Below are 72,089 nucleotides of genomic sequence, written 5' to 3' on the forward strand. Positions count from 1 at the left end.
GTATTTTTTGGCGTAAAACACTTTACCCTGAAAATAGAGGGTAAACAGTACCTCTGTTATACGCTGTGGAAAGATTTTTTCCTGAAACTTCCCTCTTGAAGTTAGGGTGCGTGTTATACGCCGATAAATACGGTAGATAGATTTTTTTTATAGAAAACACTTTATAAAGCCATTACAACTGCATTGCTGTCAGATTTACAGCAGCAAGAGAGGTTGAGGCCTTTAAAGAACCCACAAGGCTAGACTATGTACACGCCTTGTAGTGCCACGTTCTGGGACTGTTAATTGTCTGGTGGATCGGTCATGAAGCAGGCATGCATCGAATGCCCCAATATGCTTGTCACAGGCACCCTATGGCCCCCAGGGCAAAAAAAAAAAAAAAAAAAACCACACCCTACCCAATGTAGACCCCTCACATACCTCAACACTTACTTAATATACTCAGCAATGTCTCTTTTCAGGGGATTGGAGCCTGATGGAATAGGAGTGTAGTGCGTCGTCCGAACATTCAGCTTGTCAAAATTCTAAAAAAATAAAAATAGAGTTATAAGCCTAGAGAGACCAAACACACATTCTACAACACTACAAGGGTAGAACATGCTCAGAGGGATATAAAAAAAAAAAAAAAAAAAAAAAAAAGCGGCTTTTTTCTGACTTAAGCTGGATTCGCACCTATGCAGTCTTTGTGCTTTTTGCACTAGAGAAGGTGTTCCATAGGAAGCCATGTTAAATGGACTGTAGTGCAAATCGCTTAGGTGTGAATCCAGCCTTAAGCCTCGTACACACAATCGGATTTTCCAATGGGAATTGTGGGATGACAGGCTGATAATCCGACTGTTAGTACGCTCCATCGGACAACTGTCAGATTTTCCACAGACAAATGTTGGATGGCACACTTTCAAATTTTCCCCCATGAACGGCCTGTTGTCGGATTTTCGGAGCGTGTCTACACAAGGCCATCAGACAAAACTCCAAAGTACACACACATGCTCTTAATGCTCAAACACATTAACAGAAGGTGCCCAAAGGGTGGCGCTAAAGAGCTGAAAAACTACATTCATGTTTGTTCAGTCGACAATCGTGTGCCGTTTGTATGCAAGACAAGTTTTTGGCCAACGCCCTTCGGACAAAAGTCTGAGGCTTTGTCTGCGGAAAACCCAAACGTGTGTGCAAGGTTTAAGTTTGAAAAGAAAGCGTGTAAATGACGGCCCACTGTTTGAATAAATATAAGACTAGACCCTTTAATCTAGAACAGGGATATGCAATTAGCGGTCCTCCAGCTGTTGCAAAACTACAAGTTCCATCATGCCTCTGGGTGTCATGCTTGTGGCTGTCAGTCTTGCTATGCCTCATGGGACTTGCAGTTATGCAACAGCTGGAGGTCCGCTAATTGCATATCCCTGATCTAGAAAATGCAACACATACTGGCTCCATTATGCTTTTTACTTTGCAGGCTAAAAAAAGGGAAGTAAAACCCATCAGGGTTTACTTCCTCCAAGTACTTTCAAGTGACATTGGTCAAGGTTAATGGCAAAATCAAAGTGATGAGAATTTTCAAACAAAAAGACAAGTATACAGCCAACTTATGTCAGAGGAGAGCAGTTTTCCCACAAGCCCCGCCCCCTCACATCAGTAATGGGGCATGCACCATGTGCTAGTGGTGTGGAACGAACCAATGTCTGGTAGTTGGCAAATGTTTTTTTGTAGATTCCCTAGTCATGTGATACGAGTAATTTTATGTGCATTTTCGCTTTGCCTTAAAACTTCCCCCCCTCTTGTTTACTATCTAGATGGCCCAAGAGAATTAAGAGTATATGCTGCGCTATAGATTCATCTTTAAGGCTGCATTCACACCTGAACGCGGCGTATTGTACCGCGATTTGCCACGTCAAATTGCGGCGTTTTGTCCCGACAAAACGCGTCGTTTTTAGCATACAATACACCGGAGGGGTGATTGAAACATTGTCGGCTATGCCGAACGCCGCCTGAAAAAGGGGTCCGGGACTTGTTTTGAGCTTGAGGCGTACGGCGTGGAGATGTGAACCATCTCCATAGCCAACAATGTTAAATCACCCCTCCAGCGTATTGTCGGGCTTCAGGCGTTAAAACGCCTAGGTGTGAATGGAGCCCAAGTGCATGGATCCATTCATGTATGCGTTTATGTATCTGTGTATTTTAAGAATGTCTTGAATTTTTATGAATAGCAAATGGTTTTGCAAAGTATGCAAGTTTACTTGCAAAAGCGTTAAAAAAAATTAAAAGCTTCATTTTATAGTCTCATCATTGCTCCATGGCCACCAGATGACACAACGGGGTTGATTTACTAAAAGGAGGTAGACTATATAAAAGACTGTGCACTTGCAAAGTGCAGTTCCTCGAGAGCTTAGTAAATTAGGTAAAGCGTCAGTGTGTAAAAAATACATGCAAGGATATTTTTTCTTTTTTTTAAATAGCATTTTTGCTTGAACATGATTGGACAACGCAAGTTGGATCATCTACTCATTTACCAAGCTTCGGGGGAAACTGTATTTTGCAGCGTGCACAGTCTATTTGCCTTTAGTAAATCAACCCCACCCCCCCATATTTCTCCAATCACCTTCAGGTGATAAAATTGTCAAACCTGGTTTATTCCTGGGAGGAAGCAAGACAGTTCAAGACCCTAGTATGAGGCTAACAAGTAAAAAGTCACAATTTCACACAGACCTTATACAGACCTTGAGTAAGAGCGGCCACTGAGATGTGTCCAGCTGGGCTATTTTGGACTCGGGTTTAATTAAAAAGCTTTCTTCATGCTGTATATCCTGAAAAGGTAAAAGTTAAAATATTAGAGATAGAGATAGATATATATATATATATTAGAGATAGAGATAGATATATATATATATATATATATATATATATATATATATATATATAAAAAAATAAAGAAAAATAAAAACACCCCCCACACAGACACAATACAACCCATTTGTTTGTGTTAAAAAAAAAAAAATGTTGGATATGACAATAGAAACCCGACACGCTTCAAAATTGCGCACGTTCGTGGAAAGGAAGAAAAAAAATAAAAAATCTCAACATTCTTTAAATTGGGGTAAACCGAGTGATAAGGGGTTAAAAAGGGCCGATAAGCCAAGGGTTAAATAATTCGAAATCAAAAACTGCTGCTTGTTTTAATGGGTATCGTATGAAAATCAGAGAAGATCCCCCCCCCCTTTTTTTTTTTAACTTTATTGAATATGTGGAACAGCATAGGAGTATACAGTCTTTATGGTCCAAGATGACCTGTCCTCATACTAGCCAAGCCCTGTTGGTGAGACATGGTACAGCAAACACTGAAACCACTGCCAACAGAACATAAACGACCAGCATGAAGGTATATTATTCTTACATGCCAATGACTCAAGCACCTTTGACTGTACAACCAAAAAAAGTTGCTGGGTGACACTGAACTAGAACTGCTAGATCGATCCAGCTGAACTCAGAACAAGTTAGAACACCCACAAAGGTGGATCTAAGGGAGCATGTTTAGAGAAGATCCCTTTGATCCGCTGATAAAACAAATGGGTTTATTTTGGGTCCTTTTTCAACCTCACCTACTATGCAAATACAAAACTAATAATGTTACTTTGTATCTCTTATTTGAATGATATTTATAAACATTGTTAGTCCGACACCAGCAGCTATTATTGCAGCTGCAACTACACAGCCAAATCTCTGCTGTCATTTTGACAGCAGGGAATTGTGGACATGTGTAAAGGGGGAGGAGCAGAAGTCAATAAATACATTTTGGATGCGAGACGCACACTCCCGTGTCCACAATTGGATAACGTGTCATAAATGTCTCCTATTTAGCACCAACCTGCACCATTCCCCTATCCCTGCCCCTCCTCCCAAATGCCCACCCCTCAATGGCACACTACCCTGCCCATCCACCCACTATCCTGCATTGCACCCCTCTCACCTGCCCCCTCATTAGCACACTACCCTGCACCATGGCCCTTTCCATATGCCCAACTTCAATCAGCCCTCTATCCTGCCCATCCAGCCATTGGTGCACTACCCTGCACCATGGCCCTTCTGTCTGCCTGTTCCCCTACAATGCACACCTCCTCCCATCTGCCCCCAACAACACTACCCTGCACTGTGGCCCTTCTTCAATCTACCTGCTCCTACATTGCATCCCCCCTCACATCCGTCCTTTATGCCGCTCTTCCATTAGTGCGCTACACCGCACCAGGTCCCTTCTCCCCCTCTACCCGGCACCAGGTCCCTTCTCCCCTCTACCATACCCCCCACTACCCGGCACCAGGTCCCTTCTCCCCCTCTACCATACCCCCCACTACCCGGCACCAGGTCCCTTCTCCCCTCTACCATACCCCCCACTACCCGGCACCAGGTCCCTTCTCCCCCTCTACCATACCCCCCACTACCCGGCACCAGGTCCCTTCTCCCCCTCTACCATACCCCCCACTACCCGGCACCAGGTCCCTTCTCCTCTACCATGCCCCCCACTACCCGGCACCAGGTCCCTTCTCTACCATGCCCCCCACTACCCGGCACCAGGTCCCTTCTCCCCCCTCTACCATGCCCCCCTTCTCCCATCTGCAATACGGATCGAGCTTCAAAAAGGCAGCTGTTAAGGTTTACAGTGGTGACATGACCTTCTGCACACCCTTGTTTTGCCCCATTTTGTTTAACAAGGTTCTGAGTGTGGACACCGCAACTGTTTGTCTCACTGTAGCGGCACCGGCTTATTGACTTAAACTTGGCAAGTTTGACAAGCCGCGCCACCCGTCATTCACCAAATGCAATCTACATACAAGACCCTGCAAGTGCGGAATGTGTTAACCCCCCCCCCCCCCCCATTTATGGATAAGGCTCAAGCCCGCCTGTGTCCCTATGGAATCATCCCCTCAGATGTTGGGCAGTAAGACCACAGTTCAACTACCTGGTTTTACAGCCCCTTCAACCCCCTGTATATGTGGTGCTCTCCGAGTAGCGACCCACATTCAGATAACTCTTCGGTACATTTGACAAGAGGCAAGGGAGGAGTCACCTCTTGCTGTAACCCCTCGATCCCTGAACTAATCTACCACAACCGCATGCTTCGCTCACCACTGCGGGGCGCTTGCCATACAGCCCACGTTCCCTCCAAAGGGTCGCTTTCGGCAGGCATATAATTATCACAAGCGCTGCACAAGTACACAACCAGCCCCATCTACAGCTAAAGAGGGCAATAAACTTGCAGCACCAACCGTTTTTACTGCCCCTCAACCACAAGCTGGATCAGACATGTGGTAGGGCCTGCCACTCCTCTGAAGCGCAATCCACACTCAGATCTGTCATTTAAGTGGCAGTTGCCCCTTCACCTCTTGATTTAGCCCTTTAAATGCCACAATGGCTTATGTAAGAGCCGCCCCCCCCCCTCAAAGATCTACATTAGCTGTGCCAACGCCTGCCAAAAAAAGTCATTCTGTTCTGGGATTGTTCACATGAGTGGAGCTCTCTCTCTGAAGAGCAAGCTGGGTTAAAAAATATGTTTTTCAGAGAGCATTTGACACATAATGGGCCCTTGATCCCCCCACACTGGCACACGCCAACCTCATGCACAGCACATGGTTGTTCAGCAGGCACTATACCCACCAACAGGGGGCAGAGATCCTGCTGCAGTCAGCACCATGGCACGTGTGTGCCCCAGACTACAGGGGGGGGCACTAGAAGCATGGCTTACCCACAGGGTTTTCCACCCCCCAAAAAATAAAAATTACATAAAAATATTAAAAATCAGCAAATAAAACTGTAGTATCAGAAAAAAAATGGTTATAAAATATAAAAAGGATCAACTTCTCTACACCCCCCCCCCCCACATTATATACACCTAATAGTGCACAGTGCAATATATGTGCACATATATAAGTCCTCCCCCCCATACACACAGGGGCCCCCCTATACTTACAGCGATCTCCCCGGCGGTTTGGCTCCTCCGCTTCTTGGACTTCTTCTTTGATCCTGCGGAAGAACACAAAGAACAAAATCAAAGGTGAGGCGGCGCACGTCTTATAAATACATAGAGAGAGAACGCGCGCTCTATGGAGGAGACACGCGGCCGGCCCGCACACCCACCTTCTCCCTCCGCCATCTTCCCTCCTCTCTACTCCACGCGGTATAAGAGACTGAGCACAGGAGCATGGACCGGATATAGCACGTGGGAGGACTCCGCGCGCGCGGCTCCGCCCCTTCCGGCTGGGGTCAGGTTTCGGCGCTCTCTCTCAGGCGCCATCTTGGAGGCTGGATGGGTCTCTGTATGGCTGTGATGGAGAGGAGGAGGGGGAGGGGAGTGAAGGAATGTGTGTTCAGTGAGGAGGACACGTATCTATGAGGTTTACACTAAAACACAAACTCACCATTCTCCACACGAATGTTACTTTCAGGGTTGCCAACTTTCAGTAAATGCACAAAACATGGACGTGTCGTCTGTAATGGACATTTATGGACAGATGCAAAAATTACGGATTTTACAAACTGTTTGCGAATTTACTGACGGTTGGCAACCTTGGTTACTTTGTATATCATTTTGGCGTTTAAATAAAGTTTTTTATTAAAAAATAAAAATAAAATTCTCCACTTTATACAGAGATTTATTATACAAAATATTGGCTTTGAATCTGCTGCTTTTTCACCTGGAGATCCTGCCAGTCATTGCACTTCCTGTTACAGGGTGACAACACTAAGCTACGGTTGTCAGGACACTGGATTTCAAGGGTTGTCAGGACACTGGTTTGTCAAGGGTTGTCAGGACCATAGGTGTGCGCAGCCTATTACATTAGGGTGTGCACCCCAAAGCTCAAACACACACTACCGATGACTATGTTCATTCAGAAAGGGAACAGGCTGGTAAATTACATATTTACTGGCCCCTTCCCCACTCCTAAAACATACCAGCAGAAACAGCCGATAGGAGAGGAGGGAAGCTCTCAGCGCTGCGGGGGGGAAAGATGGGAGCCAGGGCAGGAGGGGGAATCTGTGCTGCTCAGGGTGATTAGGGTGTGCCTGGGCACACGCCTATGGTCAGGACACTGGTTTTCAATGGTTGTCAGGACACTGGTTTGTCAATGGTTGTCAGGACACTGGTTTTCAAGGGTTGTCAGGACACTGGTTTTCAAGGGTTGTCAGGACACTGGTTTGTCAATGGTTGTCAGGACACTGGTTTGTCAAGGGTTGTCAGGACACTGGTTTGTCAAGGATTGTCAGGACACTGGTTTGTCAGGACACTGATTTTCAAGGGTTGTCAGGACACTGATTTTCAAGGGTTGTCAGGACACTGATTTTCAAGGGTTGTCAGGACACTGATTTTCAAGGGTTGTCAGGACACTGGTTTTCAAGGGTTGTCAGGACACTGGTTTTCAAGGGTTGTCAGGACACTGGTTTTCAAGGGTTGTCAGGACACTGGTTTGTCAAGGGTTGTCAGGACACTGGTTTGTCAAGGATTGTCAGGACACTGGTTTGTCAGGACACTGATTTTCAAGGGTTGTCAGGACACTGATTTTCAAGGGTTGTCAGGACACTGATTTTCAAGGGTTGTCAGGACACTGGTTTGTCAATGGTTGTCAGGACACTGGTTTGTCAATGGTTGTCAGGACACTGGTTTGTCAAGGGTTGTCAGGACACTGGTTTGTCAAGGATTGTCAGGACACTGGTTTGTCAGGACACTGATTTTCAAGGGTTGTCAGGACACTGATTTTCAAGGGTTGTCAGGACACTGATTTTCAAGGGTTGTCAGGACACTGGTTTTCAAGGGTTGTCAGGACACTGGTTTTCAAGGGTTGACAGGACACTGGTTTGTCAATGGTTATCAGGACACTGGTTTTCAAGGGTTGACAGGACACTGGTTTTCAAGGGTTGTCAGGACACTGGTTTTCAAGGGTTGTCAGGACACTGATTTTCAAGGGTTGTCAGGACACTGGTTTTCAAGGGTTGTCAGGACACTGGTTTTCAAGGGTTGACAGGACACTGGTTTTCAAGGGTTGTCAGGACACTGGTTTTCAAGGGTTGTCAGGACACTGGTTTTCAAGGGTTGTCAGGACACTGGTTTGTCAATGGTTATCAGGACACTGGTTTTCAAGGGTTGTCAGGACACTGGTTTGTCAATGGTTGTCAGGACACTGGTTTTGAGGCACGTGATATGGAGCACAGCTTTGGTGAGATGGCACTTTCCTCTGTGTTGGCCCTTTATTTCCCAAATAAAATGCATTCCGTTCCAATATTCTCTTTGGACACCAGAGGCCAAACACATTCACCCTCTAAACTTGTATATGAATGAATCAGCTTGTCAGAAATCAGACCAGCATTTCACAACCCTGGGGTGCCGCGTCCCCCTGGGGTGCCGCACTGCGTCCCGTAGTTTTGAACAGAGTCACCTGTGATTCTATGGGGGGCAGCTGGGGACTCTTATCCAACCCTTCTGCTGTCAGCACAATCTTTTTTTTAGGCCTGAAGATAAAACCCCCAAAACACACATTTCTGAAAACAGAGGCTTTAATTTTTTAACTTTAATTTCTTACACTTTTTATTTTCTAATCACATTCGGGACAAAATGTCCCCTTTGTAAAGCATTTTTTTAGGTCCTTTTTGATGAGATATCAGGGATCTAAACTACCCCTGATGTTTCACCTGCTATCCAGTGAAATGAATGCCGTGCAGATCACACTTCCTGGGGGAAAGTGACACCAGGACCCGGAAGTGACGTTTTATAAATCGCTTCCAGGATCAGCAAACTAACCTTTGGGTTGCTGATCTCCCTCTTCTTTACCCGGTGGCACCCTCCATGCTGGTCCTGGGTGCATGGAAGCCAGAAAAACATGCGCCCGGGGAGGGGAATTGTCAGGTTTACACACACTGCAATTGTCTCTAACCCCCCCAAAGCCATTGTTGTTGTAAGATAGGGTGACCAGACATCCCCGGTTTCTGGGGACAGTCCCCGAATTGAGGACACTGTCCCCGGACCAAGTCTGTACCCAGTTTTGTCCCTGGATTGGATTTGAACAGGGGCTGGGACAATTTCAAGGACAGTTAATGCAGAATAAATAAAAAAAAATCTGAATTACACCCCCCCCCCCCCTCCACTCCACCGCTCCTACTAGGTTAGAGAGGTATTTTTTTTCCATTACCTGTGCCCCTTTCTGATGATCATGTGCTGATCAGATTGGAGGGAATATTTCTTCAGTTTCGGGTGCATGCCCGTTCAGCTCCGCTCGCATGTTCTTCTGCCTTGGCTCAAGTCCCGGCCAGCCGCCTGCCTGTTTATCTCCTTCCCTGGTGGAGTGATCTTCCTCCACTCCACACCCTGTAGCGGCCAGGGCCCGGAGAGTAAAGCAGGCCATACACGGTCGAATTTCGACCACATTTTTTTTTTTTCAAAATCAGAAAGTTTTTTTTTTTATGTGATCCGATGATGCCACCATTGATTTTTCGAAATTCGGACGACCAAATTTTAATGTTGCCAGGAATATTCGTTTCTCCCCGGGAATATTCTTTTCTTGCACATGCACATTTTTTTTTCTATTACATTTCTCACACGATTCTCCCATCATTGATCAGAAAATCGTTTGTTTTTCACAAAAATTTCCACCGTGTCGGATTTCTCAAATTTGTTTGCCGCACGAAAATCGGCTGTTGCTGCAGTCCACCAATGGTGCGAAATTCGTTCGAATATTCTTTGATACGATTTTCGAAAGAAAATTATTTCGAAATTCGAACCGTGTATGGCCGCTTTTAGACTTGACAGGGTGTGAGGCGGGCGGGCGGGCGACTGGCAGAGAGTTAAAAAATAAAAAATAAATCTGCGCTATCAAAGTAACAAGCAGCTACATACAATCCAGTGAAAAAAGGAAAGCAATACAAACAGAAAACCAAAAAATGCAGCGCTGAAAAATAAAGGATAAACAATAATGTCTATATAAAACACATATATGTGTAAACAAAAGTATAAAGGTCTATAAATTAGTGCAAATAGTCTTTTAGTTGAAAATGTCAATCAGTGTGTTGAAAACACTGTAGGCATATGTTTCACTCTCAATGAATGTGAAAATAAGAGTCCATAAGAATAAACGTGAAAGTAAAAGTGAAATGGTCAATCGAATGACAGTGACACGACACCCACGGTGATTCAAAATAAACTGGAATGTTAGTGATAACGCCCGCCACCATTGGAGGCTTACCGGATGCGATGGACCCTAGTGAGCTTATGCCCAAAGGATCAATAAAGCTTATATATAGGTTGAATGTGAGGATAAACCGAACCACACCAAAAACGTACGGCCAGCAGACAACGATGAAGTTTTCACTGGATGGCAGGTGGAAAGGGTAACGCCAGCTGGGAGATATCTCATGGAAGTAGAGGAACTTGCCCAGAGTATGTGGAGGAAAATAAAAGGCACATAGCGTAACTCCGCAAAAAAGGGGAACTTTAATACTGGTTAAAAACACTTACAGTTATGTAGGCATAAAAGGACATCAATGTAGAATGGTGTATGGCAGCAGTAGAGTCCCGACGCGTTTCGCTACAACTAGCATCGTCTGGGGTAAGACTCTACTGTTGCTACCATGCTTAAATGTAAAATGTGACCTGTATGGGAAACACTCCCCTGGGGGATCACCCAATGAGAGTGCACTTCCGGGTCAAACAAGTGTCTCGTACAAAACTGGATATATAAGAGACTTCTATTAAACAAAATCTATAACAGCATGAGTATGACAATAAGATGTGGCCAGTTCCCTTTTTTGCGGAGTTACGCTATGTGCCTTTTATTTTCCTCCACATACTCTGGGCAAGTTCCTCTACTTCCATGAGATATCTCCCAGCTGGCGTTACCCTTTCCACCTGCCATCCAGTGAAAACTTCATCGTTGTCTGCTGGCCGTACGTTTTTGGTGTGGTTCGGTTTATCCTCACATTCAACCTATATATAAGCTTTATTGATCCTTTGGGCATAAGCTCACTAGGGTCCATCGCATCCGGTAAGCCTCCAATGGTGGCGGGCGTTATCACTAACATTCCAGTTTATTTTGAATCACCGACGGGCAGAGAGTTGCTGATTGCTGCCATTACTAGAAAAAAAAAATAAGTCCCCAGATTTAATTTAAAAAATCTGGTCACCTTATTGTAAGAGGGTTTAAAAGGGTGGGGCTCTATTGTAAAAGTAGGGAGACCAAGGACTTTGATGTGAATGGGGAACTCTGATATGAAAGAGGGTCTTCTGATTTGAACCCCCCCCCCCCCAAGGCTGTTGTTGTAAAAGGATGGGGGGGGGTGACCGAGGACTCTGTTGTAAAAGGGGGGTGACATAGGACTGTGAAAGATGCTGCTCAGGACTGTGATGTGGAAGGAGTGGGGAAAAACAAGGACTTTGATGTGAATGGGGAGCTTCTGATGTGATGGAGTTTATTCCATACTTTTGAAGGGTGCCATGACTTAAAATAAAGTTGATAAATGCACATTAGAGCTGGTCATACATTATACAATTTCCATATTCAATTTCCTTTAGATTTACCTTCAACTATATAGTACAAGGACATGGCTGCCCACCCATGGCCACCAGGGATGAAACTCTATGCCAATCAATGCTTCCTGCCAACACCTCTGATCAGTGCTGCATATACCGTATTTATCGGCGTATACCGCGCACTTTTTCCCCCTTAAAATAAGGGGAAAATCGTGGGTGCGCGAAATACGCCAATACCCACGCTCAGTTTAAACGCCTCCGCCGACATATACCGAGTGCAGTACACTCGGGTACATTCGGCCAGGCTCGGCTTCGCCCGTGGTCACGCTCTGTGACGTTTATGCGTGAGAAGCCGAGCGTACTGCGCTCGGTATATGTCGGCGGAGGCGTTCAAACTGAGCGCGGGAAGCGGGGATTCGACTCGGAAACAGCGCGGGAGAAGCCGGGAGGACACCACCGAGGCCGCAGACGGACGCCGGACCGGACAAGGCCGCCGATGGACGCCGCGCAAGACACCAAAACTGTAAGTAATAAAATGTTTTTTTACAGGAATTTCGGGTCTACATTAGGGGTGCGCGCTCTACGCCGGAGCGCTCAATACCCCGATAAATACGGTAAGTGCCACCTCATCAGTGCCCATAAGTGAAGGAGAAAACTTACGAATTTATAACGTTTTGTAACGGAAACAAAGAAAAACGTTTTTTTTTTCTAACTTTCCGTTCATTTTTTTATTTGTAGCGCAAAAATTCAGACCCCAGAGGTGATCAAATGCCACCAAAAGAAAGCTCTATTTGTTTCAGTACAGTGTCGCATGACCATGCAATTGTCAAGTGTGACAGCGCTGAAAGCTGAAAATTGGCCTGCGCAGGAAGGTGTATAAGTGCCGGTATTGAAGTGGTTAAATGTCAACACTTTTTACATATTTATTTGTAAAAAAATCGGGAAAACCATTTATGATTTTCCTGCCACTTCACAATTATGAGCCACTTTGTGTTGGCCTATCACATAAAATCCCAATAAAATACATTTACGTTTTTTGGTTGTAACATGACAAAATGTGGAAAGAAAAAAGGGGGTATGAATACTTTTTCAAGGCATTGTATACCTTTCTATCTTCTGTAGCAGCCTTTTAAACCCATTTTAGACAGATGACCTCCTGCTGTGAGACCGGGTAGCCCTCAGATTCCGGCTGCTTTTGATATGGTGATTATATTTTTTATAAACATGTATGGTGATGTTTAACCACTAGAGAGCCGCGCTGTAGACGAAAGACGTCCACAGCGCGGCTCTCAACTGCCGGGTGGACGTCCTTTATGTGCATTCCCTGCGCACGCCGATGGGGGCGCGCAGCGGGGAAACACTGTGCCACAGAGCTCCACGTCCCGTCAGGGAGAGAGGAGACCGATGCTGTGTCCCTTGTACACACACAGTTAGAACACACCCAGGGAATACATTTAACCCCTTCCTCACCCCCTAGTGTTAACCCCTTCCCTGCCAGTCACATTTATACAGTAATTAGTGCATTTTTATAGCACTGATCGCTGTATAAACGTGAATGGTCCCAAAATTGTGTCAAAAGTGTCCAATATGTCGCCGCAATATCGCCAATATCGCAGGCCTGACAAAAAAAAAAAAACGCAGATCGCCGCCATTACTAGTAAAAAATAAATCATAAATCTATCCCCTATTTTGTAGGCACTATAACTTTTGCGCAAACCAATCAATATACGCTTATTGCGATTTTTTTTAAACAAAAATATGTAGAATAATACGTATCGCCTAAACCGAGGAAAAAACTTTTTTTTGTTAAATTGGGATATTATTATAACAAAAAGTAAAAAATATTGTGTTTTTTTCAAAAAAATTCTGTATTTTTTTGTTTATAGCGCAACAAATAAAAATTGCAGAGATGATCAAATGCCACCAAAAGAAAGCTCTATTTGTGGGAAAAAAATGATAAAAATATAGGGCCTAATCCTCAAAAACCTGGTGCAACGTAACTTTTTCCATTTAAGTTACACCGCCGCAAAATCTCTAACTAAGTGCCCGATCCACAAAGCACTTACCTAGAAATTTTGAGCGGTGTAACTTAAATCCGGCCGGCGCAAGGCGTTCCTCTTCAAATGGGGGCGATTCCCATTTAAATTAGGCGCGCTCCCGCGCCGGCCGTACTGCGCATGCTCGTGACGTCATTTTCCCGACGTGCATAGCGCGAAATTACGTTACGCCGAGCTTTGTGGATCGCGACGGGTCAATAAAGTTGCGTCGGGGAAAAAAAAAGATACGGCGGAAACATTTTTTAAAACAAAAAAAAAAAACGCGACGCTGGACAGAAGGGTCTACTTTTACAACAGTTTACACTTTGTAAAAGCAGCCCTAATTTTACACATGCAACTTAATACTTACGGAGAAAAAACGAAGCTGAAAAGCTTCGTGGATCTCCGTAACTGCTAATTTGCATACGCGAGGCGGCATTTCGACGCGAAATGCCCCCAGCGGCGGATGCGGTACTGCATCCTAAGATCCGGCAGTGTAAGTCCCTTACACATGCCGGATCTTCTGCCTAACTATGGAAAACTGATTCTGTGGATCAGTTCCAAAGATAGAAACAGGGATACGACGGCGTATCTCTTTTGAGGATATGGCCCATAATTTGGGTACAGTGTTGTATGACCGCGCAATTGTCATTCAAAATGCGTCAGTGCTGAAAACTGGTCTGGGCACGAAGGGGGTTTAAGTGCCCAGTAATGAAGTGGTTAACTGTTGCTGCACTCCTAACAAAACCGTCCTGCCAGCTGAATCCAGAGAGCTCTGTGCTGAAGCCCACAGAATGTCATGCCTCCCGTTTGCGTTGCACATTGTTTGGTGGTGTTATGCTGTCAGCATCATGTGCCCCTGCGGGATATAACCAGTACAAGGTTTACATGGCATTTTGCAGGGTTACATTGGTAAAGCTAAACAGGGTGCAGACATTGAGAAGTTGGGTGAGATTTTTTGAAGAACATCTTGGTGGAACATTGGAGATCGGGTTATTGGAATACTTAGGATGCCTCCTGAGATTGGAAGTCTACCTCCAGCGATGCCCCCCAGACAGTTCACTTTTGTCGTGCTCCTCTGCGGGTTCCTGGCATTGTCTATGAATGTGGTGGCCCTGGTCAGCCCTTCCTGGGTGACATCCAAGCACTTCTCTCTGTCTCTGTGGGAAATCTGCAGCCAACAAACCAACGCATGGCATTGCAGATCTGCACTGAGCACCGGTGAGTAACATAGGACGTAAAACAACATTGTAATATTTTGTATCCGAAGAAAATCTCGAGATCTTACCATTTTTAATAAGTAAGGGCTCTTTCACACGGAGCGGACCGTTTCTGGGTCTGCTCCGTGTGTCCGCCAAAGCTCAGCGGGGATCCCCGCTCAGCTGTCGGCGGATAGGGCGGTCCCCGCACACAGTGCAGGGACCGCCCTGTCTCTGCTCCGCTGTCCCCTATGGGGAACCTGATGCAGACGGACCGTCTGTCCGTCTGCATCAGTTCCGCTCCGCCGAACGGAAGAAAAATAGGGTTTCTTCCGCTCGGAAAAGCGGATCCCGACTGACGCGGACGCTAGCGGACGCGTTCCCATAGGGATTCATTACAAGTCCGTTAACGGACTTGTAATGAGCGGACGAACGGTCCGCTAGTGTGAAAGGACCCTAACCGATAACGAATATATATATATAAAACAATATATATATATATATATATATATATATACACACACACATAGTATATTTATATTATTCTCATGCCCCGTACACACAAGTGGTTTTCCCGTCGGGAAAAAAAAACCTTGGATGGTTTTCCTGACGGAATTCCTCTCAAGACAAGGTCACACAAAGGTCCGGTAAAACTTTTGGCTGTCATGAATGCAGTGACGTAAAAGACTACAACGATCCGACAAAATTAAGCCGAGCATGCAGGTTTTTTTTCCCGTCGGAAAAGCATACAGACAACCGGTTTTCCCTCTCGGATTTTTTTCCTGACGGGGAAAAAAAAAAAGAGATCCTGCTCTATTTTTTTCCGGCAGTTTTCCCGTCGGAAAAACTGCGATGGAGCATACACACGGCCGGTTTTCCCGACAAAAAGCTCTCATTGCAGTTTTTCCAGTCGGGTGTACGAGGCATAATTATTATTTATTTTTCTAAACTACATGAATGTAAAAGGTATTTTTTTTTATTATAATAAACATGTTATACTTTTCTGCTCTGTGTAATGGTTTTGCATAGAGCAACCCAGATCCTCCTCTTTTAGAGTCACCTGCCAGCGCTACAGGCTCCACCCCCCCCTTCCCCTCCGCACTCGTGGAGGCTCACTTCCAAGCCACGCTGTGTGCATCCATTGGTTCAGTCCCACCCCTGCTCTCTCCTCGCAGGCTGTGATTGACAGCAGCAAGAGCCAATGGCTCCTGCTGCTGCCTCCATATCCAGTGAAGAGAAAACCACTGCTCTTGGGCACCGCGCTGGATCGGGCTTAGTGACCGGGTTTAGTGACAGCAGTGGGAGCCATTGGCCTTCCGCTGCTTTCAATCACAGCCAGTGAGGAGGGAGTGGGAGGTGGGGCTGGGCCATGTTCTATGTGTCTATGGACACAGAGCAGGGCTCAGGAGCGAGCATGCATGAGTGCGTCCATAGCAGGCAGGTTGCTACCGGGAGCCGCTGATCATGCCACGGGCGGCCGTTCCTTCAGAGCGCATGCGCCGATGATGTCATCGGAGGCATATACAGTAAAATATCTGCTTACCTATAGGTTCATACAATCAAGGGAAGTGTACTTCCTCTTTAAAAGCTGACCGCATCTAAGCAGGAGAGCACAGCGTAGTCAGTTCTCTAGCTGTGCTGGGAAATCAGTGTGCTCTCCTCCAATGACCAAACTTGTCCTGACACACCCCCGCTACACAGCCAGTCACTGGCAAGCTCAGTGTGCTGCTGCTTCTCTTCCCCTCAGCTCTTATGCACCTGAGAACAGAGGGAATCTTTGCAAATAACACTAAACTATGCAGTGGAATAACTTCCCCACAGGATGTCTATGACTTAAAAGCCGCCTCAATGCTCTGTCAAATTGGGCAACTATGTGTGAAATGAGGTTTAATGTATATAAATGTAAAGCTAGGCACTTGGGGGCTAAGAATATGCATCATACATACTATAGGGAGTACAACTGGGGGGAGCCGTAGTGGAGAAAGATCTGGGGGTTTTGGCAGGTCATAAGCTCAATAATAACAAGCAATGCCAAGCTGCGGTTTCCAAAGCGAGCAAAGTCCTTTTGTGTATAAGAGAGGTATGGACTCCAGAGACAGAGATATCATTTTGCCCCCCCCCCCCCCCTGTACAAATCATTAGTAAGACCTCATCTGGAATATGCAGTTCAGTTTTGGGCCCCAGTTCTCAAAAAGGATATCGGGGAACTGGAGAAAGTGCAGAGAAGGGCAACCAAACTGATAAGAGGCATGGAGGAGCTCAGCTATGAGGAAAGATTAGAGGAACTGAAGCAGAGGACTTTGCAATATCAGCAATACTGGACCCATGAGTATATCTCTATTACCATGTCATGTTGACTTATATGTTGATCAGCCGCCATCTTTTGTACATTCATTATATTTATATTTTTTATGATGTTTAATACAATTTTATACTTTTAATATATCTACTCTCTATACTTGGTTGATTGCTTTTGTTGTGATTGACCTATCAATCACCAGGGCCAATAAAGTCCCGTCAAAAGGGAAAATGTGTCCACTTGCACCATATAATTGGGATGTGGACCCCACAATACAGTTTGACCCCCACCTCAACATGTCTTCCTCTGAATCAACTGTGGGTATAGGATTGTGTATATGGGATTGTATGATATGATATGATTTGTTATTTATTTTTATGGTTGAACTGGATGGACTTCAGCTGTGGCCAATCACAGCTGATCAACGCGTGAACCAGGAAGTGCTGGTAAACAGCATTTCTCGGTACGCGCTGACAGGGAGAGCCGATCAGCAGCTCTGCCTGTCAGGGGGGGGGGGGCTCTATGCTGATAATCCGTACATTTATTATCAGCACATCCCCATCAGATGTACCAATAAGCTGCCAATCTATGCCCAGCAATGTAAAAACAATAAATTCTGCCAGTGCCCAACACAGTGCCAATCACTGCCCACCACAGTGCCAATCACTGCCCAGCAGTAACACCTGTCAGTACTTATCAGTACCTCATCAATGCTGCCCATCAGTGCCACCTGTCAGTGCCAATCAGTACTACCTATCAGTGCCGCCTGTCAGTACCCATCACAGCCGCATATCAGCACCGCCTATCAGCGCCCATCAATTCTACATATCAGTGCCGCCTCATCAGTGCCCGTCAGTGAAGGGGAAAACTAAATTTTATGACAGAAACTAAAAAAAAAACTTTTTTTATAAAAAATGTGGGTCTTTTTTAGTTTGTTTAGCAAAAAATAAAAACCGCAGAGGTGATCAAATACCACCAAAAGAAATCTCTATTTGTGGGAAGAAAATGATAAAAATTTCGCTTGGGTACAGCGCTGGATGACCGCGCAATTGTCATTCAAAGTGTGAGCGCACTGAAAGCTGAAAATTGTCCTGGGCAGGAAGGGGGGTATAACTGCCTGGTATTGAAGTGGTTAACCCATGGGTCTTCAAACTACGGCCCTCCAGTTCAGGAACTACAATTCCCATCATGCCTAATCATGTCTGCGAACGTCAGTGTGTTACAATGCCTCATGGGATGTGTAGTTCTACAACAGCTGGAGGGCCGTAGTTTGAGGATCCCTGGGTTAACCAATCCTATAGAGGCCGCCTCCGCCCATGTGATCTTTATTTTGGAATATGTTGGCCCAACTTTCCCGAGATGAATTTGTGCACTTTATGGACAGACATTGCTGTTGACCTTTTAATATTTGCTTTGCAAAGCAAACATTATGCATTTTTGTCATATGTTGGATCTCTTGTGATCGCGGATGTACAGGGCTCTCTACATGTTTTGTTGCCAATGATTGGAAATACCTTTCCGCAGGGTCTAATTTATATGAAGGTTTTTGTGTATTTTCAATAATAATGTTTTTTTTTTAATCGTCTATATGTAAGGGGTTCAATTTACATCTTTGTTTTTGATTTTGAAAGAATGCCTCCTTTATGAAGAAATTTGGGCGCGGTTTTGGCACCTACCTGTGTAGAGCAGGACTTGAAAATTTGTTTTGAATAAAAAAAAATTGGGGGGGGTGACAGATTTAATGTGCTTGGGTGCAATGCATACTAGCACATTATGCCTTTACCTTGCAGAGTACATCCATCGGTTTACACCCGCTTAAAGCGGATCTCCACTCTAAAGTGGAGTCCCGCTGATCGGAACCCTCCCCCCCTCCGGTGTCACATTTGACACCTTTCAGGGGGGAGGGGGGTGCAGATACCTGTCTACAGACAGGTATTTGCACCCACTTCCGGCCACACGCTACGGGCAAAGGACGGGTTTTTTCCTTCCTTCCCGTCCGTCCCCCGTTGTATGCTGGGAACACTCGGCTCCCAGCACACAGCGGGAGCCAATCGGCGGGCGCAGCACGACTCGCGCATGCGCCGTAGGGAACCGGGCAGTGAAGCCGGAGCGCTTCACTTCCTGGTTCCCTCACCGAGGATGGAGGGGGGAGCAGCAGGGTGACGAGCGATCGGCTCGTCATCTGCTGCGATCGGCGCTGGACTCCAGGACAGGTAAGTGTCCTTATATTAAAAGTCAGCAGCTGCAGTATTTGTATCTGCTGGCTTTTAATATCATTTTCCCGTGGCACATCCGCTTTAACTGAGACATCCAAGTGTCACCTGTGTGCACTGCTGAATGTAAGGCTGGGTTCACACCATCGCCGCATGCGGCTCCCAGCAAGGGTCCGATGCATCCTGGTTCACCATTCCAGCCCAATATTTTGGCTGAATTTCGACCTGAAACGGACCAAAAGACACACAGGGCTTCGGTGCAAATTCTCAGAGCCGCAGCAGAGATATGTAAACGGGTGTCAGAAACCATGAATCAGACTGAGACAGAAGTACAGTTCAATCACACTTGTTTAATAATAATAATAATAATAAAAAGATAAACAGAGTAAGCGTAGTCAAAATATAGCCAGAGTTCAGGAACCGGATCGAAGAGTCAGCCAAGCCAATTGTCAGCGAGCCAGAGAAGAACATGTAGAACAGCAAGCGGGATCAGGAGAAGGAACGTCAGCCAAGCAAGTCTTCAACAGGAACGCAGGAGATAGTTTCTGTGATGTTGACCAAGGCGAAGGCAGAGAGCAACTGAACTGGAAGGCTTAAGTAGGCAGGACTGACGAGCAGGATCATCAACAGGTGAGTCACTGTGGAGAGATAGGAGCTGGCAATTAGCCGACAGCTGAGTGGCCAGCTCAGAGAAGGAAGGGCTGAGCCCAGCCCTGACAACGGACTCCATAGAGAGCCGGTCAAAATCTCCCTCTATTGCAAATTGGATGCGGGGAACCCGCATCCAATTTGCAATAGTGTGAACCTAACCCCATGCAATGCACATCGCACTGCAATCGTTTCTTTCCCAGCCTTGATGGCCGAGAAAACGGTCAATAGGGACTCGGAAGTGACGTCATACACATCACTTCCGGGTCAGCAAAAAGAAGGGGAGGAGAGCGGACGTGCTCTCCTCTACCTGGTGGCACTAGATATGCTGTTCCCAGGCCTGCAGATAGGCAAGCAAAGCCCAGGATACATAGTGGGGACACACACACGGGGTGTGTGGAACAGCTGATTTGTCCTCGGTGCTCACCATGCAGCCCATGGTGGCATAGGTCCATCCTCCAGCCCCCTACACCCCACACTGCTCAACTGAGATAGGGAGCCACCCACCTTCGCACAAGGCCTTCCCTCGAAATCCAATCTGCCCCCCGGACAGAGGACACACCCAATCAGTTTCATAGCTTGGTCCAGCACACGCCCCTGGCAGATGGAAGGCCCAGCCCTTTTAGGATTGGGACTGCCTCCAAGACCCGTCCGATGAATAGAATTTCATTGCCTGACTCTCAGACTAAGAACCCAGCCTCAGCAATGTCAAAGGAAAAGGTCCATAAGCCACACATCAGGAAGCAGACCTGTGTGCATGAAGTGAGATGAATGGCAGCCTCAGTCCGGACTCCATCCAGGCCATGTCTCCAATGCGCTTCACTCGCCCCTTGGAGCTTAATCATGGGGAACCTTAGCACCAGGCTTGGAGAGTGCAGGGTGGTATCGGCAGTGAATGGGCTGACAAAAGCCCAGGCGCCAGGATGCAAATGTAGGAGTTGTGGATTAAATGAATAGTAATATTACCCTACTACCCCATTGGATGGAATGAATATTGAATTCTTTAAACATTTCCTAGTAAAATGGATGTACAGTACAGAGTGCAGCAGTCTGGGAAATGTAATACATAGTGCAATGTACAGATGTTTATGGTACATGGTGTGAGGTTACATCGGTTAGAACCGGTGGAGCTAAAGATGTGGCACACAATACACACAGTAGATCCAGATTCAACCCAGAATATATCCAAATGTAACTCTTTATATCCACTATTCATTCTTCCTTGTTACAATATTTGGTTTAACAATGTTTTTCTTATTTTTAGACTGGCAAGTGGCTTCTCTCATCCTTGTGTTATTTGCCACGCTCATCTCTGGCCTGTGGTTCATTGTGAGTGTTCTGTGGATCTGCCAAGTGAAGCAGCCTCTGAAGTTCCGCAATCTGTCATTTCTACTCATTATATCAGGTAAAGTACTGAATATGAAAGTTTTTCGTGATAGGAATTCATTTAAGAGAGCGTCACACATCCTACACTGTAAAAATGACACATTTTAGGGCTCATTCACATATGCTTTGTTCTCTAAAGAAAGAGCTGCGCTTAAAATCGCTCTTCAGTGAGCATTTGACAGGCAGCGAGGAGGCGTTGTATCCCCTCCTTACCATCTGCTTTAACCAGGTTCATTGCCTGCAATTGTTCACTTTGAATGGGTTGCCCTCGGGAAACGCTATGCTTGCTGAAAGCGACGCAGCATATGAACACCTTGGCTACTGCCCCTAAGGCTGGGTTAACATATATGCGGGTCCGGTTCTGGTGCAGAGTCTGGTGCGTTTTTTTTTTTAGCGGTTCAGGTGCGAATTTGACACTGAAATAATGCACAGGACCCTTGTTCAACCACTTGCTTACTGGGCACTTTTACCTCTGTTTTGCCCAGGCCAATTTTCAGCACTGTCAAACTTTGAATGACAATTGTGCAGTCATGCTACACTGTACCCAAATGAAATTTGTATAATTTTTTTTCCCCACAAATGGTTTTCTTTTTATATTTTTGCTAAATAGACCAAAAAAGACAGAACATTTTGGGGAAAAAAAAAAAAGTAGTTCATAATTTGTTATAACATTTTGCAAACAGGTAATTTTTCTCCTTCACTGATGTGCGCTGACGAGGCAGGCACTGATGGGCAGCGTTGATAGGCGGCACTGATTGGACTGCACAGATAATCAGGACACTGATAATCTGTGCCCCGATTGTCAGTGCACATATCCCCAACACAAGCCCGTTACGCTGTGAGCGTGAGGAGAGAAAAGCCGATAACTGGCTTGTGTTTACATGCTGTGATCAGCCGTCATTGGCTGACAGCTGATCACATGGTAAAGGGTCACTGTGATTGGCCCTTTACCCCAAAACTGTGACCAGCCGAAGCACTCAGCGATCACAGAGCGTGCCACAGGGCAATCACTGGGGGACTTCCATGGACGCCCTCCCGGCGTTGGAAGCCCGCTCTGCAGCTGTCTTTTGGCTATAGCGCGGGCGGCAATCGGTTAATTTGCACTGTAATCGGCCCGCAAATATATGAACCAGCTCCATTAAAGCCGGCCTGGTTTATGTTATGTGGTTCAAAACGCATCCGATTCCCATATATGTGAACCAAGCCTAAAAAAGGTAGCAGTTTTGGGCGAGGGAGGAGTTGTCAGTAAAAGTGCAGCTCAACCATATGGTTTTAACCACCCCACTGTGAACGAGTCCTTACTGTACTTACTGTGTCAGTTCTGGCCACAAGTGCCTTGTGCTTTCAAAGGGCAGAGCACCGTTTGCATTGTGTGTCCTTGCGGAGACCTGCGTTTTTCTAGTGCAGAAAAAGTAAACATAGGTCCTCCGCACTGGTGGACAAGCCCTTAAAGCAAAAAGGTCTTCACAAAAATGGAAGAAGGGAAGCCAAGACAAGCATTGTTACATCTCCCGTGGGTCGGTCTAAAGGGGTCCCAAATTCAGCTTCTACAATATTGACTAGCATCATAAATAAAAGCTTACTTTACCCTTCCTGACAGACAAATCCTCCTGTTTTCGTGCTCAACATGCACCCACTTTCTCCCAAAGAAAGATCATAATAGGAGATTTTTAGCAGCATAGGCAATGCAGCAATCCAGAAAGCAGTGGGCAGCAACTGATTTAAAGCGGTGGTTCACCCTGCAGAACAACTTTTTAGCATAAAATTAGGCATAGTAGCGCGAGCTACAGTATGCCCGTCTTAATTTTTTTATCCCCGTACTCACTGTGTAATCGTACATAGAAGATTCCGACTGCCCGCGGGGAATGGGCGTTCCTTTCAAGAGGGAGGGTGATTGACGGCCGGCTCTGGCACGTCACGCTCCCCGAAGACAGCCGGAGTAGGTCTCGGCTCTTCACGGCGCCTGCGCACAGACTATGCGCAGGCGCCGTGAAGAGCCAAGCCTATTTCGGCTATTTCCGGAGAAGCGTGACGCGCCAGAGCCGGCCGTCAATCACCTTCCGTCTGGATTGGAACGCCCATTCCCCGTGGGCATTCGGAATCTTCTATGTACGATTACACAGTGAGTACGGGGATAAAAAAATTAAGACAGGCATACTGTAGCTCGCGCTACTATGCCTAATTTTATGCTAGAAAAAAATATATATATATTTTTTTTTATAGGGTGAACCCCCGCTTTTTTTTTTTAACAGAGATGTTTTATTGAGAAAACAAAGCAGGTTTACATTGTCACAGATAAATATAGGTACAGTCAAATACAAAAGAAAAGTTACAGGGCCGCCTCAGGAACTTAGAGCAGGATAAAATTACTAAGTGCAATACCATATCAGGGGGAGAAACATCATATCCCGCACCCAGCCAACCCTCCCCCGAACCCCAAGGGAGAAGACATATATTCATACCAGGATTCATACTCAGCCCCCGCCCCCCCAAGGGCCACCTGAGGGAAAAGAAGTGGGAATAGGATAAAAACAGGCACCCCTCGGAGGGGGGGGGGGGAAAGGGGCAGGGGGGGGAGAGTGCAAAGCAGAGCGGGTGAAATTCACATGTCACTGATCACATAAAACATCACCAAGTATTCAGGTACAGCATATTATTTGGACCAAAACCCAACCTTAACCCCTGGCATCAATCCATCCAGACCACACCTTGTCAAACTTTGCTGGGCACTGTCTACTTTCATAAGTGATCCTGTAAAGTGGTAGAACGTTGTTGATAGACTGGGTCCAAGACTCCACCGTAGGCGGGTCAGCTGCCTTCCATTTAAGAAGGATTTCCCTCCTGGCATAGAAGAGGGAGAAGGTAAGAAACAATTTAGAGTACCTGTCACCCTGCGTCTCCTCCAGGTGGCTCAAAAGGAGAACCAAGGGGTCAATCGGGACCTGCAGCTGAGACACCGAACCCAGGATCCCCGCCACCCGGCCCCAGTAAATCTGAATCTCGGGGCATGCCCACACCATGTGCCAAAACGAGCCCTCCTGAGCCCTGCATCGCGGACAAAGAGGGTCCCTCTGGGGGTAGATGCGGGCCAACCTCTGGGGAGTATAATAAGCCTGATGAAGGAACTTAATTTGTATGAACCTGTCCCTAGCTGCTATAAGTGACGGGATGAACGTGGAAACACATTCCTCCCACTTTTCATCATCCAGGTCAGGTATATCAGCCTTCCACCTTTCGAAAGAGCGAGTCGACCCGGAGTCATATGCAACTGTCAAGTAGAGGTAAAGGGTGGAGAGGGGTCGCCCCATGGTCCGCGAGGTCAAGAGTCTCTCGATCGAGTCCGATTGGAGCGTCAGCGTGTCCGGAAATTGGGCAGTGTACGCATGTCTAAGTTGGCAGTATCTGAATGTCCAATGTGCAGGGATGGAATATTTGTCCCTCAACTCCCGAAAGGTCATAAGAGCGCCGTTGGATACGATATGTTTCAGAGTAGTGATCCCCTTGCTGGCCCAAACCGAAGGGTCAGGAAGGGAGTACAGGTGGGGTAGCAGAGGGTTGCCCCAGAGAGGTAGATGCGGGGAGATATGCGAGGGCCTCGCGTAGATTGCCCTAGCCTCCCTCCAGGCCCTAAGCGTTGTTTTCATCGGGACCGTTACCGAGAGGGCCGCACGACAACCCCTGAATGCAAGGTTGCTCAGGGCGGCATATGAGCCCAGAATGGCGGCCTCCAACGTAACCGCCGGATTCTGTTTGGGTTGGGCAAACCACCACCGAACGGTGACCAGGACAGCCGCCCAATAGTACAGTTGGAAGTTCGGGAGCGATAAGCCACCACCCGAAAGGGGCAAATACAGAGTTTTTTTAGCTATCCTAGGAGCCCTACCCGCCCAGACAAATGTCCCCACCTGACTCTCAAGTTTTTTGAAGAAGGCTCTGCAAAGATGGACCGGGGTGTTCCTAAAGTAATACAAAAATTTGGGCAGAAGCACCATCTTAAGGAGGTTAATTCTGCCCACCGGTGTCAAAGGGAGTGAGCGCCACGCCGCGAAGTTGGCAGTGACCTGTTTCATCAGAGGCTGAAGGTTACGCGTCACAAAGTCCCCCAACTCCACCGTAATCTTTATCCCCAGGTACTTAATTTCCTGAACCCACCTAAGCTGCGACCGGGCGTTAGAGTCAATAGGGGAGGGGTGGAGGGAGAAAAGCTCCGACTTGTCCCAGTTTATACGGACTCCGGAGAAGCCGGCAAAGCGGTCAAACTGGACCAAGGCTTTACCTAGGGAGTCAGCCGAGTCAGCCAAGTATAACAGGGCGTCATCCGCATATAGGGAGATTTTTTCATGGAGAGGACCAACCCGTATTCCCCGTATGCCCTCATCTGCCCTAATGAGGGCCGCCAAGGGCTCTATGGCGAGTGCAAAGAGCCCCGGAGAGAGGGGGCAGCCCTGCCTCGTGCCCCGCTCCAACGGGAAAGGGTCCGAGAGGCAAGCGTTGGTACAGACTCTGGCCCGGGGAGCCTTATAAAGGAGCTGAACCCAGGAGATGAATCTAGGACCAAAGCCAAATTTGGCGAGAACTGCCCACAGGTACCTCCACTCGACCGAGTCGAAAGCCTTCTCGGCGTCGAGGGAGGCCACCAGTGTCTGACCCCTGTCATCCGCCCTGGCTATATGGGAAAAGAGTCTCCTCAAATTGATGTCAGTACCCCTGCCCGGCATGAAACCCGTTTGATCGGGGTGGACCAGGGCCGTGATAACCGTGTTCAACCGAATAGCAAGGACCTTAGCCAGCAGCTTGGCATCAACATTTAATAATGAAATGGGCCTGTAGGAGGGGCACAGGGAGGGATCCTTACCCGGTTTCGGGATAACTACAATCACTGCATCGCCCATGGAGTCGGGGAGGGAACCCAAAAGTTCAGCCGCCACCAGCATCTCCCGCAGCCTAGGAGCTAGTACGTCAGGATATTGTTTATAAAGTTCAACAGGGAGACCGTCAGGCCCAGGAGTCTTACCCGGCTGCATAGTCTTAAGCGCCGTAAGGATTTCGTCCAGGGAGATAGGTCTGTCCAGGGAGTCTCTGTATTTGTTGGTCAGGACAGGGACATCGACTTCGTCAAGGTAAAGGGTCAACTCGTCATCCGCATAGGTCACCTGCGATTCGTAGAGGCGACGATAGTACGTAGCAAAGGTGTGGTTAATTTCCTCCGAGGTGTATAGGAGACCCCCATCCGAACCAGCGATCTGGGGGACAGACATGCCCCCCGAGCGCTCCCTAGAGAGCCAGGCCAGGAGCCTACCCGATCTCTCACCCTGCTCAAATATACGTTGGGATTGGGCTAACAGTTTCTTTTGCGTCAGGGAGGTACGAAGGGACATAACCTCCGTTGTCAGGGATTGGAGCCTAACGTAGTGTTGGGGTTCCCGGGAGCGGACGTAAAGCGCTTCCTGCGCCGCAGCGGCACCTTCAGCCGCAACCAGCGCAGAGCGCCTCTCCCTCCTAACCCGCGCTATGATGGTCTGATACTGACCCCTGGCAAAAGCCTTAAAGGCGTCCCAGACCACATTCAAGGAGGCCGAGGCCGGGTTAGTGGCCCAGAAACCGTCAAGGACCCCTGTAAATTGAGATTCCACATCACGGTCCGAGATCCAAAATCTTGAGAGTCTCCATAGCCTGGCAGGGTTCCCCGCATCACCCAAGCACACCAACAGGGGGGCATGGTCCGAGATTCCCCGGGGAAGTATCCTGACCTCCTTGACCCTAGACAGGACTGACTGACCAGCGAAGGCCAAATCTATGCGGGAGAAGGAAGCGTGCGAGGCAGAGTGACAGGTGTAGGCCCGCTCCTGAGGGTGTTTCCACCTCCAGACGTCAGTCAAGCCATAGGCCTCGGCCCAGGAGAGTAGTCCCGGGGATGAGGGACCCACACCAGCCATCCTGTCCACGCCCGGTTCAGGGGCCATATTGAAATCTCCCAACAAAATCATGTGGTCTGAGGCAAAGTCAGCAAGGATGGCAGTTATCTTGTTCAACAGTACAAGGGAGGCTGGGGGGGGCAGGTAGAGACCGACAATGGACCAAGTCTGGGAATGGATTCTAGCATTGATGACCACATACCTGCCGTCTGGGTCCAGCGCCAGGTCGAGGAGCTTGAAGGGTAGGGATTTATTAACCAGGACACTCACTCCCCTAGCAAAGGTGGAGTATGTGGAGTGATAGTGGCTGGCCACCCACGGCTTTTTAAGAGCCAAGGTTCTACTGCCCACAAGGTGGGTCTCCTGAAGAATGCAAATGTGAGGGGCATGAGATCTAATGAATTGGAACACCAGTGACCTCTTAACCGGAGAATTAAGGCCCCTGGTGTTCCATGACATAATGTTAAGCGCCGTCATTGTAATCAGCGGGAGGGAAATTTGGCGGACCAAAGAAGGGGGGCTCCATGGAATCTGCCGCCAGGACCCGAGACGAGTCAATCACTCTAAATTTAAACTTTAAGCTGTACCATATATAGTCAATAAAACATCTGAACATTAAATAAAACAAAAACCAAAAACAAAATGATGAAATAAAAGGGGCGAATACCCATAATAACATCAGCCCGTGAAGGGCAACAATCCCCCCCCCACCCCGCTCATTCCCCCAAAACTAGGAAGAGCTTCCACTCCCCAAACCCAACTCAGCACGCTGGCTGCAAAAAGGGGGGCAAATGTGCAAGCGGCGAGGCTAAGCCCACCAGTCAATCCAGGGGGTGTCCACTTGAGCACGACGCCCCTCCACTCCCGGCCTCTCGAAGAAGGGTTATCAGGCGAATGGGCAGGAGAACATGAAGGGTAGTAGTTCAAGGAGCAAAAAGACCTCCTCCATGTCCCAGTGCCAGGATGGTGAATTCCAGCCATTGCAGCCCTCCCCCCAAATAAAAGGAGCGGGAAACAAAAACAGAAAGGGGGGGAAAAAGAAAAAAAGAAACTCCCCCCCCCCCGAGGTGAAGGGCACAATCACGCTGCAAATGAGAAGGCTTTTCCAGAGCAGTCTCCTGAGGTAATCAGGGGCACAAATCTTTACGTTACAAAGAAAAAACTAAAAAAAGGAAAAAAAAAAAAAAAAAAAAAAAAAAAAAGGAAAAAAACGTCTCTCGGTGGGATAACCACCCAGCAATCCCCCAAGGATGAACATCCCCACCCCCCAATAAGCCCACAGGTACAGGGGTCCCCAACAGAGAATCCAGGGCAGTGTCAATAGAGGGTGAGGCTGGGGAACGGAAGTCATTCACCCCGAGAAACACAGGGAGGGAAAGACAGGGTCAGAGGGGCACCAGACAGGGGACCTCCAAGGAGGGGGCAAAGGGAACCATAGGGGGGACGCCGGGCACCGGGAACCGGGCCGGGAATCCCATCCGAGAGGAACAAAGTACAAATCCAGGGAGAAGGCAAATACTCACGGGTGCCTCATCAGCCATGCGGAGGTAGGGTGTCAAGCCAGGCAGAGGCCTCCCTCGGGGTGTTGAAAAAACGGAGGGACTCACCATCCTGCACTCGGAGTCTGGCCGGGAAGAGGACACTATACTTGATGTTCCGGGCCCTCATCGCTCCCTTGACCTGGTCGAAGGACTTGCGCTGCCTCTGGGTTTCGACGGAGTAGTCGGGGAATATCATCAGCCTGGTGTTCTCAAAGCGGATCTCCCCCTGCTGCCTGGCCGCGCGGAGGACTTCGTCCCTGTCCCTAAAGTTAAGCAGCCGCAGTATGAATGTCCTCGGGGGGGCTCCCGGGGGTCCCTGCTTAGGGGGGACCCGATGCGCTCTCTCTGCGGTGTAATGGGGGGAGAAGCGCGCGTCCGGAAGGACGGAGCGCAGCAGGTCCTCCACGTAGGCCGTCGGATCCTTGCCCTCGACCCCCTCCGGGAGGCCGATGATGCGGAGATTATTTCTCCGGTTCCTATTCTCGGCGTCCTCCGCCCTGGATTCCAAGGCCTTAACTTTAGTATGGAGGGTGCGGAGGGACGCCGATTGCTCCATAGAGTCATCCTCCAGCAGCCCGATGCGCTGTTCCGTCTCCGTTACCCTGGATCGGAGCTTGTCCATATCCTGCCGGATAAGGCCTACGTCCATCTGTACCTCCTCGATTTTCGTCGTCAGGGTGGACTGGCATGTGGCTATAGCCGCCATCACCTCCGGGAGCCAGGACGGCCGAGGATCCGAGGCGTCCATAGGCGGCTGGGCCGCCATGCGGGAAGAGCGCGTGGCGCGCGGCTCCACGTGGAAGGCCGGAGAAGCGGGCGGTGATATCTCCGGCTGCGGAGGGAATTTGAGCCTCTTGCCTTTTCCGGACTGCGCCCGGGGGGTCCCCCGCCTCATCCAGCTGGTAGCGAGCGGGTGATCAGGCGGCTGCAGGGCTTGGAAGCGGGTAAGTAGCGAGAAGCCGGCGGAGCTCACGGAGGATGCGACCGCTCACGTCGCCATCTTGGACACGCCCCCGAACCCCCGCTTTAATGAGCTACAGGCTTGTAAATCAGCATAAACCACCCCCGATAGCCACCACCCCCACTATATATGTATGTTTAGGGTCTTATTTTATTATGCAAATACTTTCTCAATGATAACAGGAAAATCGGAGCATGCTGCCCACATAAAAGACGAGGATGGAAAGAGTAGTACAGATGACACAGAGAAGGCAACTGTACTAAATGCCTTCCTCTCCTTTTTACGCAGGAAAAGGAGGGGTATACCGACTGCACTATTGGCTAATAAAAAAAAAACGTTGAAGTTGGAGGAGCCCTGACTTATAGGTGGATTCAGAAAGAGTTAGGCCGGCGTATCAGTAGATACGCTGACCTAACTCGGAATCTGCACCGTCCTAAGTTTAAGTGTATTCTCAAACAGAGATACACTTAAACCTATCTAAGATACGACGGCTTGCGCCGTCGTATCTTAGGGTGCAATATTTAGGCTGGCCGCTAGGTGGCGCTTCCATTGCGTTCGGCGTAGAATATGTAAATCACTAGATACGCCTATTCACGAACGTACGTGCGCCCGTCGCAGTAAAGATACGCCGTTTACGTAAGGCATTTTCAGGCGTAAAGTTATTCCATCAAATAGCTGCACTAGTAATGTTAAGTATGGCCGTCGTTCCCGCGTCGAAATTTGAAAATTTTACGTTGTTTGCGTAAGTCGTCCGTGAATAGCGCTGGACGTAATTTACGTCCACGTCGAAACCAATACGTCCTTGCGGCGTACTTTGCCGCAATGCACACTGGGATATGTACACGGACGGCGCATGTGCAAAAAACGTCAATCACGTCAGGTCACCCCCCATTAACATAAAACACGCCCCCTCAGCCTAATTTGAATTAGGCGCGCGTACGCCGGCCCCATTTACGCTATGCCGCCGTAAGTTAGGAGGCAAGTACTTCGTGAATACAGTACTTGCCTATCTAACTTAAGGCGGCGTAGCGTAAATACGATACGCCGCCTTAAAGATGCGGCGGTCTTTATGAATCCAGCTATTAGACTGCATCTGTTGTTACCTTTGATTATGCCTTACTAATCCTATTCTGTCTCTGAAGTTCTCTTGCAGATAAGTGCTCTCCTGCTCTTCTCACTTCTCCTGGCAGCACCATTACTCCCCCGCTCCTCCCAGTTTAGTTGGGGATACGGACTTGGATGGGGATCTTGCATCTTCATGCTTGGAACAGTTGTGATAAGTTGCTTGAGAACTGGCCTTGCCATGGACTGACCCCCATTGCTTCACACGCAACCTTGAAACGAGATGGAAAAACGACAAAATCGCAGGAATCGCTGCCTGAAGACATCTGTAGAAAAAGCTAAAATGTGTGAACACTCAGCAGCTTTATTAAATACAAAATGTCAGATTTATTTATTTTCTTCCAGGAAATAAGGCAGCTCAGATTCAGCGAGTTCTAGGAGATTAACAGCTGTGTGTATTTCATTTAGTGCAGATATGAATTGTGGGCATTTCTAAGGCCCCGTACACACGACCGAGTTTCTCGGCAGAATTCAGCCAGAAACTCGATGGGAGACGTATTCTGCCGAGAAACCCGGCCGTGTGTACACTTTTCCCCGAGGAAACCGACGAGGATCTCGTCGGGGCAAAAAGAGAACATGTTCTCTATTTCCTCGTTAGTCAATGGGAAAAGTTGGCTCGCCGAGATCCTCGGCGGCTTCACAAGGAACTCGACGAGCAAAACGATGTGTTTTGCCCGTTGAGTTTCTCGGACGTGTGTACGGGGCCTCACATGTAAAGAAATGGGAAAGGAAACACTGACTGAAGCTTGCATAGGGCATATTAAAGAAGAATTCTGGTCTGGTGTAGCAAAAACCAGCCCAAAAACCAGCCCAAAAACATATTCTGTACGGCCAAAAGTATGTGCACAATCCAAGATGTTTCCAGTGAACGGTACTCTTGCAGCAATAGTTTGGGGAAGGTCCATTTCTGTTGCAGGAACTGTGGGCCAGATTCACGTAGAAGTGCGGCGGCGTAACGTATCGTAGATACGTTACACCGCCGCATGTTTTCATCTCAAGTGCCTGATTCACCAAGCACTTGCAATGAAAACCTACGCCGGCGGCCTCCGGCGTAAGCCCGCGTAATTCAAAGGGGCGTGTGCCATTTAAATTAGGTGCGCTCCCACGCCGGACCTACTGCGCATGCTCCGTTTCGAAATTCCCGCCGTGCTTTGCGCGAAGTGACATCATTTTTTCGAACGGCGACGTGCGTAGCGTACTTCCGTATTCCCGGATGTCTTACGCAAGAAAAAAAAAATTTGAATTTCGACGCGGGAACAATGGCCATACTTTAACATGGGCTGTGTAAAGTTAGGGCAGCTAAAACGACGACTAACTTTGCGACGGGAAACTAGACTAGCGGCCGTCGTATCTCTTTTGTGAATCTGGCCCTGTGGCTCTGTGTACAAAGCCATTTCCATAAAGACATGGTTGGGCCAGCTTGGTGTGGAGGAACTCAAGTGGACCGAGAGCCCTGACCTCAATCCTGTGGAAGATCGCCAACTGCAAGCTGGTCTTCTTGCCCAACATCATCAATGTTCTTCTGCCTGAATGGCCACACATTCCCACAGACACACTCCAAATCTTATGGAAAGCCTTTCTAGAAGAATGGAGGCTGCTATAGCCACAAGGTGGGGGGTCCCCTTTAAAGATTGTCTATATTTAGGGAACATCTACAAATATACACACACAGATAGAGATATATACACATTATGATCTAATACGGTGGTCTCCGAACAGCGGCCCTTTGGTTTGCTTTTATCCAGCCCTTGTGGCACCATTATATTCCACCGATACCAACAATGGGGTAAAATTTCCCCCACTGACACCAATGAAGGATCATAATTTCTCCCAATGCCACCAACGATGGGGGGGGTAGGTCACTATTTCTTTCACCGACACCAACAATGGGGTCGAGTGACATCAATGATAGGGCACAGTTCCTCCCACTGATAATAATGTGACGCTATTCCTCCCACTGACACCAACAATAGGGGCCCAATTCCTCCCATTGACACCAACAATGGGGCCCAATTCCTCCCATTGACACCAACAATGGGGCCCAATTCCTCCCATTGACACCAACAATGGGGCCCAATTCCTCCCATTGACACCAACAATGGGGCCCAATTCATCCCATTGACACCAACAATGGGGCCCAATTCCTGCCATTGACACCAACAATGGGGTCCAATTCCTCTCATTGACAAAAATGGGGCCCAATGACATCAATAAGGCACAGTTCCTTCCACTGCTCCCAACGATGGGGTGCTATTCCTCTCACTTGCAACAATGATGGGGCTCAAAAACATCAATGATGGTAGCAGTAGGAGCAACTGTGCCCCAACAATGGGGTTACTATTCCTTCCACTGACACCAACAATGGGACCCAATGACATCAATGATAGGGCACAGTTCCTCCCACTGTTACCAACGATAGAGTGCCATTCCTTCCACTGACACCAATGATGGGGCCCAATTCCTCCTACTTACACCAATGATAGGGCCCAATTCCTCCTACTTACACCAATGATAGGGCCCAATTCCTCCTACTTACACCAATGATAGGGCCCAATTCCTCCCACTGACACAAACAATGGGGCCCAATGACATCAATGATAAGGCGCAGTTCATTCCACTGATACCAAAGATGATGCATTATCGGGACATATTTTACTCCCAATGGCTACAGTCCGGCCCCCCTTATAGTGGATGTAAGCCCTCACATCACATATACCCTGTGAAGTGAACAGCATCAGATGATACACAGGGATGAAACAAATCCTCCTACATGTATATCTGCTGTCTTCAACTTTCTGTATTCTTTAGAAAGTGCACATCCTATTAGAAATGTTTCTTCCAGTCTCAGCAGTGGGTGTGGAGTCTAAGCATACACTGTGTGTGAGCCAATTGGAGGAAAGGCACACACCCCCTTTCCACATAGGCAGAGGAACGAAAACTTGCAGAGCTGTACTGTGAATAGACAAGCTCTCTGCTCCTCTGTCTCTACGTTCCCTCCCCGACACAAATTTCCAGCTGCTTTTATCTCCCGTGTCAGAGAACTTGTCTGAAGTTATCATGCTAATAATAGAGGAACAAAGAAGCAGAAAGACACAGCTGTTAGGGCTTAAGAGAGAGATAACTAAACACTACAGATATATATATACCCAGGTCAGATTTCATGAATGGGGTTTACATTCTGAAGGACAGCAAACTGGCCCTTTGTTTAGAAAGTTTGGAGACCCCCGATCTAACATATGCAGCGGCACCGTGGTCAGGGGTACCATAACCTGAAGAAATAAGGAAAAAACAGGAAAACGTTGTTTGCAGTAACAAAGCTAAATTCATAGCAGCGATGCAACATATTGTACATTACATTGTTCCTGCGAACGTGGATTTTAAATAAAATAATTTGGCTAATATTTCTAATTTTCTGTACTTAATATTTCCAAAAAATTTTTTTATTTAAAACGAAAGACTTTGAAAAGAGGAATCACTATAGCTTTCATTTAATTATCTTCTTTATGCTTTAAAGTCAGAAATGTGTTTTTCTATAACCAGTTTCCGGCCCACCTTCCTCGCATTTACCTCGACTGTACATCGTTTCGTGCAGTAGCTCTGGGGGTGCTTTCGCGTGCCGATTGCCCAGAGGGGGAGCCAATTAACGGGTCCGCCAGCCACCCGCGATCATTCCCGGAAGAGGCAGATAGGCGATCTTTCAGAGGGAAAGGGAGAGATCTTGTGTTTCTGCCAAGCAGGAACACAGATCTCTTTCTTTCCCCAATCAAACCATCCCCCACGCAGTTAGAAAACACCCCTCTAGGGACACACTTAATCCTTTGATCGCCCCTTCCCTGCCAGTCTCATTAGTACAGTAACAGTGCATATTTTAGAGCTGATCACTGGTTCCCCAAAAAAGGGTCAAAAGTGTGAGTTAGGGGTCCAAAATTGTCTGCCGCAATCTCACAGTCCCACTAAAAAAAAAGCTCATCGCCACCATTACTGCAAAAAAAAAAATTAAAATTTTATTCCACAAAAATATCCCATCATTTGTAGATGCTATAACTTTTGCGCAAACCAAATCAATAAACACTTATTGGGATTTTTTTTACCTAAAACATGTAGCCGATTACATATTGGCCTAAATTGATGAATAAATTAGATATTTGATATTTTTTATTGGATATGTATTATAGCAGAAAGTAAAAAATATATATTTTTTAATCATCAGTATTTTTTTGTTTATTAGTGCAAAAAAATTAAAACTGTGCCAAAAAGAAAGCTATATTTGTGGGGAAAAAAAAGGATTTTTGTACTCACCGTAAAATCCATTTCTCTGAGTTCATAGACGGACACAGCCTTCATTGACCTTAGGGTTATGCTTCTTCCTACCAGGAGATTTAGGCAGAATTCTACAGCACTTAAGGTGTTAAAAACTTTCCTTCATGCTGCTCCTCCCAGGGGGCGTGGCTCCCCCAGGCATAACCCACACCCTGCTTTAGCAGCCTCAGTTCGTAACAAGCAGTACAAACAAAGGAGGGGTGGGTGCTGTGTCCGTCTATGAACTCAGAGAAATGGATTTTACGGTGAGTACAAAAATCCTTTTTTCTCTTTCGTTCATAGACGGACACAGCCTTCATTGACCTTAGGGACGTCCCCAAGCAGTGTCAAAAAAATTCGAGGGGTGGGAAAAATAACACAGCAAAAACAGGTTACACCCCAAACAAAAACCGGAGTTACTCAACGGAGGAACTCCAACCTTAAACTGCCGCCTGTAACACCCTGCGGCCAATGGAGGCATCCGAAGATGCACTCACATCCACCATATAAAACTTTGAAAAAGCGTGGACCGACGACCAGGTCGCAGCCTTACACACCAGTAACACAGAGGCTTGGTGTCGGAAAGCCCAAGAGGCCCCGATCGCCCTGGTCGAATGCGCCATGACCCGAAAGGGGGGCGCCCGCCCTTCAGGGCATAGGCCTGAAGCACAATCCGTCGGATCCACCTGGAAATGGTGGCCGACGAAACTGCCAGTCCCTTACTGGGACCGGACACAGACACGAACAGCGAGTCCGACATCCGGAACGGAGCTGTCGCCGACAAGTAAACTCGAAGGGCCCGAACCACATCCAAAGAATGTAAAGTGGCCTCCTTCGGGTTCTTCGGCTGAGGACACAAGGATGGAAGAACAATGTCCACATCCAAGTGAAAAGCCGAAACGACCTTAGGGAGAAAAACGGCTGCGGCCGCAGCACCACCTCATCCTTACGGATGACCAAGCAGGGAGCCTTGCAAGACAAGGCCACCAGAACAGACAGACACCCGTCTGATCGAGGTAATTGCTACCAGAAATAAAATCACCTTTTGTGACAATAAAACAAAAAACCTCCCGAATGTCCTCAAAGGGAGCATCCCGAAGCACTGAAAGGACTAAATTCAAGTCCCATGGGGGTAATGGAGGGCGCACCGGAGGGGCCACCTGCCAGACCCCCTGACCCAACGCACGCACCCAGGAGTGCTATGCCAAGGGTCGCTGCAAGTAAAAAACAGCCAGAGCAGAAATCTGGCTCCTAACCGTACGTAAGGCGAGAGCCTGAACCACTCCCTGCTGCAAAGACAGCAGAATCCTGTACACAACGCATGTACGAGAGTGCCAGTTCATCTCCCCACACACAGAGAAGTAGGCCTTCCATGTATGAGGAAAAAACCTACGTGAGGTAGACCTCCGTGCAGGCAGCACGGTAGAGACCACCGAGCCCAATAGGCCTTGGTCCTTAAGCCCCTGGCTCTCAACAGCCACGCCGCTAAGGCCGGTGGCTGTGAAACAGGGTGGAAGATTGGACCCTGTAACAGAAAATCAATTCCCAGGGGAAGACGCTAGGGGGCGTCTGCCAGCAGACGCACCTGGTCCGCGTACCAGAAGCGACGCGGACAATCTGGGGCAATCAGGACCGATAGAATCCCTACAGCTTCTACTCTGCGCAGCAGGCGAGGAAGAAGCTTCCGAGGAGGGAAGGTGTAAAGTAGGCGACAGCGACCCCAAGGAGCCACCAACGCGTCCGCCCACGGGTCCTTAAACCTGGCCACGAACCGTGGCACCTACCGATATAGAGACGGGACGCTAGAAGGTCCACGTCCGGAGTGCCCCACTTTCGGCACAGACCCCGAAACACCTGAGGGTGGAGAGACCACTCTCCTTGGCCCAGTGCAGTGCGACTTAGGTAGTCGGCTAGCCAATTCCGTATTCCCGGAATGTACCCGGCCGATAGAGCCGGAACGGCCCCTTCGGCCCACCGAAAGGATGCGCGCGACCCCCGTCGCTGCAACAGAACTCCGTGTGCCTCCCTGATGATCAACCTACGCCACGGACGTGGTGTTATCGGACAGGATCCTGACCGGTCGGCCCTGTAGATCCAGGGACCACCTGGTAAGGCAAAGCTTGATTGCTCGGAGCTCCAGAACGTTGATCAGTAGGCAGGACTCCACCTGAGTCCAGTGCCCCTGGGCTGACTGGGTGCCCCAAGCGCCCCTCCCCAACCGGAGAGGCTGGCATCCGTCGTGACCACTGTCCAGTGGCCTGCAGAAAAATGACTTTCCGGCCCGAAGCACCGGAAACGCCAGCCACCATACCAGGGGAGACATGATCAGATGACTCAACTGAATCTGGTAATCCAGAGATGACGGAAGCTAGTCCCATCGTGACAGCAGTTCCCTCCGTAGTACCCTGGCGTGGAATTGGGCATACGGAACCGCCTCGAAAGAGGCTACCAACTGACCCAGAACCTTCCTGCAGAATCGCAGAGATGACCGCTTCTGGGTCGGCAACTGCTGCACAGCAGATAGCAGAGTCTGAAGTTTTTCCGCTAGGAGAAAAACACTCCCGCCCCGGAGGAATCCAGGACCAGTCTCAGGTATCCCTGAGACGGAATCAACCCTGATTTCAGGACAATCCAGAAACCAGCCGAACACTCGGAGAGCCTGACACGTGATAGACACGGCTCCACCAATGCAGAGCTCGAAGAAGCTCGTAGGAGAATGTCGTCCAGACATCCCATGATAACAAACCCCCGCTGTCACAGCCGGGCCAGTATCGGTACGAGCACCTTGGCGAAAACCCGCCGAATGGGAAGGACACCATTGAAAATGGTCCCCCCCGACCGCAAAGCACAGAATCTCTGGTGGTTTGAGGATATGCAGGTACACGTTCATGACATCCAAGGATGCCAGAAAAACCTGACAAAACAAAACGAGGGACTTGAGGCCCAGGATCGACCGGGCCCCATCCTCCATGGGGACACAAACAGAATGGAGTAAAACCCCGAGACCGTTCCAACGAGGGAACTGGCACAATCACTCCCCTGACCAGAAGATCCTGGACAGCCCCTGACGGAGTCAACCGGCGAACCGGAGGAGGCCAGAAGCCGGAGGGAAAAAACCTGTTTGGCAGACAAGAGAGAAACTCAATCTTGTACCCCAAGGAAAACACTTCGCAATGCGAAGCCAGTCTCCCACCCGAGACACGGGCGGGAGCAGACCTTCAGGCGGAAGCAGGTATGTCCGCAGACTTGTTAGGCATGCGGTATCCGGTGCGCTGCTACCCCGCAGCGGGGATTCAAGCACCATGTAGACCTACCCCCACCGCACAGGGCGAGCGAAAAAACGCTCGGAGGTAGGCAAGGAGGGTCCTTGCACAGGGCGAGGTCCCTAGCCCTTCCCAAACCGTGGGAACAGCATGCGCTTACAACCTGTGGCATCCTCAATGATGCCAGTCAGGGAAGACCCAAAAGGACCGTTCACCCTTAACGGTGATCACCAAGGCCACCTTAGAGGTCCTTCTTCCAGCTCCTGCAGCAGGAGCTTCGCCCTTTTAGTCGGGGCCTGCCAGGGCCCCGGCCAGAGCCGGCCTCACCGCCGAACCCACCACCGTGAATAGGGAGCGGGCCACGGCCTCCACTCTCCTATCAGCGGGATCCTGAAATGCAGGAGCCCCTTCCACAGGCAATGTGGTGGCCTTGCACAGTCTGGACACAGGGGGGTCCACTGGCGGAGGAGAGACCTACTTTTTTTTTTTTTTTTTTTTAAAGCCCCCCTCAAGGGGGTAACGGGTTGCAAAGTTTTTTGACAAACTTTTTGCGGTGCATCCCATTCCTTGTATAACATATAGTCCAAATAAGGAACACAAGGAAACACTTCAGCGATGCGTGGTAGTCTGCTGGTACTGACACGGAGGTGTCTCCGCCACATCCTCAATTTTTAGAGTCTCACGCACCGCAGAAACAAGAGCTCCAACAAATTCTTGCCAGCAACTGACTGCAGCAGAGTCATCCTCACTATCCATAAGGGTTAAAACCCGGAGCCTCTGACATAACAGAACCAGAAAAAAACAGCGATTCTGTGTCATCCCCAGAAGCAGGCTTCAGGGAGGGGGCGCTTTTTTACCCCCCATCTGGGCACTAGCTGCTTCAAACCTGGCAAGAAACCCAGGACAGCCAACATAACAGATGTGGCAGGGGGAGGGGCGTTAAGGGTTAACTCAGGCATAGCTTGAGTTCCATAGTGTCAGCGCTGAGTCACCCACCCTGCAAGGCAGGACAAAAAAACCCCACTGGTCACCTCCTTGCTGCTATTGCAGAGCATGGGGGCCCCCGGTATTCACCACCCCACCCAGCTGCAGAGGGAGCTGAAAAACCTCAGGTGTGCTCTGATGTGCTGACTGTGATGTGTATTCACCTCATGGAAGATTCACAGCACTAAAACTGTAACAGCACTAAAACTGACCAGAGGCTGTGCCGAGTCATCTCAGGGAAGAATCACATCGTTACCAAGGAGATTTCCAAGACGGCCGCTGTCTGAGGTAAAAATTACCTCATAGAACACAGCAGCACTGACTGCTTTGTCTGTTACCTCAGAAAAGAATCACAGCGTTACCAAGGAGATTTCCAAGACGGCCGCTGTCTGAGGTAAAAATTACCTCATAGAACACAGCAGCACTGACTGCTTTGTCTGTTACCTCAGAAAAGAATCACAGCGTTACCAAGGAGATTTCCAAGACGGCCGCTGTCTGAGGTAAAAATTACCTCATAGAACACAGCAGCACTGACTGCTTTGTCTGTTACCTCAGAAAAGAATCACAGCGTTACCAAGGAGATTTCCAAGACGGCCGCTGTCTGAGGTAAAAATTACCTCATAGAACACAGCAGCCCTGACTGCTTTGTCTGTTACCTCAGAAAAGAATCACAGCGTTACCAAGGAGATTTCCAAGACGGCCGCTGTCTGAGGTAAAAATTACCTCATAGAACACAGCAGCACACAGCAGCACCCCCCAGAGTAACAACACAGTCCCCCTAACAACACACGGGCTCCGGTGGTAACAAAGAAAACCCAGGAGGCCCCCCTTCACAGCCACTACCCAGTCAGGGGAAGGAGGGAGAGGAAGGGGAGAGAGGAAAGCAGGGCGGACCCTCAGTCGACCTCCCCAGGGAAACCACCAGCCAGACCACCTACCTGAGTAAGGGGCCACTACTTACCTGTCCTGCGACTACCCGGCTGGAGGTATCCCAGACAGAACCAACGTCCGTAAACGGCATGGCTGTCGGCCAGACACACTGTGACAAAGCCATAGAGACCGGTCATATGTGTGCCCTAGAACCAAAGTTCCCCGGCCGCCCCTGGAGCAATGGGGCCTGTCGTGGACGTCCCAAAGCTGAGCTGAGGGCCGGCACACGCTCGAAGGCCGAACATGGGGGGACTACAAGAGTCGAGGACCCAGCCTGTCACCCAGTCGGCTGTTGATAGAAGAATCGCAGGATTCAAAAATGCAGGAACAAAATAATAAAAAAAGCGAGAAAAATCGCCAGAAAAAAACTCCAGAGTCCAGGAACTCCAGAGATAGCCTTGACCTCCTGTCGTTAGGCAGAAAACAAACTGAGGCTGCTAAAGCAGGGTGTGGGTTATGCCTGGGGGAGCCACGCCCCCTGGGAGGAGCAGCATGAAGGAAAGTTTTTAACACCTTAAGTGCTGTAGAATTCTGCCTAAATCTCCTGGTAGGAAGAAGCATAACCCTAAGGTCAATGAAGGCTGTGTCCGTCTATGAACGAAAGAGAAAAAAGGACAACAATTTTATTTGGGTATAGTTTTGCACGACCATGCAATTGTCAGTTAAAGTAATGCAGTGCCGTAGCGCAAAAAAATGGCCTGGTCATGAAAGGGGGTAAAACCTTCCAGGGCTTAAGTAGTTAAAAATTTGCCTCGCCGGTGCTAGAGTTCACTAGATCCGCAATCTTCTGTATACCCAGCACTCAGTCACTCACAGTCCTGCCCGGCTCAGGAGATAGACAGAACAGTTGTCCAATGCCGGGCCAGGGGGGTGGGACTGTGTGTGACTGTGGAGATTGTGGCTCTGTGTAATCCGGCGGCACTCGTCCCCTCCCTCCACTCTGAGGCAATAGGAATCGGCGTATGACGCGTACTCACAATTTCCCACCGATTTTCAGGGGGGAAAGTGCGTGTTATACACCAATAAATACATACATTATTTGATCCTTTATTAATCAGTAAGATTTCTGGTTTCTAGGTATCTTCTATAGGGGTAACAAGCTGAGATTAGGAGCACTCTTAAAAGGAGGGCTCCTAATCTCAGCTTGTTACCTGTATAAAATACACCTGTCCACAGAAGCAGATTTCAATCTCTCCACCATGGCCAAGACCAAAGAGCTGTCCAAGGAAGTCGGGGACAAGACTGTAGACCTACACAAGGCTGGAATGGGCTACAAGACCAGCTTGGTGAGTTGGTACGATTATTCACAAATGGAAGAACACCATCTCCACCGTCCAACAAAAAGAATGGAATTGGGACTTAACTGAGGCTATTGACTGGTTAAAGTGGAGGTTCACCCTAAAAAAAAAAATTCTAACATTACATCCAGCATACTAACGACATGTAAAGTATGCTGGTATTTTTTTTTTTTTTCTCCATACATACAGTTGAATTGTTATTTTCGCCCAGGCTTCCGGGTTCTGATTCCTACGGGACTGGGCGTTCCTATTGAAAGCTTAGCTGATTGACTTCTGGTGAAATTCTTCCCATGGCGCATAAAGCGCGTCACCAGTTTTCCGTAAATAGCCGACCTGCAAGACGGCTCTATATGGCGCCTGCGCAGTCAGCTCTACACGGCGGGTGCATGTCGGCTATTTACGGAAAACTGGTGACGCGCTTTATGCGCCATGGGAAGATTTTCACCAGACGTCAATCAGCTAAGCTTTCAATAGGAACGCCCAGTCCCGCGGGAATCAGAACCCGGGAAGCCTGGGTCAAAATAACAATTAAACGGTATGTATGGAGAAAAATAAAATAAAAAATACCAGCATACTTTACATGGCGTTAGTATGCTGGATGTAATGTTAGAATTTTTTTTAAGGGTGAACCCCCGCTTTAAGGTAAAGATGTATTTTAAAACATGGTTTAATGACAAAAGTAAATATGAATGCATTACAATGGTACATATGTATGGAGTAAACACATGATATAAATGCACACAAGGCAGAACTGTCATACATTTATGACTATAGATAATACAGTAAATACCAGTAAAAGTAGTTGTACAGTATAAGACTGTATGAATTCATACTAATATGTGTGTGTGTGTATATATATATATACATATATATATATATATATATATATATATATATATATATATATATATATATATATATATATATATATATATACACATACAGTGAGGAAAATAAGTATTTGAACACCCTGCTATTTTGCAAGTTCTCTCACTTGGAAATCATGGAGGGGTCTGAAATTGTCATCGTAGGTGCATGTCCACTGTGAGAGACATAATCAAAAAAAAAAATTCCAGAAATCACAATTTATGATTTTTTAACTATTTATTTGTATGATACAGCTGCAAATAAGTATTTGAACACCTGTCTATCAGCTAGAATTCTGACCCTCAAAGACCTGTTAGTCTGCCTTTAAAATGTCCACCTCCACTCCATTTATTATCCTAAATTAGATGCACCTGTTTGAGGTCATTAGCTGCATAAAGACACCTGTCCACCCCATACAATCAGTAAGAATCCAACTACTAACATGGCCAAGACCAAAGAGCTGTCCAAAGACACTAGAGACAAAATTGTACACCTCCACAAGGCTGGAAAGGGCTACGGGGAAATTGCCAAGCAGCTTGGTGAAAAAAGGTCCACTGTTGGAGCAATCATTAGAAAATGGAAGAAGCTAAACATGACTGTCAATCCATGCAAAATCTCACCTCGTGGGGTCTCAATGATCCTAAGAAAGGTGAGAAATCAGCCCAGGACTACACGGGAGGAGCTGGTCAATGACCTGAAAAGAGCTGGGACCACCGTTTCCAAGGTTACTGTTGGTAATACACTAAGACGTCATGGTTTGAAATCATGCATGGCACGGAAGGTTCCCCTGCTTAAACCAGCACATGTCAAGGCCCATCTTAAGTTTGCCAATGACCATTTGGATGATCCAGAGGAGTCATGGGAGAAAGTCATGTGGTCAGATGAGACCAAAATAGAACTTTTTGGTCATAATTCCACTAACCGTGTTTGGAGGAAGAAGAATGATGAGTACCATCCCAAGAACACCATCCCTACTGTGAAGCATGGGGGTGGTAGCATCATGCTTTGGGGGTGTTTTTCTGCACATGGGACAGGGCAACTGCACTGTATTAAGGAGAGGATGACCGGGGCCATGTATTGCGAGATTTTGGGCAACAACCTCCTTCCCTCAGTTAGAGCTTTGAAGATGGGTCGAGGCTGGGTCTTCCAACATGACAATGACCCGAAGCACACAGCCAGGATAACCAAGGAGTGGCTCTGTAAGAAGCATATCAAGGTTCTGGCGTGGCCTAGCCAGTCTTCAGACCTAAACCCAATAGAGAATCTTTGGAGGGAGCTCAAACTCCGTGTTTCTCAGCGACAGCCCAGAAACCTGACTGATCTAGAGAAGATCTGTGTGGAGGAGTGGGCCAAAATCCCTCCTCCAGTGTGTGCAAACCTGGTGAAAAACTACAAGAAACGTTTGACCTCTGTAATTGCAAACAAAGGCTACTGTACCAAATATTAACATTGATTTTCTCAGGTGTTCAAATACTTATTTGCAGCTGTATCATACAAATAAATAGTTAAAAAAATCATACATTGTGATTTCTGGATTTTTTTTTTGATTATGTCTCTCACAGTGGACATGCACCTACGATAACAATTTCAGACCCATCCATGATTTCCAAGTGGGAGAACTTGCAAAATAGCAGGGTGTTCAAATACTTATTTTCATCACTGTATATATATATTATATACACATATACACATATACACACACACACACACATACATATGCATGCATACATACATACATACATACATACGCACGCAAACACACAGTGCCAAATTTCCAAAGTCCTGAACTACTAGCCAGACCTCAAGGGTTACTCGCCACCAGTTGCCCCACCCAGTTCGCCTGCCCCTAAACATGCTCTCATAAAATGACACTCAAATGTATTATGCAGAATTAAAGGGTCACTAAAGGCAAACTTTTTTTTTTGAAAAAAAATAACAAACATGTTATACTTACCTCCACTGTGCAGCTCGTTTTGCACAGAGTGTCTCCTAACCCTGTCTTCTGGGGTCCCTCGGCGGCTGTCTCGGCTCCTCCTCGCAAGAGCTTTCCACCTTCATGCGAGCCGCCGACTGTATCACTCGGCCCCACCCCCCGGCACGCCACGTCATCCGCTGCGATTGACAGCAGCGCCAGCCAATGGCTGCGCTGCTATCAATCCGTCCAGCATAGCCAATCAACGGCCAGGCTGGGAACCGAAGAGGATCACGTGGACTCGCGCGGGACTTTCGAGGGGTCAGGTAAGTAAAACGGGGGTTCGGGGGGGGGGGGGGCGGTACCATTGGATGTTTTTTCACCTTAATGCATAGGATGCATTAACCACTTCGTTACCAGGCCTATTTTGGCACTTTTCTCCTTTATGTAAAAATCACAATTTTTTTGCTAGAAAATTAATCAGAACCCCCAAACATTATATATATATATATATATTTTTTTAGCAGACACCCTAGGTAATAAAATGGCGGTCATTGCAACTTTTTTTCTCGCACGGTATTTGCGCAATAATTTTTCAAACGCCTTTTTTTAGGGAAAAAAACAACTGTTTCATGAATTAATAAAACAGTAAAGTTAGCCCAATTTTTTTGTATAATGTGAAAGATGATGTTACGCAGAGTAAATAGATACCCAATAGATACCCAACATGTCACGCTTTTAAATTGCGCACACTCATGGAATGGCGCCAAACTTCGGTACTTAAAAATCTCCATAGGCGGGGGAGTGGCCTAATGGCGGTGGAGTAGAGGCACACTAACTCCAGAGCTCCTCTTGCCTCCGTTCGCCTCCCGACCAATATTGGAGGCCGAGTGAATACCCACAGCCTTAACCTAAAAACGGCGTCTGCAGCGTGAGCAGCCCGGGCGGGTGTTGCTGGCTACGAGCGGTGCATACCTGGGATGAAGAAGGAGGAGGTGCGATCCAGAGTCCGCGTCCAGGCTGAGATTCAGCAATATTTCCCGCAGACCAGAGCAGCTGCAAGCCGGAATCGATCCGCGGTATCACGTGACACTACAAGCGCGGACAAACACATACCCAGCGTGTCAGGGGAGAGTGATTCGGCGATACATCGGAAACTATCCCCAGTGACAACCACGAGAGAGGAGAGAGAAGCGGCAATGCGGAGGGGGATGCGGTCAGACCAGGAAGAGACGGCTCAGCAGCACCACGAGGTGGAAGCCAGAGAGATAATACAAGAGCCGGAGCTCAGAGACCTGAAAGCAATGCTACTCACCCTCCCTACACGTGCGGACATACTCGCTCTGCCCACAAGAGCAGAGATGGAGGCCCTAGTACTGCGGGTGGAGGAGTCTTACAGAAAGGAGCTGGAAACTGTACAGGAGGACGTACAGCAACTGACAGATAAGTTGGCCAATGTAGAAGTTGTGGGGGGGTTGTTGGAGAGGCGGGTGGCAAGCCTAGAACAGGTACAGAGATCACAGGCTCAGCAAGTAGATTCCCTACAGCTCAAAATTGAGGAAATCGAGGACCGCAGTAGGAGGAAGAATTTGAGGTTTAGGGGGGTACCCGAGTCAATCGGGAAAGAAGTTTTACAGCAAACAATTGAAGCAATTTGTCACCAACTGATGAACCCCCCTATCTCTCAGCCCCTCGAGTTTGAGAGGTTACATAGAGCCTTGGGGCCTCCATCAGAAAATTTAAACAGGCCAAGAGATGTAATTTGTTGTTTTCACCTTTTCTCACATAAGGAACTTATAAGCCGGAAGGCCTGGGCTGCAGGAGAGATTATATTTGAGGGGTCCCGGATACAGATACTGCCAGATCTCTCCCGCGCCACCCTACAGAGAAGGGCAATGCTACGTACAGTACTGGACAGAGTTAAGCAAGCAGGAGGGACTTACCGATGGGGGTACCCAATTGCGGTTATAATAAAAAGGAACTCACAGACATTCCATTTACAACAACCCCTAGAACTCCCAGAGATGTTTAAGTTTATGGATATAGAGGCGATAGAAGTACCAAATTGGCTACAACACTTACCAGGGATCTCGAGAGGTATAGCCAAGCCTATAGGACAGAGGAGGCCAGAGCGGAGAAAGGAGAGTGATATAGTACCCCATTAAAGAAGAAGACCAGAGATCAGCTAAAAATGGGGGCAGCAGTCCCCCTATATATACAGTCTATGGACAAGTTGTATATTCTATTTTTGCCTTTTTCCCCCTTTTTTTTTTTTTTTTTTTTTTAAGATGAACGTGCTTCATTGATCCCTAGATAATATGACTCCCTGTGGAAGGAGTACCCTCCGGTGTTTTTTTTTTTCTCTTCTTTCCTATCTCCGGCCCCACGTTCTATTTTTTTTTTTATTATATATGTATGTATATATATATATATATATGCACATGTTTTCGCTCCCCCCTCCCCCCTTCCTTTATATAGATGAGTATGAAGAGGGTACTCCTCCCATGTCCTGTCATGCCCCCGTGCCCAGACCATATGAGGGGGGCCCATCCACTTAATTATTATTTTTTTGGGGAAACTGATTTTTTGTTGGTTTTTTGGCTTTTTTTGAATCACTGTTCTCCTAAGGAGGAGGGGTGGGTTTGGAGGGTTTAGGTTTTAAAATTCTCCCTTTTGCTTTGGAGGAGAATCCATAAGTCCCTCATGATTGAGGGACATTACACGGATGTAGATGCTAAGTTTGAACACATATACACTAGATGTAGGGGTACAGATAAGGTACCTCAGAATATGTCAATGAGGACATAAGGTGTTTTTTTTTTTTTTTTTTTTTTTTTTTTGAGTGGTTATCACTTTTCACTTCCAATCTTGTTTTTCTGTTATTGGATCATGGTGAGATTAAACCGTGATACCATAAGAAGTAGCACTATGCACAAAGTGATACAATATAATGCGTTGAAACATATCTAGACACACTTTGCACTAGGCCTGGGGCCGGGGGAGGGGAGATTTCTCCCCCCCCCCACGACCCCCGGCTGATTAAGGAGCACAGAATATATTTATAGGGATGGGGCTGGAAGATGGCTGGGTGAGGGTTGAGGGGGGGGGCTGGGGAGAGGGGAGGGGAAGTGAGGGTCGGGGGGAGGGAGGATGATGAGGAGGAGGGGAGGAGTTACCAGGTGGGGAAAGAAAGAGAAAAAGAAAACTCAGAAAATTTAGGGACAATGTAGCACATGAGAGTTAATGTAAGGGGAAGGAAGGAAGGAGTAAGGAAGGAATAAGAGGAAAAGCGGAAATCCTTCAAAGTGGGTAGAAAAGAAGAATGTAGGGTAACAGAGATGGTCGGGGGGTGGGGGGAGGGAGAGGAGCAGACTGGGGTGTTTTATATTTTTTGTTTTTATTCTTCTTTTTTTTTTTTTATGTTGTATGTTTAAGTGGTTTCTTTTTTTTTTTTTTTGTGTGCCGAGCCACCCAATTGGACCAGTCCCCAGATTAGGTAATTGCCCACCGAACCATTGAGGTGGAGGTTCAAAGTGGGCAACTTCCCTAGGGGGGAATTAGAAGAGAGGAGGGGGGAACGGGTGGGAAAGGAAAAGTAGAGTAGGAGGGTGGGGTTAAGGGGCGGGGATCCTTTTTTTTTTTTTTTTTTTTTTTTTTCTTTTGTTTTTTGTTGCTTTGTTGGGGGTTTTTTTTTTTTTTGGGTCCTTTCTTTCCCCTCCTCCTTCCTTCAACGCCGGAGATGGAGGGATTAAAAATAACCTCCATGAACGTTAAGGGACTTAATGTCCCTGAAAAACGCAGGATGTTGATGAATGACCTGCGGATAGCAGGGACAGACATAGCCTACATTCAGGAGACGCATTTTAGAACAGAGGGGTATCCCTTATTGCAAAACAGGTTCTTTCCATTAGCTTATCACGCAGGAAACCAGGAAGCAAAATCCAAAGGGGTCTCTATATTGATATCAAATAGAATCCCATGGACTCTGGAAGATAGACACCAAGACCCAAAAGGAAGATACCTCTTCCTGAAAGGGATGATAGGAGGAATTAAAGTAACCCTAGCAACGGTCTATTTACCTAATGTGCACCAAGACACCTTTATGAGGAAAATTTTGATAGAGCTGAGGGAATTTTCAGAAGGAAGGTTAATCTTGGGGGGAGATTTTAATATCCCCCTGAACCCAAAAATGGACACCTCGAAGGGAACCTCATCTGTCACAGAGGGGGTCAGACGGGGGGTCTTGCGCAGTCTTTACGAAGGTCAATTGGTGGACACATGGAGGACGATGAACGGAGAGGAAAGGGATTACACTTTTTATTCCAACCCACACCAGGTGTATTCTAGAATAGATCTGTTCATGATCCCCCACCATCTGATCTCCTCAGTGGTAGAGGTATCTATTGGTAGTATAACATGGTCGGACCATGCTCCGGTCAGTTTACGTATCGTATTGTCTAATACAGGGCCCATCCAGGAGAGAAGGTGGCGACTAAATGAAAGCCTTCTGCAGAACAAGGAAGTGAGGGAAGACGTTGCTCGGGAAATTACAGAATATTTCCAAATAAATGATACCCCCGGGAGCAATCCAGGGATGGTATGGGAAGCGCATAAGGCGGTGATTAGAGGGGTCTTGATTAGACATGGAACAAATTTAAAAAGGAAGCGAGAACAACAGGTTAAAAATATACTAGCAGAAATTCAGGAACTGGAACTCCAACATAAAAAATCACACACCCCCCAGATAGGCATAGAACTAAGCCACCTGAGAAGACAGATTACAGATATCTTACGTTATAAAGCCAAAGCAAGCATACAAAGAGGAAGGAAAATAAATTATGAATTTGGAGATAAGTGCAGTAAATTGCTAGCTGGGAAACTGAAAGAGAAGAGCCAACAGACATATGTCCCACAAATCAAGGGGAAGGAGGGTCAATTAAAACGGAAACCAAAAGACATAGTGGAAGAGTTTAGTAGATATTACTCCTCTCTATATAATCTGAAACAGCCATCAGTAGAGCCATCAAAAATAGAAGAATATCTCTCAGTAACTGAACTAGCCAGGCTGTCACCAATTGCCCGAGACAGTTTAGAAACCCCGATTTCGACAGAAGAATTAGAGGCCGCACTAAAAACTATGGCGGACGGGAAAGCTCCGGGCCCAGATGGCTACACAATAAGATACTATAAAGAATTCGGAACATTATTGGGAGGGCAGTTAACAAAACTCTTTAATGAAGTGGGCCAGACGGCTGCTTTCCCGCCGGACTCATTACTGGCCCATATTACAGTTATCCATAAAGAGGGGAAGGACCCGGCGGAGTGTAGTAGCTATAGGCCGATCTCGCTAATAAACTCCGATTTAAAACTTTTTACGAAAGTATTAGCAAGACGAATTCAGGTATGGCTACCCGAGCTAGTTGATAGGGATCAAGTAGGGTTTGTTCCCACAAGGGAGGCAAGAGATGGCACAATAAGGGTCCTCAACTTGGTGCATGGTGCGGTTGACGGGGATATCCCTTGCGTGTTCCTAAATACCGACGCCGAGAAGGCTTTCGATAGAGTGAGTTGGAAGTTCCTGTTTTCAGTGCTGAGACATGTTGGGATGGGGGAAAATATGTTAAGCTGGATTGGGAGCGTATACACAGACATACGTGCGGCAGTGAGAGTAAACGGGATATTTTCCAAAAATTTTCAAATTACAAATGGAACGCGCCAGGGATGTCCCCTGTCGCCGCTACTATTTGTACTATCTCTGGAGCCCTTATTGAGTAAAATACGCCAAAACCCAGATATACAGGGTATCCAGATAGGGGAGGGGAGTCATAAAGTAACAGCTTTTGCAGACGATATGCTGTTCACAGTATCAAACCCACATGTCTTTCTTCCCAATCTCGTCAAAGAAATAATCAAATTTGGAGAGTTCTCTAACTTAAAAATAAACCAAGCAAAATCGGAAGCAATGAGCGTGTCGATGACATCTCAGAAACGGGAGATTATACAACAAAATTTTGGCTTTAAATGGAGGACCGCACTTAAATACTTGGGTACCCTGATCCCAGCAAACTTAAAAGAAGTTTTTAAAATAAATTTTCCACCGCTTTATAACTCAATAAGAACATTACTTGAGAAGTGGCAACACGGATTTTACTCATGGTTCGGTAGAAACAACATAATTAAAATGAATATCCTGCCAAAAATTACATATTTGTTTCAAACTCTGCCAACGAATATACCGCAGGCCTTTCTCCGACAAATGGAGTCTCTTTTGATGAGATTTATTAGGGCGGGGAAAAAGGCAAGGATAAAAAAAGAGGTGATGAGGGTACCCAGGTGCTTTGGTGGGATGGCAGTTCCAGATATTGCCAAATATTACCAGGCGGCACACCTGACGAGATTAATAGACTGGTGTAGAAACGGACACTATAAAAGGTGGGTAGAAGTTGAACAGCAGTCTTGCGCAATGGCACTAAGTAGGGCCCCTTGGTGTTATAAAACACTACCAAGTAAGATGAAGAAACATCCTACAATTGGTCCAACGCTGCTAATTGCAGCTAAAATATGCAAAAATCCAAAATTTTCTACAAAATGCTCCCCCCTATTTCCCATATTGGGGAACCCAGGATTTTCACCAGGCACAGGAGGAATAGTTTTCAACAAATTAAAAGAAAGGGGCAAGGTGCAGGTATCACACTTTTTACAATTAAACACAGCCGGTGTAGTATGGCCATCAATAGAGGATTTGACGAGGAGAGGGGGGAACTATGAGTTAAGCGCTTGGCAAGCACTTCAATTAAGCTACTTCTTAAGATCCTTGGGACAACCATCTAATTTTCAGCGACAACTAACTAAGTTTGAACAATACTGTGATGAGGAGGAACCAATACAAAGAGTAAGTTCAAAGATGTATAGAATATTGAACTCCCCTCAAGAAGACTTTGAGTTGCCGGGATTGGGAAAATGGGAGAGAGATCTGGGGAGAAATTTTTCACAGACCCAGCGTAAACACATAATACACTTAGCATTACAATCCTCAATATCCACACGTATACAGGAATCCAACTACAAACTACTGACCCAATGGTATTATACACCAGAAAAGCTGCACAGATTTAGTAAGGAAAACTCTGAGAATTGTTGGAGATGTGGGCTGGAGCAGGGAACTTTACTACACATTTTCTGGTCATGTGTAAAAGTAAGAGATTACTGGAAAGAAGTCCAGAGAATCGTTCAAAAATTTACGGAACACCAGATTCCGGATGATCCGGCCTTTTTCCTGCTCCATTGCTCACAAAGCCCAATGCGAGAATATAAAAAATCGGTGATATGTCACCTGATAAATACGGCCAAACAAGGGATAACATTACAGTGGAGAGATAGCACACCACCATCTATTGCGAGATGGCTTAACAGAGTGAGAGAGACCGGAGCCATAGAAGACTTAATACTCTCAGCTAGAAATAAAAAGGAACAATACGTAGAAACATGGACAGGGTGGAATCAGTACATGAAAACGGAAGAAGGGAAGAGGATGTTAGAGGAATAGAGAAAGAGCAGAATCTGTTAGGATGGGAGTAGATGGAGAGGAGTTGAAGAAGAGAAACAAGAGAGGATATATCCATCTCCGGCGGGGAGGGGGGGGGGGGGGGGGGGGGGAGGAGAGGGGAGGGGTCTTTTTTTTTTTTTTTTTTTTTTCTGGGAGGTTTGCTTTGCTTATTAGACTAAAGGGGAGTTAGGTAGGGAATAATGAAGATTAAGGGAACAGAGTATGTAATAAGTAATACAGTGGCCTGGAGGAGATGGGAAAACAGGCTTCGGATAGGAAGTTGGCTAATAGAAAATAGAGGAGGGGAACCGGGATGGTATAAATCCGAGTTCTCCCTCTCTTCTTTATTTTTTTTCCGGCCTGATGGTCTCCTTCAGACTGCATGATTGATAATAATATGTTAATGCATATAAGTTATATATTATGTGAAATTTTCTGTAACCTTGATTGTTTAAAATAAAGAAAATAATTAAATATGAAAAAAAAAAAATCTCCATAGGCGACGCTTTAATTTTTTTTACAGGTTACTATTTTTGAGTTACAGAGGAGGTCTAGTGCTAGAATTGTTGCACACGCTCAAACGCACGCGATGATACCTCACATGTGGGGTTTGAACGGTGTTTACATATGTGGGCAGGACTTGCATGCGCGTTCGCTTCTGCACGCGAGCGACCGGGACAGGGGCGTTTTAAAAAAAAAATGTTTTATTATTTTTTATTATTATTTTTTTTTACTTCATTTTTTTATTTTTACACTTTTTTTGACATTTTTTTTTTGATCACTTTTATTCCTATTACAAGGAATGTAAACATCCCTTGTAATAGGAATCGCTGTGACAGGTCCTCTTTATGGAGAGATGTGGGGTCAATAAGACCCCACATCTCTCCTCCAGGTTTACAAGCATGAAATCGGTGAAAAAAAAAAAAATCACCGATTACATGCCGACAGCCGCGATAGCGGCTTTGTTTACTTCCGGGTACCGGGCGTGACGTCATAACGTCGCGCCCGGTCCTCCGACGGTCATAGAGATGACTGTGACCGTCTGGTCACCAGTCATCTCTATGCTTCACCAACGAGCGCCGGCCGATTCGCTCTCCGGGCCCCCGATGACACGGGAGAGCCCGGAGAAGCACGTCCCCTCCCGCTGCCTAGAAGAACGATCGTTCTTCTGGTGCACAGAATCGCCGTCTGAAGATATCAGATATCACCGCACAAAGCCGGGGACGTCCTACGGGTCTGAAGTGGTTAAGGTGAAAAAACATTTACCTTTACAACCCCTTTAAGTTATAAAAAAAAATTATTAACAACAACTGTATCCGTCCCCACTAATGCAGGGTGCGTGTGTCCACCAGTGCAGCCTTGTGCCTAGTGCCCACAATGCAGCCTTGTGCCAGCCAAAGCAGCGGTGTCCACCATGCAGCCTTGTGTCCAGTGCCCACCATGGAGCCTTGTGTCCACCTTGCAGCCTACCTGTGCAACTTATGAGAGGAACAGAAGAGCCGCCCAGGTGTTCAGAGCACAGCGGGGGGAACACAGTGATAACAGCTTTCATTTGAATAGACGTGTTCCCGCCGCGCAACGTCATATACATCCCCACCCCCTGGCCAGGGAACGCTGATTGACCGATCACCTGTCACTGGGATTGGACGAGTGATCTGTCTATCAAAGTCCCGTGATCAGGGGGCGGGGCTCTATCCGACAGCGAGCGACGGGGAACACTGCTATTGAAACGAAAGCTGTTATCACCGTGTTCTCCCCGCTGTGCTATGAACACCTGGGCGGCTCTCTCTCTTCCCTCTCCGTGATTGCTGGGAGAAGGACTCCCAGCAGGAAGGACTCCTGTTCTGATGTGTTATTATTATAATAATAATAATAATATTCAGACTCAATGCAAACTCGGGCAGTTGGAAAAGTTACAGAGGAACAATACTGTTTGCAGCTCACTGGGTCAGACACACAGGCTGACGGCTCGCCCCCTGACTCCCAGGCAGCCCTTCCCCGCCAGCCCTCAAAATCCACTCGCAAAATGCGAGTGGATTTTTGGAGGGATAGATATATATATATATATATATCTATCTATCTATCTATCTATCTATCCACACACACGTGTTGGCTTGGCAGCACAAATTCATATTTATTGAACAAAAATTATAATATAAACTGAATATATGTTGTATCTAGATGAAATCCTATTGAGGCATATAGCTACATCCTGGGTTTCGTGTACTAACACTTCCTATGGGGTGGATGCTATAGGGTATATACACACACACAACACTATAGAATGGTATATAGCAGGAATATGCAATTAGCGGACCTCCAGCTGTTGCAAAACTACAAGTCCCATCATGCCTCTGCCTCTGGGTGTCATGCTTGAAGCTGTCAGTCTTGCTATGCCTCATGGGAATTGTAGTTCTGCAACAGCTGGAGGTCCGCTAATTGCTTATCCATGCTATATAGTATGAGTAGGGCCAAGGCCAGAGGGGTAGTCTATCCATTAGGAGGGGGAAACATTATGCTTTGGGGGCATTTTTTCTGCTAAGGGGACAGGACAACTTCACTGCACCAAAAGGGACGATGGACGGGGCCATGTACCATCAAATCTTGGGAAAGAACCTCCTTCCCTCAGCCAGGGCACTGAAAATGGGTCATAGATGGGTATTCCAGCATGACAATGACCCAAAACACACGGCCAAGGCAACAAAGGAGTGGCTCCAGAAGGAGGACATTAAGGTCCTGGAGTGGCCTAGCCAGTCTCCAGACCTTAATCCCATAGAAAATATGTGGAGGGAGCTGAAGGTTGGCGTTGCCAAACGTGAGCCTGGAAACCTTAATGACTTGGAGAGGATCTGCAAAGAGGACAAAATCCCTCCTGAGATGTGTGAGAACCTGGAGGCCAACTACAAGGTATGTCTGACCTCAGATTGCCAACAAGGGTTTCAAAAGAGGGTCAGGGGGGAAAATAACAATAAGGCACTCACATTGGCCCACATCCGAAGTATAGGTTCAAAAAGAAAAAAGTTGTACTACATTGAGTAGCGACATGGCGGACTTTAGAGGGCAATCACAGGGACGTATATCATTATAAAAATAAAGTTTAATTACAAAATAGTCCCTGTGATTGCCCTCTAAAGTCCGCCAGATGCCAACAAGGGTTTTGTCACCAAGTACTAAGTCATGTTCTGCGGTGGGTCAAATAATTATTTCACTCATTAAAATGCAAATCAATTTATAACTTTTTTGAAAAGCATTTTTCTGAATATTTTTGTTGTTATTCTGTCTCTCACTGTTAAAGAAATGATCCGTCTATAGTTTTAATGGTCGGTTTATTTTGTCAGTGGGCAAATGTACAAAATCGGCAGGGGTCAAATTCTTTTCCCCCCCCTCACTGTATGGATATCTACCGGATTTTTTTTTTTTTAATTCTCAAAGAAAAACTGGCCAAAAATATATATATTTTTTTAATTCGCTGTATATTTGTTACCATCATAGCCCCCACCCCTTATGCAAATGTTTGAACACTCCAATGAATGTTACAGGTGTATATGCTTTAACCTCTTCGCGCCCAAGGGTAAAAAAAAAAAAAATATTCGATTTATATTAAAGAAAAACAGGCTCAAAAATGGTAAAAAATGTAAATATATATATATTTTTTCCCTGCTTCTGGTGATCGCACCAATACCACATATGTGTATGCCATTTGTACCCGTAGTAGAGCCCAGAAACAATAGTGCGCATTTTGCTTAAACCAAAATATACTGGGCCAGATTCACAGAAAAAGTACGCCGGAGTATCTGCTAATACTCCGGCGTACTTTCAAATTTGCCGCGTCGTATCTTTATTTTGAATTCTCAAACAAAGATACGACGGCATTTGGCTAAGATCCGACAGGAGTACGGCTTTGTACGCCTTTGGATCTTAGGATGCAATACTTCGGCGCCCGCTGGGTGGAGTTTGCGTCGTTTTCCGCGTCGGGTATGCTAATTAGCTGTTTACGGCGATCCACGAAGGTCGCATTCTCTTACGTCGTCGCTAGTCGGCTTTTCCCGTCGTAAAGTTGCAACTGCCATTTCAATGGCTTATATTTAGACCAGCCATGTTAAAGTATGGACGTCGTTCCCGCGTCGAATTTTTAATTTTTAATTTTTTTTTGCGCAAGTCGTCCGGGAATAGGAAAGGACATAACGCACGTCACCGTTCAAAAAAATACGTCGGTGCGACGTCATTTTGCGCAAAGCACGGCGGGAAATTACAAAACGGAGCATGCACAGTACGTTCGGCGCGGGAACGCGCCTAATTTAAATGACACGCCCCATTTGAATTAGGCGGGCTTGCGCCGGACGGCTTTACGCTACGCCGCCGCAAGTTTACAGGCAAGTGCTTTGTGAATCAGCACTTGCACTGAAAACTTGCGGCGGTGTAACGTAAATGGGATAAGTTACGCCGACGGATTTGTACATGAATCTGGCCCACAGACCCTGGCCTTTACCCTGTATTTGACCTAAACACCCCCCCCCCCTTTCTGCAAGGAACAAGAAAGATGCATTGTATGCTTCTTCATTCACAGAAAAAAAAAAAAAACACACACAGGGACGGACTTCACAGTGACTGATCGCTGTAGTAGCCAATCAGAGGCTACCACAGCGAGCAGGTGACCCGGAATCGAGAGATCCGGGTCCCGAACCTTAATATGGGGCCCGGGCTCTTGAGCATGCTCCCAGCACAAAAGGGAGGAACACATGTTAAAAAAAAAGGAAGTGTACAAAAAAAAAAAAAAAAGAAGCCTAGTGCAGTGATGTCGGTGTGAAGGGGATACAATTACACACATACCATACCAAAAACAGTTTATATTTTGATTGAATACTGCCAAGTCATTTACACTTATTTTATTTTTCCTTATTTACAATACTTTATACATTTATACAACATTATACAAACCAGCAGTTGTATATATACACCCAGTTAACATACCAGAGCTACTGTATAGTAACTTGCATATATTTTACATATATTTTACATTATTAACATAGCAATGTTAAAGCTGAACTCCAAGCAAACTGAAAAATACAAAAGATGAAATACATATATTAAAAAAAAAAAAAAAAAAAGCGTTACTTGTCCAAAAGATTTAAAATTTCTGTCCATCCAGTCTTGAGATGCAGCTCCGTCACACAACACAGAGCTGTCTGGCAGGGCAGGAGACCTGATTTATCTTTGCTGCAGGTCAGGAAATGCTTACATATCCCCATCCTACCCTGTGACTGGACAGTAAGACCCCTTTCACACCGGGGGCCGAGGCTGCATTAGCGCCGCTCGTTTTAGTGTTGCTTTTCGGCCGTTAGCAAGAAGGGGTTAAAAACACCTGCGTTACGGGCGCTTCCAGTTTTGGGAGTGCCAAATACAGACTTTTCAGGACGTCCCGCAAGCTTGAATGAATGGGAGGTGGTTTTCAGGCGCTTAGCGGAGGCTAATTTTCAGCGCTACAGTTGATCGTTAGGCAGAGAGCCAGAACTGCAATGGTAAACAAGGTAAATCTTTGGACAGGAGCGAAGGGTTTTGTGTCCCTGCAAAGCAGGGAAGAAAAAAAAAAACATCTCTTCTTCTAGTAAAAGCATTTCCCACAGTATAATAAAACACTGGCTAGGCACATATTTAACCCTTTAAATGCCCCTGATGTTAACCCCCCTTCCCAGCCAGTGTCATTAGTACAATGACAGTGCAGATATTTTTTTTAGCACTGATCACTGTATTAGCGTCACTGGTCCCCAAAAAAAGGGTCAGCATCATGTCTGCTGCAATATCACAGTCACGCTATAAGAAGCTAATCGTGCCATTACTCGTGTAAAAAAAAAGGTAAAAATATCTCATAGTATGAAGACACTAACTTTTGTGCAAACCAATGGATTAACCCTTATTGGGATTTTTTCCCCCAAAAATATGTAGTAGAATATATATTGGCCTAAATTTATGAAGAGATTTTTTCAATTTTTTTTAATGGAGATGTTTGATTTAGTTTTTTTTTTTAAATAGTTGGCCTTTTTTTGCTTATAGCTCAAAAAAATAACAGAGGTGATCAAATAACACCAAAATGGGGAATATGTGGGGGGAAAAGTTATAAAAAATGTATTTGGGTGCAGCGTTACATGACCGCGCAATTGTCAGTTAAAGTGTCGTATGACAAAAAATGGCCTGGTCATGAGGGGGGGGTAAATCTTCCGGAGGATCGAGTGGTTAATGAATACAAAGCTGTGTACATTTTCAGCCTGGAGTTCAGCTTTTTAATTACATGAATCTGCTGTTTATTTCCATTGAGTGTAGGACTAACCAAAGAACACTTGTTAGGACTGAGACTCGATGCTGGTGTCTTTCTTTTTGGAGCCCACACGATTTACACTTGTCTCTAAAAAGCGGGTTAAGTCAGTCAAACCTTCATTGGAGAGAAATTGTGTGTAGTCATCCCACCGCTGCCCCTGCAAGAGAGAAAAAAAATAAAAAAAAAGGATTTTTGTACTCACCGTAAAATCCATTTCTCTGAGTTCATAGACGGACACAGCCTTCATTGACCTTAGGGTTATGCTTCTTCCTACCAGGAGATTTAGGCAGAATTCTACAGCACTTAAGGTGTTAAAAACTTTCCTTCATGCTGCTCCTCCCAGGGGGCGTGGCTCCCCCAGGCATAACCCACACCCTGCTTTAGCAGCCTCAGTTCGTAACAAGCAGTACAAACAAAGGAGGGGTGGGTGCTGTGTCCGTCTATGAACTCAGAGAAATGGATTTTACGGTGAGTACAAAAATCCTTTTTTCTCTTTCGTTCATAGACGGACACAGCCTTCATTGACCTTAGGGACGTCCCCAAGCAGTGTCAAAAAAATTCGAGGGGTGGGAAAAATAACACAGCAAAAACAGGTTACACCCCAAACAAAAACCGGAGTTACTCAACGGAGGAACTCCAACCTTAAACTGCCGCCTGTAACACCCTGCGGCCAATGGAGGGATCCGAAGATGCACTCACATCCACCATATAAAACTTTGAAAAAGCGTGGACCGACGACCAGGTCGCAGCCTTACACACCAGTAACACAGAGGCTTGGTGTCGGAAAGCCCAAGAGGCCCCGATCGCCCTGGTCGAATGCGCCATGACCCGAAAGGGGGGCGCCCGCCCTTCAGGGCATAGGCCTGAAGCACAATCCGTCGGATCCACCTGGAAATGGTGGCCGACGAAACTGCCAGGCCCTTACTGGGACCGGACACAGACACGAACAGCGAGTCCGACATCCGGAACGGAGCTGTCGCCGACAAGTAAACTCGAAGGGCCCGAACCACATCCAAAGAATGTAAAGTGGCCTCCTTCGGGTTCTTTGGCTGAGGACACAAGGATGGAAGAACAATGTCCACATCCAAGTGAAAGGCCGAAACGACCTTAGGGAGAAAAACGGCTGCGGCCGCAGCACCACCTCATCCTTACGGATGACCAAGCAGGGAGCCTTGCAAGACAAGGCCACCAGAACAGACAGACACCCGTCTGATCGAGGTAATTGCTACCAGAAATAAAATCACCTTTTGTGACAATAAAAACAAAAAACCTCCCGAATGTCCTCAAAGGGAGCATCCCGAAGCACTGAAAGGACTAAATTCAAGTCCCATGGGGGTAATGGAGGGCGCACCGGAGGGGCCACCTGCCAGACCCCCTGACCCAACGCACGCACCCAGGAGTGCTATGCCAAGGGTCGCTGCAAGTAAAAAACAGCCAGAGCAGAAATCTGGCTCCTAACCGTATGTAAGGCGAGAGCCTGAACCACTCCCTGCTGCAAAGACAGCAGAATCCTGTACACAACGCATGTACGAGAGTGCCAGTTCATCTCCCCACACACAGAGAAGTAGGCCTTCCATGTATGAGGAAAAAACCTACGTGAGGTAGACCTCCGTGCAGGCAGCACGGTAGAGACCACCGAGCCCAATAGGCCTCGGTCCTTAAGCCCCTGGCTCTCAACAGCCACGCCGCTAAGGCCGGTGGCTGTGAAACAGGGTGGAAGATTGGACCCTGTAACAGAAAATCAATTCCCAGGGGAAGACGCTAGGGGGCGTCTGCCAGCAGACGCACCTGGTCCGCGTACCAGAAGCGACGCGGCCAATCTGGGGCAATCAGGACCGATAGAATCCCTACAGCTTCTACTCTGCGCAGTAGGCGAGGAAGAAGCTTCCGAGGAGGGAAGGTGTAAAGTAGGCGACAGCGACCCCAAGGAGCCACCAACGCGCCTGACGCGTCCGCCCACGGGTCCTTAAACCTGGCCACGAACCGTGGCACCTACCGATATAGAGACGGGACGCTAGAAGGTCCACGTCCGGAGTGCCCCACTTTCGGCACAGACCCCGAAACACCTGCGGGTGGAGAGACCACTCTCCTTGGCCCAGTGCAGTGCGACTTAGGTAGTCGGCTAGCCAATTCCGTATTCCCGGAATGTACCCGGCCGATAGAGCCGGAACGGACCCTTCGGCCCACCGAAAGGATGCGCGCGACCCCCGTCGCTGCAACAGAACTCCGTGTGCCTCCCTGATGATCAACCTACGCCACGGACGTGGTGTTATCGGACAGGATCCTGACCGGTCGGCCCTGTAGATCCAGGGAGCACCTGGTAAGGCAAAGCTTGATTGCTCGGAGCTCCAGAACGTTGATCAGTAGGCAGGACTCCACCTGAGTCCAGTGCCCCTGGGCTGACTGGGTGCCCCAAGCGCCCCTTCCCAACCGGAGAGGCTGGCATCCGTCGTGACCACTGTCCAGTGGCCTGCAGAAAAATGACTTTCCGGCCCCAAGCACCAGAAACACCAGCCACCATACCAGGGGAGACATGATCAGATGACTCAACTGAATCTGGTAATCCAGAGATGACGGAAGCTAGTCCCATCGTGACAGCAGTTCCCTCCGTAGTACCCTGGCGTGGAATTGGGCATACGGAACCGCCTCGAAAGAGGCTACCAACTGACCCAGAACCTTCCTGCAGAATCGCAGAGATGACCGCTTCTGGGTCGGCAACTGCTGCACAGCAGATAGCAGAGTCTGAAGTTTTTCCGCTAGGAGAAAAACACTCCCGCCCCGGAGGAATCCAGGACCAGTCTCAGGTATCCCTGAGACGGAATCAACCCTGATTTCAGGACAATCCAGAAACCAGCCGAACACTCGGAGAGCCTGACACGTGATAGACACGGCTCCACCAATGCAGAGCTCGAAGAAGCTCGTAGGAGAATGTCGTCCAGACATCCCATGATAACAAACCCCCGCTGTCACAGCCGGGCCAGTATCGGTACGAGCACCTTGGCGAAAACCCGCCGAATGGGAAGGACACCATTGAAAATGGTCCCCCCCGACCGCAAAGCACAGAATCTCTGGTGGTTTGAGGATATGCAGGTACACGTTCATGACATCCAAGGATGCCAGAAAAACCTGACAAAACAAAACGAGGGACTTGAGGCCCAGGATCGACCGGGCCCCATCCTCCATGGGGACACAAACAGAATGGAGTAAAACCCCGAGACCGTTCCAACGAGGGAACTGGCACAATCACTTCCCTGACCAGAAGATCCTGGACAGCCCCTGACGGAGTCAACCGGCGATCCGGAGGAGGCCAGAAGCCGGAGGGAAAAAACCTGTGTGGCAGACAAGAGAGAAACTCAATCTTGTACCCCAAGGAAACACTTCGCAATGCGAAGCCAGTCTCCCACCCGAGACACGGGCGGGAGCAGACCTTCAGGCGGAAGCAGGTATGTCCGCAGACTTGTTAGGCATGCGGTATCCGGTGCGCTGCTACCCCGCAGCGGGGATTCAAGCACCATGTAGACCTACCCCCACCGCACAGGGCGAGCGAAAAAACGCTCGGAGGTAGGCAAGGAGGGTCCTTGCACAGGGCGAGGTCCCTAGCCCTTCCCAAACCGTGGGAACAGCATGCGCTTACCACCTGTGGCATCCTCAATGATGCCAGTCAGGGAAGACCCAAAAGGACCGTTCACCCTTAACGGTGATCACCAAGGCCACCTTAGAGGTCCTTCTTCCAGCTCCTGCAGCAGGAGCTTCGCCCTTTTAGTCGGGGCCTGCCAGGGCCCCGGCCAGAGCCGGCCTCACCGCCGAACCCACCACCGTGAATAGGGAGCGGGCCACGGCCTCCACTCTCCTATCAGCGGGATCCTGAAATGCAGGAGCCCCTTCCACAGGCAATGTGGTGGCCTTGCGCAGTCTGGACACAGGGGGGTCCACTGGCGGAGGAGAGACCTACTTTTTTTTTTTTTTTTTTTTTTTTTTTTTAAAGCCCCCCTCAAGGGGGTAACTGGTTGCAAAGTTTTTTGACAAACTTTTTGCGGTGCATCCCATTCCTTGTATAACATATAGTCCAAATAAGGAACACAAGGAAACACTTCAGCGATGCGTGGTAGTCTGCTGGTACTGACACGGAGGTGTCTCCGCCACATCCTCAATTTTTAGAGTCTCACGCACCGCAGAAACAAGAGCTCCAACAAATTCTTGCCAGCAACTGACTGCAGCAGAGTCATCCTCACTATCCATAAGGGTTAAAACCCGCAGCCTCTGACATAACAGAACCAGAAAAAAACAGCGATTCTGTGTCATCCCCAGAAGCAGGCTTCAGGGAGGGGGCGCTTTTTTACCCCCCATCCGGGCACTAGCCGCTTCAAACCTGGCAAGAAACCCAGGACAGCCAACATAACAGATGTGGCAGGGGGAGGGGCGTTAAGGGTTAACTCAGGCATAGCTTGAGTTCCATAGTGTCAGCGCTGAGTCACCCACCCTGCAAGGCAGGACAAAAAACCCCACTGGTCACCTCCTTGCTGCTATTGCAGAGCATGGGGGCCCCCGGTATTCACCACCCCACCCAGCTGCAGAGGGAGCTGAAAAACCTCAGGTGTGCTCTGATGTGCTGACTGTGATGTGTATTCACCTCATGGAAGATTCACAGCACTAAAACTGTAACAGCACTAAAACTGACCAGAGGCTGTGCCGAGTCATCTCAGGGAAGAATCACATCGTTACCAAGGAGATTTCCAAGACGGCCGCTGTCTGAGGTAAAAATTACCTCATAGAACACAGCAGCACTGACTGCTTTGTCTGTTACCTCAGAAAAGAATCACAGCGTTACCAAGGAGATTTCCAAGACGGCCGCTGTCTGAGGTAAAAATTACCTCATAGAACACAGCAGCACACAGCAGCACCCCCCAGAGTAACAACACAGTCCCCCTAACAACACACGGGCCCCGGTGGTAACAAAGAAAACCCAGGAGGCCCCCCTTCACAGCCACTACCCAGTCAGGGGAAGGAGGGAGAGGAAGGGGAGAGAGGAAAGCAGGGCGGACCCTCAGTCGACCTCCCCAGGGAAACCACCAGCCAGACCACTTACCTGAGTAAGGGGCCACTACTTACCTGTCCTGCGACTACCCGGCTGGAGGTATCCCAGACAGAACCAACGTCCGTAAACGGCATGGCTGTCGGCCAGACACACTGTGACAAGGCCATAGAGACCGGTCATATGTGTGCCCTAGAACCAAAGTTCCCCGGCCGCCCCTGGAGCAATGGGGCCTGTCGTGGACGTCCCAAAGCTGAGCTGAGGGCCGGCACACGCTCGAAGGCCGAACATGGGGGGACTACAAGAGTCGAGGACCCAGCCTGTCACCCAGTCGGCTGTTGATAGAAGAATCGCAGGATTCAAAAATGCAGGAACAAAATAATAAAAAAAGCGAGAAAAATCGCCAGAAAAAAACTCCAGAGTCCAGGAACTCCAGAGATAGCCTTGACCTCCTGTCGTTAGGCAGAAAACAAACTGAGGCTGCTAAAGCAGGGTGTGGGTTATGCCTGGGGGAGCCACGCCCCCTGGGAGGAGCGGCATTAAGGAAAGTTTTTAACACCTTAAGTGCTGTAGAATTCTGCCTAAATCTCCTGGTAGGAAGAAGCATAACCCTAAGGTCAATGAAGGCTGTGTCCGTCTATGAACGAAAGAGAAATAAAGTCTTAATATGTATTTTTGCTTCATACTAATCACTATACTGAATATATTTGACAGACCGTATCACAAGTAACATTTTTCAGAGCCAAACTTTGCATATTTAATTTTAATGTTTTAAATAATAAAAACTCAACTCTGGTTGTAATACTGGACCCCCTTTCCAGTACTCTTCCACACAGACATCCCTGCAAGCGTTGGTTCTCTTCTGAGCTGAATGGTGCCCAGTGTCATGACGCCTTCATCTTTGTGCAGGGTGTCGTGGGTCTGCACCCTGGAGGGAGTGTCACCACAGCACCCTGCACTCACTTCTCAGAGTGGCACTGAGGTCACACCAGGCAACATTTACCACTAGACCTTTGTTCGCCCCTTGTTTGTTTTTTGTTTTTTATTATTAGGCACAGCTTCCACAGAACAGGTCCTCTTTAAAGTGATTGTTTTTTTAACCACTTGCCGACCAGCTGCAGCAGTTTTACTGCGGCAGGTTGGCTCGGCTCAGCAAAAAAAAAAAAAAAAACGACATTACCTTACGCTGCTTCCCATTGTGGCCACTAGAGGCGCGCACCGCTGGAGGCAGGAGTGCCAGCTGGAGACCCAAAAAGAGGAGGTTGGGGGGCCGCTCTGTGCACAGAGCAGCTAATGTATAAACTTTATTATTTAACCACTTGCCAACCACCCGATAACAGATTTACTGCTACAGGGCGGGCCACGCAGAATCACATAATTTATATACACACATACGTGTGTGTGCGTATATATATATATATATATATATATATATATATATATATATATATATGTATGTATATATATATATATATATATATATACATACATATATATATATATACATACATACATATATATATATATATACATACATACATACATACATACACACACACACATATATATATATACACACACACACACACACACACACACACACACACACACACACACACACATATATATATATACACACACACACACACATACATACATACACACAGGTGGTTCTCAAAAAATTAGCATATTGTGATAAAGTTCATTATTTTCTGTAATGTACTGATAAACATTAGACTTTCATATATTTTAGATTCATTACACACAACTGAAGTAGTTCAAGCCTTTGTATTGTTTTAATATTGATGATTTTGGCATACAGCTCATGAAAACCCAAAATTCCTATCTCAAAAAATTAGCATTTTTCATCCGACCAATAAAAGAAAAGTGTTTTTAATAAAAAAAAAAGTCAACCTTCAAATAATTATGTTCAGTTATGCACTCAATACTTGGTCGGGAATCCTTTTGCAGAAATGACTGCTTCAATGCGGCGTGGCATGGAGGCAATCAGCCTGTGGCACTGCTGAGGTGTTATGGAGGCCCAGGACGCTTCGGTAGTGGCCTTAAGCTCATCCAGAGTGTTGGGTCTTGCGTCTCTCAACTTTCTCTTCCCAATATCCCACAGATTCTCTATGGGGGTCAGGTCAGGAGAGTTGGCAGGCCAATTGAGCACAGTAATACCATGGTCAGTAAACCATTTACCAGTGGTTTTGGCACTGTGAGCAGGTGCCAGGTCGTGCTGAAAAATAAAATCTTCATCTCCATAAAGCTTTTCAGCAGATGGAAGCATGAAGTGCTCCAAAATCTCCTGATAGCTAGCTGCATTCACCCTGCCCTTGATAAAACACAGTGGACCAACACCAGCAGCTGACATGGCACCCCAGACCATCACTGACTGTGGGTACTTGACACTGGACTTCAGGCATTTTGGCATTTCCCTCTCCCCAGTCTTCCTCCAGACTCTGGCACCTTGATTACCGAATGACATGCAAAATTTGCTTTCATCCGAAAAAAGTACTTTGGACCACTGAGCAACAGTCCAGTGTTGCTTCTCTGTAGCCCAGGTCAGGCGCTTCTGCCGCTGTTTCTGGTTCAAAAGTGGCTTGACCTGGGGAATGCGGCACCTGTAGCCCATTTCCTGCACACGCCTGTACACGGTGGCACTGGATGTTTCTACTCCAGACTCAGTCCACGGCTTCCGCAGGTCCCCCAAGGTCTGGAATCGGTCCTTCTCCACAATCTTCCTCAGGGTCCGGTCACCTCTTCTCGTTGTGCAGCGTTTTCTGCCACACTTTTTCCTTCCCACAGACTTCCCACTGAGGTGCCTTGATACAGCACTCTGGGAACAGCCTATTCGTTCAGAAATTTCTTTCTGTGTCTTACCCCCTTGCTTGAGGGTGTCAATGATGGCCTTCTGGACAGCAGTCAGGTCGGCAGTCTTACCCATGATTGCGGTTTGGAGTAATGAACCAGGCTGGGAGTTTTTAAAAGCCTCAGGAATCTTTTTCAGGTGTTTAGAGTTAATTAGTTGATTCAGATGATTAGGTTAAGAGCTCGTTTAGAGAACCTTTTCATGATATGCTAATTTTTTGAGATAGGAATTTGGGGTTTTCATGAGCTGTATGCCAAAATCATCAATATTAAAACAATAAAAGGCTTGAACTACTTCAGTTGTGTGTAATGAATCTAAAATATATGAAAGTCTAATGTTTATCAGTACATTACAGAAAATAATGAACTTTATCACAATATGCTAATTTTTTGAGAACCACATACACATATATATATAATTATACATATACACACACACACACACACACACACACACACACACACATATATATATTATATATATATATATACACACACATATATATACACACACACACACACGTGATTCTTTACTTCTGCTTCCAAGTAGAGGGCACGCAAAGCACCGCTTCTCCTGCGATGTGTCACAGCAAAAGCTGTTCAGCAGGTGCCGAAGGCACGTTCCCGAGCCACGGCTCGGCGTGCCCATTCACACACAGAGCCACAGCTTGGCTCTGCCTTCCCTCTCCTCATTGGCACACTGGCTGTGATTGACAGCAGTGGGAGCCATTGCCTCACTCAATGAGGATGGAGAGCCGAGGCTCTTGTGCACATCGTCGGATTAAGATGGGGCTCAAGAAACCTTAAAGGGGTTGTAAAGGTAAAATTTTATTTTCCTAAATAGCTTCCTTTACCTTAGTGCAGTCCTCCTTCACTTACCTCATCCTTCCATTTTGCTTTTAAATGTCCTTATTTCTTCTGAGAAATCCTCACTTCCTGTTCTTTTGTCTGTAACTCCACACCGTAATGCAAGGCTTTCTCCCTGGTGTGGAGAAAGCCTCTTGAGGGGGCGAGCAGGAGTGTCAGGACACTCTCTACTTTGCAGATAGAGAAAGGAGCTGTGTGTTAGTGGGCGTCCTGACAGTCCTGCTCGCCCCCTCCCCCCTCAAGAGGCTTTCTCCACACCAGGGAGAAAGCCTTGCATTACGGTGTGGAGTTACAGACAGAAGAACAGAAAGTGAGGATTTCATCAGAAGAAATAAGAACATTTAAAAGCAAAATGGAAGGATGAGGTAAGTGAAGGAGGACTGCACTAAGGTAAAGGAAGCTATTTAGGGATTTTTTTTTTTTACCTTTACAACTCCTTTAAGACTTGGGAACCACATTAGCTCTCCCCCTCCTCAACATCTAGTAAAATTAAAACAATCCCTAGCAATCTAACTTAATGGACAGGTAAACTGGGATTCTTAGGAAATGGTCAAGCAATGGCCACTCTACAGGTTCTCTTTCAGGTCGGGTTACAGTTATGATTGGATGACATTTGTAAAGTATTACCTTAAGATGGCGGAGGTGAAACATTTCTTCTTTGGAAAGTTTCTATAGAAAAGTGGAGAAAAATAAAATAAAACACACATTAAAACAAGTGAATTTCTGACTTGCCTGTCCTTAGCTGGACTCTTCCCAAATTTTCCATATAGAGTATTTCCATCGGCCCATGCCAGGGCATGCTCCACTCTACAGCCATGCTTGGTGGTGGTTTGGGGACCTGAACCAGTGATAACCTCTAACTAGAATCTGTCTTTTCTAGGTAGAACCTGGAATCATAACTTTATTACTAGAATACAGCACATAAAAACTGATATCTCTGCAAGTGAAACCTGTGCGGTTTTCCCATTAATTTTTACGCACATATGGCGTGAACAAGCCCCAAAACCCATAGGTTTAGTTCCGCTTTATGATTTTCTGCTGTTTAGGGGGCTCTGGGCTCCAGCAAAATGGCAGCCTCCAGCAAGAAGAAACAGGAGCAATGCCGGTGGCAATTCACAGCACACACTAAAGTGGTTGACACCCTAAAAAGAAAAGAAAATGCTGTTACTGCGGTCACATGATCGCAAAGCTCCCAATCGCAAAAAGCGATCCATGAGCTTTCTATTAGCCGCCGGTAACTGTGGCGGGAGCACGCTCTTGGCACAGCTGTGTCTGCAAATGAATGCAAATATGCAGCCTCTCAGTGCCAAGGACCATCCGCCGATAGGCCACATATTTGCATACCATTGGCGTCTAGGGGTGGAGTTTGATAGCAGAATTTTTAGTGTGGAATGTATGTTCCTTTGCTAAAGAACATTACTTTTTTCAAGTTGTTATGGGTAAAATTCCGCTTTAAAAATAAAGGAGAAATCTTCCAACACCTGTACCAAGGACAACAGTCTAAGAGGAGAATTGTCCTCAATTTGGGAGATCCAACTTCCTGCAGACTTCCTTTAGAAAGGAAGTGAAGATTTCCTAATGGTATACAAATGACAAAAAAAATAAATAAACTAGCAGGGGTTCCAACATCCCTACTCTATAGGGGGGAAAAATGTTGGCGATACAGTGGAACCTTGGATTGCGAGTAACGCAGTTAACGAGCATTTTGCAATACGAGCAATATTTTTTTTTAAATCCTGACTCTGTTTGCGAGTGTTGTCTCGCAAAACCAGCAGGATTCAAGCCTTTGCAGTGTGTAGTATGGCCAGAGGTGTGGAGGCGCCGGAGCTGATCGGAAATATTCCAGAGCGTTTACGAACCTTTTCGGGGCAGCCGAACGATCTCTGAGTATTTCTGAGTCTCTACAGTGCCCCCCACCTCTGGCCACATGCGGTATTACATGCCATAGAAGTCAATGTGGAGCAAATTATTTTCATTTCCATCGACTTCTACGGGGAAACTCGCTTTGATTTGCGAGTGCTTTGGATTTCAAGCATTCTCCTGGAACGGATTATGCTCGTAATCCAAGGTTCCACTGTACCTGCACTTTCATAAAGGTGTGAGACCTTGCGTGCACAAGCGTACTGTTCATATATACACTGGGTTGGGTTGCGTCAGCGTGCTTACCTGGTGCAAAAATGAGAAGGAGAAAGCCATCAATGCCGGGTGGAATACAATGTTGAACGCCCTTTTATAGGATGCCACACCCGCCATTTCAAGGACTTCTGGGCTCATTTTGATTCCCTGTGGATGGGGGTCCTGGGTAAAGGCTTGTGATGTCCAAAGGCATCCCACCATTGCAGTAAGGTATTGGTTATATAGTTTAAACGTCTGGCTATTGATGTTTAACAGGACACGGGCCTGAAAAAAAGTAAAAAAAAAAAAACACATGAGACGGACAAGAGGACAAACTTACACCATAACGTCTGCCCAAGTGCCTCAGCATTTTATCTTTTTTATTTTACTGTGCGACCAAGACTAGGGGCCATGGATTTCCTTAGTGGATAAAACGTGGGATTAGGAGTATAAACTAAGCTAATGGTATAAAAAAAAAAAATTAAATGGCAATTGATCACTTCGAAAAAAATGGATATCAAGTAGTGCAAGAATCTGGTTTTGACTTGATATCGTCCCTGGGCAGGACGGGGAGCTAAAATCAGGCGTGTTGCGCACAAAGATGACATCAGTCAGCTGCTGCTTACACTGTCCAATAAGCATGCTGGGATTAGAAAGGGTATACCTTATTATTGTCGAAGGAAAGCCATGTATGATGCGATTTTCTTCTCTGAAACCCATGACAATCACGTCATTCCCCCAACAACAGAGTCAGTGTTGATGGTGGATTCCCTCCTGTGGTGCTATTGCGTTCTGCCAGCCGTGAGCCTTCCCGGCTGGCAGAACACAATGATCAGTGCTAGTGGCTATAGCCTCCGGAAGTAATTACAAAGAAATGAAAAATCTGATAGGCTGGTGGTATCCAAGTTGATAGATGGATCTACTTCATTACAACCAGCCTGCCCATAGGTGGATTAAACCTCAGCCAGTTCCTAGCCGATATGTGATCTTTGGCTGGCTTAAAGTGGTTGTAAACCCTTTACAACCACTTTATGCTTCAGGGAAGCCAGTATTAAGGCTCACCTGTAACTACCCAGGATATCTTCTAAACCTACACGGTTTAGGAGATATCCCCTTGAATGTGGCGATTTTATCGGTGCACTGGGGAAACCTATGTGCCGTTGCTTCAGTCCGTGTGCCGTTACCAGGGGCTCACGCGCGAGAGTGCCGTCATCACAGCTCCGGCCAATCACAGAGCCACGATACTCAAAAGTAACCCCCGGGAGAGATGTCGCCGCCGGAAGGGGGGGGGCGATGACAGGGACCGCTGCGGGGGCATTGACCCAAGGTAAGTAATTTATAATGAGCTGCTACTACTAGCATACTAGCTCACTTTGTCTTGCAGGATTTATTTATTTTTTAGATTGAGTTTACAAGCATTTTAACTGTAACAGAAAGTGCAGACATTAGTGGTGCACCCAAATGAAAATTTTAGTGGTGAAAATTCAGGATGCATTGAGGCGAAATCGACGGTTTTGAAAAAAAAAACATCTATATATATATATTTTTATGAAATAGTTGTATTATATTCAATATTTTTTAATATCATCAATTTAAATTAATATTAATTTATTGTCGGCACCTTTTGAAGCAGTGTTACAAATCCTGCTTGCTGCATATTTGGTCAGTTAAAATGGCGGTTCACCCAAAAAGTTAATTTTTAACATTAGATTGAGGCTCGTTTTGTCAAGGGGAATCGGGTGGTTTTTTTTTTTTAAATCGAAGCAGTACTTACCGTTTTAGAGATAGATCTTCTCCGCCGCTTCCGGGTATGGGCTGCGGGACTGGGCGTTCCTATTTGATTGACAGGCTTCCGACGGTCGCATACATCGCGTCGCGATTTTCCGAAAGTAGCCGAACGTCGGTGCGCAGGCGCCGTATAGAGCCGCACCGATGTTCGGCTTCTTTCGGCTACTCGTGACGCGATGTATGCAACCGTCGGAAGCCTGTCAATCAAATAGGAACGCCCAGTCCCGAAAACCATACCCGGAAGTGGCGGAGAAGATCTCTCTAAAAAACGGTAAGTACTGCTTCGATTTAAAAAAAAAAAAAAAAAAAAAACACCCGATTCCCCTTCACAAAATGAGCCTCAATCTAATGTTAAAAAAAAAAAAAAAATTCGGGTGAACTCCCGCTTTAAATAAAAAACACCTCTCCATTGAAAAACGCATACAAATGCACCAGTGTTGAGTTTAATGCATTTTTTTTTAGTCACATGACCCATTTAAAAAATTTTTTTTTTAAAACACACACCAAAAGCATGGTAAAATTGCAAGTTTTTCCAGCACTTTTTTTCATTCGGCACAATGATAAAAGCCCTTTTTTCAGGCCGATATTTTGGTGCATCACTAGCAGACATCCACCTGGCTCTGCCCCGATGGGCCATATAACTCTCAGAACTGATGAAATTAAATACAAATCCTTGACGGGCAAAACAAGCTCCCCTTAGGCTGGGTTCACACTATTGTGAATTGGATGTGGTTTACATATCTCCACTGCGGCTCCGGTGAGAATTTGCACAGGGGTCCTGTGAGTCTATTGGTCCATTTCAGGTCGGAATTCAGACAAGAATTCAGGCTGAAATCGGACCTGAAACGGTGAGCTGGAAGCCGCATGTGAAGATAGTGTGAACTCAGCCTTATATTTATTTTATTGTTGTGTTTAGCGATTTGCCAGGAGTTCAGCTTTAACTCCAAATCCCTCTTTGGTTCCGAGTAAGACATGAAACTAAAGCATTCTGAAGAAATTCTGAGCAATTCTGTTCTACACCGGACATAAAAAAAAAAAAAAAAAAAAACACAACATGTATCTGCTTTTCTTACAGTGTTCTCCCTTTCATCTTTTCTTGCTGTCAAGAGATTGTCTCTATACCTGGGGGAAAAACAAAACAAAAACCAAAAGTTATTTTACAGGATGATCCATCGGGCTCTCAA

At 47.0% G+C, this 72,089-nt stretch overlaps 3 protein-coding genes and 1 non-coding gene across 5 annotated transcripts in view; 1 reads left to right on the top strand and 3 right to left on the bottom strand.

Annotated features, from left to right (window-relative positions):
• The window catches only part of DKC1 (dyskerin pseudouridine synthase 1), a 23,440-nt gene extending 17,211 nt beyond the window's left edge, over nt 1-6,229 (bottom strand). For both annotated transcript variants that reach the window (XM_040322792.1, XM_040322793.1), the window contains exons 1-4: nt 6,124-6,229; nt 5,957-6,009; nt 2,715-2,801; nt 433-524 (exon numbers count right to left, since the gene is read on the bottom strand). In XM_040322792.1, the coding sequence (XP_040178726.1) occupies nt 433-524; nt 2,715-2,801; nt 5,957-6,009; nt 6,124-6,139 (248 nt within the window). In that variant the 5' untranslated portion in view covers nt 6,140-6,229. The remainder of the gene's footprint in view (nt 1-432; nt 525-2,714; nt 2,802-5,956; nt 6,010-6,123) is intronic.
• Nucleotides 3,282-3,526, bottom strand: LOC120914828. The gene has a single exon (XR_005743834.1). It is a non-coding gene; the product is annotated as a small nucleolar RNA SNORA53 (small nucleolar RNA).
• An 8,103-nt stretch (nt 6,230-14,332) lies between the features above and the next one.
• Nucleotides 14,333-31,307, top strand: LOC120913094 (transmembrane protein 47-like). Its single transcript, XM_040322794.1, has 3 exons — nt 14,333-14,757; nt 21,160-21,300; nt 30,841-31,307. The coding sequence occupies exons 1-3, from the start codon at nt 14,547-14,549 to the stop codon at nt 31,008-31,010; spliced, it is 522 nt and encodes a 173-aa protein (XP_040178728.1). The 5' UTR covers nt 14,333-14,546; the 3' UTR covers nt 31,011-31,307.
• Nucleotides 31,308-58,130: 26,823 nt separating this feature from the next.
• Nucleotides 58,131-72,089, bottom strand: part of CENPI (centromere protein I) — a 67,369-nt gene continuing 53,410 nt past the window's right edge. The window contains exons 18-21 of the mRNA XM_040322796.1: nt 71,979-72,027; nt 69,169-69,402; nt 67,630-67,671; nt 58,131-58,389 (exon numbers count right to left, since the gene is read on the bottom strand). Coding sequence (XP_040178730.1) covers nt 58,258-58,389; nt 67,630-67,671; nt 69,169-69,402; nt 71,979-72,027 — 457 coding nt within the window. The 3' untranslated portion in view covers nt 58,131-58,257. The remainder of the gene's footprint in view (nt 58,390-67,629; nt 67,672-69,168; nt 69,403-71,978; nt 72,028-72,089) is intronic.

This window comes from Rana temporaria, chromosome 9, assembly GCF_905171775.1.
Source record: "Rana temporaria chromosome 9, aRanTem1.1, whole genome shotgun sequence".
NCBI classification, from domain to species: domain Eukaryota; kingdom Metazoa; phylum Chordata; class Amphibia; order Anura; family Ranidae; genus Rana; species Rana temporaria.

Excerpts from the sequence above, each read along its gene's own strand:
- LOC120913094 (XM_040322794.1), top strand. The coding sequence starts at position 14,547 with ATGCCTCCTGAGATTGGAAGTCTACCTCCAGCGATGCCCCCCAGACAG. Across the intron at positions 14,758-21,159 it reads CAGATCTGCACTGAGCACCG|ACTGGCAAGTGGCTTCTCTC; the intron begins GTGAGTAACATA and ends TCTTATTTTTAG. Across the intron at positions 21,301-30,840 it reads ATTTCTACTCATTATATCAG|TTCTCTTGCAGATAAGTGCT; the intron begins GTAAAGTACTGA and ends CTGTCTCTGAAG.